General features: G+C 38.2%; 4 protein-coding genes and 3 long non-coding RNA genes across 9 annotated transcripts in view; 3 read left to right on the top strand and 4 right to left on the bottom strand.

Annotated features, from left to right (window-relative positions):
• Positions 1-7,932: 7,932 nt before the first annotated feature.
• LOC131328037 (uncharacterized) lies at positions 7,933-8,681 on the bottom strand. Its single transcript, XR_009200340.1, has 2 exons — positions 8,558-8,681; positions 7,933-8,472 (listed from the first exon to the last, which is right to left on the bottom strand). It is a non-coding gene; the product is annotated as an uncharacterized LOC131328037 (long non-coding RNA).
• A 1,749-nt stretch (positions 8,682-10,430) lies between these two features.
• LOC131327583 (uncharacterized) lies at positions 10,431-11,883 on the bottom strand. The gene is made up of 4 exons (XM_058360734.1): positions 11,838-11,883; positions 11,048-11,692; positions 10,788-10,958; positions 10,431-10,709 (listed from the first exon to the last, which is right to left on the bottom strand). The coding sequence occupies exons 2-4, from the start codon at positions 11,588-11,590 to the stop codon at positions 10,431-10,433; spliced, it is 993 nt and encodes a 330-aa protein (XP_058216717.1). The 5' UTR covers positions 11,591-11,692; positions 11,838-11,883.
• Positions 11,884-16,534: 4,651 nt separating this feature from the next.
• Positions 16,535-19,742, top strand: LOC131328036 (uncharacterized). Its single transcript, XM_058361164.1, has 6 exons — positions 16,535-17,249; positions 17,394-18,038; positions 18,128-18,298; positions 18,377-19,056; positions 19,158-19,251; positions 19,603-19,742. Exons 1-3 carry the CDS (start codon positions 17,151-17,153, stop codon positions 18,248-18,250), a joined length of 867 nt encoding a protein of 288 aa, XP_058217147.1. The 5' UTR covers positions 16,535-17,150; the 3' UTR covers positions 18,251-18,298; positions 18,377-19,056; positions 19,158-19,251; positions 19,603-19,742.
• Positions 19,743-19,998: 256 nt separating this feature from the next.
• LOC131328035 (uncharacterized) lies at positions 19,999-21,102 on the top strand. Its single transcript, XR_009200339.1, has 4 exons — positions 19,999-20,117; positions 20,226-20,326; positions 20,413-20,488; positions 20,574-21,102. It is a non-coding gene; the product is annotated as an uncharacterized LOC131328035 (long non-coding RNA).
• Positions 21,103-23,216: 2,114 nt separating this feature from the next.
• LOC131328034 (uncharacterized) lies at positions 23,217-32,243 on the bottom strand. 2 transcript variants are annotated; one of them, XR_009200338.1, is made up of 4 exons: positions 30,748-32,243; positions 28,409-30,027; positions 25,590-25,677; positions 23,217-23,287 (listed from the first exon to the last, which is right to left on the bottom strand). It is a non-coding gene; the product is annotated as an uncharacterized LOC131328034 (long non-coding RNA). The 2 variants fall into 2 exon arrangements; XR_009200337.1 differs by lacking the exon at positions 23,217-23,287 and having other exon boundaries at positions 25,181-25,677.
• A 7,203-nt stretch (positions 32,244-39,446) lies between these two features.
• LOC131327582 (uncharacterized) lies at positions 39,447-40,019 on the bottom strand. Its single transcript, XM_058360733.1, has one exon. It carries the CDS (start codon positions 40,017-40,019, stop codon positions 39,447-39,449), a length of 573 nt encoding a protein of 190 aa, XP_058216716.1.
• Positions 40,020-51,240: 11,221 nt separating this feature from the next.
• Positions 51,241-60,948, top strand: part of LOC131328031 (fatty acid amide hydrolase) — a 13,361-nt gene continuing 3,653 nt past the window's right edge. Inside the window, exons 1-16 of one of the 2 annotated variants that reach the window (XM_058361157.1) lie at positions 51,241-51,346; positions 51,446-51,560; positions 52,021-52,130; positions 52,320-52,380; positions 53,306-53,496; positions 53,577-53,706; positions 53,921-53,998; positions 54,109-54,256; positions 55,245-55,357; positions 55,447-55,522; positions 58,009-58,080; positions 59,237-59,288; positions 59,815-59,895; positions 59,982-60,065; positions 60,233-60,336; positions 60,552-60,644. In XM_058361157.1, coding sequence (XP_058217140.1) covers positions 51,482-51,560; positions 52,021-52,130; positions 52,320-52,380; positions 53,306-53,496; positions 53,577-53,706; positions 53,921-53,998; positions 54,109-54,256; positions 55,245-55,357; positions 55,447-55,522; positions 58,009-58,080; positions 59,237-59,288; positions 59,815-59,895; positions 59,982-60,065; positions 60,233-60,336; positions 60,552-60,644 — 1,472 coding nt within the window. In that variant the 5' untranslated portion in view covers positions 51,241-51,346; positions 51,446-51,481. Of the gene's footprint in view, positions 51,347-51,445; positions 51,561-52,020; positions 52,131-52,319; positions 52,381-53,305; positions 53,497-53,576; positions 53,707-53,920; positions 53,999-54,108; positions 54,257-55,244; positions 55,358-55,446; positions 55,523-58,008; positions 58,081-59,236; positions 59,289-59,814; positions 59,896-59,981; positions 60,066-60,232; positions 60,337-60,551; positions 60,645-60,948 lie in introns of those variants that run through there. The other variant, XM_058361158.1, reaches the window with a different exon arrangement.

Raw genomic sequence — 60,948 nt, 5'->3', positions numbered from 1 at the left:
GTTTAAGGTTTTCTGGTGGGGTAGAGGGAGGACAAAAACCGTGGAGGAGGTGAAAGGTTTAGGGTGGTTTTCTGTTGCGGGGTAGAGAGAGGAAGAGGTAGACTGTGTATTGTAAAGGGAGGAGAGAGAGAGAGAGAGAGACAGAGAGATCGTGTACCTGGTGTAGAGCAGAGGGCTGGTGTGGAGGAGGAGAGAGACAGACAGAGAGAGAGGATGGGGTTTTTGAAAGGAGTATAAGGGTAATTTGGTATGTTAACGTATTTTTCCATCCACTTTTTCAATTTTCCATCCAAATCCCTAACGGCCCCTTTGGAGGGAGGGGTGAGAAAGGAGAAGAAAGGGAAGAAAGGGGAGTCTTCTCCATTAATGGCGAGAAAGGAGAAGAGAGGGGAGTGATTTCTCACTGTGCAATCCAAACAACCGGGAGAAATCAAACCCTCTCCGGCGAGAAACTCTCTCCGGTGACCAAGATCTGTAAACTCCGGCGACGATCTCGCAACACCGGCGACGAGCTAGCAACTCCGGCGACGAGCGAGCAACTCCGGCGTGGCCTGCACGCGCGCCTTCTTTTCTTTTCTCACGGAATCGCGCCACATCCGGCGCGATTCAGGAATGGGGTCCTGTGAGGAAACGGTTTCTCTCCTTCCCCACCCCTTTCTCACCTGATGGCTCTCCCAAACGTGGGTGAGAGTCGGATTCCTCACCCTCTCCTTTCTTCTCGCTCGAAATCACTCGTTCCAAAGGGGCCGTAACAAAATTGGACGGAAAATGGGCGAGGGGGTCAAGTTGCTGGAATTTGATAGTTAGGGGGGTGAAGTTGGTCGAACTTAAACTTCCAATTTATCCGATTTTGAAATCAAAACACTTTATTTTTCAGGCCGCCCCGATCCACCCGGGGCTGTGGTAGCCCACACACACCAAAATCAAACTCAAAAACCCATAAACCAATTAAACAATCCACCCAAAGCGGTGGTAATTTTCATTCTATACACAGTGCTGAGTCAAAATAATCCCAATGTCCAACTCCAAAGCTGAAATCCCACTTAAAAATCAAATATTGGGCAAAAAATTGTTTAGTTCCAGACAACATATAGACAAGAGTGTATCCTACATTAACACACCTTCATGTTCAGAAAACATTCACCACATTTGGCTCCTTCATTTTCAGTAGCAGAACGTGAAAATGTAGTAGTGTATATTCTTCACAAACATCATCAAGTCCATGTATCAGCATTGTACAGATGTGACTCCAATCCCATAATACTACAATGACAACAAGGAAGGGACATATCCAGGACCAACCCAAACCAAAACCAAAACCAACACCACCCTGCGATCCAACCAGGACACACTACTCACAAAAAACCAAGGAACACACAAAATACAAGGAACAATATTCCCTCCCCTGAAGAGGCCAAAACCAAAACCAAGCGGTTCACTGTACGTCGTCTTTATACAATAATCTTTATACATGACTGCAACTTCCATGAAGATGCAAGGGATCGAGACGACAAGTTAATATAATAATGTAGATAGCCACTTTAGTGGTTTTTTACCAACACCGCCCTTACCGAAGAAGAATAACCCAACAATATATAACAATAGATTGTGAAGGAAGACCATTTATGAAGTTTGGATTTACTTGCTCGTTTAAGGGTTTGTGAACCGAAGCGGACTACATCTTGTTGACGCGCAGCAAGTAGAATTTCGGTAAGACAAAGAAGTTAGGAAAGTTAAGTTTGGATTTTAGTTAATGTTTGTGGGTTTATAGACATCATTTACTACTATAAATTACACATTTATACCATGTACGTACTAGGTTAGATATGCAATCAATTAGTCTACTTTATTTCTTTGGTGTACACCCCAAAAAAATTAATAAAAATTAAGGAGTCAGCACTGACATTATGACATTTTGACTAACACAATGACATTATTTATACATAGTTTCGCAGTGAAAGTAGTAAATGTACTATGGAGTCGAGCACCTCAACTACCATTCTCTGACATAGTAAGACCAACTAAATATTACTCACACACTACATTGTTTTTTTGCACAGACTACAACTTTGAATGACAATGACCAATTTGTTTTTTACATAACTGTGGGGTATGGAATATTAATTGTGAGGCATCCCCTATTCCAGCTGCCCATTTAAAAAGGGGAAGGCCATTGAATATTCAAAGAACTGGACCCTACCAATAAATCTTCACAAATATTATGACATTATTCGTACATAGTTCCACAGGGAAAGTACTAACAGTACTATGGAGTTGAGCACCTCAACTACCATTCTCCGATTTATTATGAGCAAGTACGATGTGGTCTTTATACAATAAAGATGTGGTCCATAAATACATAGAGTGTAGTCCTTTGGCAATATAAACTTGGTATTGGTATTCAAAAAACCACCATCTAACTTCAACCTAATTCATTTTCCTCAATTTGTCTCACTATAAGTATCCATTCTCTGTCACTACTCTCATTATCAATCGAATGGTCTGATCGAATTCTTGCCTCTAGTTGTTGAACACTAACCACTAGAATGTAAGTTTTTTTTGGTTATTTAACATCGACAAAATTTAGCATTCCAATTTAGTAATCAAATGTAAAGAGTTAGAATGATTACACAGTCCTCTGAAGTCTTCCAAAAGATAGGAAAATACATAAGAGTGTCAAAGTATCCTCGAAGGACAGAAACTGATGTCTTACAATAACTTTATCTGGTAACTACTTTTTTTCATAAACTTGAATATGATGGAGGGTGGACTAATTGTACATATACCACCCACAGTAGTCTGTGTAGTGTTCTTTTGGTGGTCAGGATGCTTGCGTGGATGTCTTTGAGCAGGATAAGTTTTTGAAAATTGCAATACGATCTTCACTTTTAGAGAATGTGGCTATGTATTCCGGTTATGATGAACTTGGATATGAGGTCGCATTGACTGGAAAGCATGTTCGGTTACGAGATTGCTCAAGTGAAATGAAAGTGAATGGTTTTCGGAGACGTTATTTAGGCTTGGAAACAATTACCATTCAAACTACTTTATTTTCACTGTGAAGTATGTACGATTGGTTTGGACAGGACAAGGGTGAACCTCAACCAAATTTATTGAAATTTCGAAAATAACGAAGATCGTCATTTAAGACAACTACATCAAACATCTCTGTAGACCATATAATGTATGTGGTAGGGGGAAAATATTAGTCTGCTTCGTTTTCTGACTTATCCTTTATTAGGGTTGATGTTGGGTGAAACATAATCTCGACCATTCTACCAATCTAGCATGAATATGGTTGGAATGTCATTAATATGGGATGTCCTGTCTGCAATGCATTCATTATGTTGTCCCATTGGATCGACCATTTATAGGACTAGGGATAGGAAAATGTCCATTGGACCGACCATTTATACGACGTGGTCTTTATAAAATAAACATGTGGTATTCAGATACAAAAAGTGTAGTCATTGCCAATATGGACTTGGTCTTCGTCTGCAAAGAACCACCAACTAACTTTTCATAATAGTTATTTCGAAATCATTAATTGTGCATGCAGCTGTTTCTACTGGTTTTGTTGACTGATATTGAACATAGGTATTGCGTTGTTGTTAACCTAGTTGATAAGCGAAATTAACTTGTTGACTCAATGGTGTTAAACATTACCGATCAAGAGGACTTGAAATGGAATGTTGTGACGCTCAATATTGCAAAGTAGATGATTTTATGTTGTCTGGACTGTCTTCATTTGATGAACTCATTGTGGTCTGATGCTATCATAGAAGTTTAGAACCAATGCACGGTATTCCAAATCTGTGCGGTTGTCAGTTGAATATTTTTTGGTGACCAATTGAGGACTAGCAAAATAAATGCAGACAACAGTTTTTGGCCTTCAACATTGGTCAGTCAAATTTTGAAAAATAAGGGATTTTACTGGCATACTTGAATGTCAGTGAACATATTGGTTTGTATTAGTGGTCTATAAAAAATTGCTGTATTTTATATTTTCCTCTATGTTAAAAATAACAACTAGATGAACCAGTTAGAAACATGGATATGACTACCACAAATTACCAGTCAATCCTAAAATCTAATCACGGACACCCCGAGAAAGACACTATTGTATGTAACAGATGTTTAAGGAAATTTTCATTTGCATATATGAAAGGTGGTTCTTTGAGCACGACACAAAATCACGTAAGCCGACAGGCAGTCACGCATGCAGTGAACCTACAAAGTCATCAATTTTATGGAAAACTACCAGCAAAGGCGCTGATTAAAGAGCAAAATTATTCGCATTGGTGGAATGTGAAAGTAAAGACAACGGGCGAGGAACTGAACATAGCTAAGGCCCCTAACACTCGGTCGCGAAAGTCAAAGGAGGCAGAGGCACTACCTTGAATGAACCTACAAATATCCCCCTTTGACCAGCTAGGGGCTGGAACTCAACTCCGTGCCGACTTCGCCATCTTTTCCTTCGACCACTGGCAGCGTCATTGGCTCCGAAAACCAACCACATCCTCCTCTAGATGTTGCAGGACAGGTGGTCGTAACAATTATGCATACGACTTCCGTTGCACAAACAAACAATCAAGCTGCTGGGGATCGACATGACAAGTGAATATAATACTGTACATGGCGACTTTAGTGATTTGTTCCCAAGACCGGCCATACCAAAGAAGAAATCAATTAGTAGATAGCCACTTTAGTAGGTACTGGGTTAGATATGAAATCAATGAATACAATAAACATGTGGCCCACAGATACATAGAGTGTAGTCTTTTGGCAATATGGACTTGGTCTTCGTCTTCAAAGAACCCACGACCCCCACATGTTTGTGATTCACTTGCCATACAATAAGACGAGGTCTTTAGACAATAAACATGTGGTCTTTGATTATATATAATGTAGTCTTCAGAAATATGGACTTGGTCTTGGTATTCAAAGAACCACCACCTAACTTATTTTGGCAATAAAGACAGATGCCACAAAATCAGACGTGGTCCATAGATACTAACAATGTGGTCCTTAAACATATATAATGTAGTATTTGGAAATATGAACTTAGTCTTGGTATTCAAAGAACCACCACCAAAATTCTTTTGGCAATAGACAGATGCCACAAAATAAGACGTGGTCTTTAGATACTAAACATGTGGTGTTTAAACATATATGTTGTAGTCCTTGGGAATATAGACTTGGTCTTGGTATTCAAAGACCACTTGGTAACTTCTTTTGGCAATAAAGCCAGATGCCACAAGTCTTATGATACTAAAAATGTGGTTTGTAAACATATATAATGTAGTCTTTAAGAATATGAACTTGGTCTTGGTCTTCAAAGAACCAAGAACCACCACCTAACTTCTTTTGGCAATAAAGACAGATGCCACAAAATAAGACGTGGTCTTTAGATACTAAACATGTGGTGTTTAAACATATATATTGTAGTCCTTGGGAATATAGACTTGGTTTTGGTATTCAAAGAACCACCTGGTAACTTCTTTTGGCAATAAAGCCAGATGCCACAAAATAAGACGTGGTCTTTAGATACTAAAAATGTGGTTTGTAAACATATATAATGTAGTCTTTAAAAATATGAACTTGGTCTTGGTCTTCAAAGAACCACCGCCTAACTTCTTTTGGCAATAGACAGATGCCACAAAATAAGACGTGGTCTTTAGATACTAAACATGTGATGTTTAAACATATATATTGTAGTCCTTGGGAATATAGACTTGGTCTTGGTATTCAAAGAACCACCTGGTAACTTCTTTTGGCAATAAAGCCAGATGCCACAAAATAAGACGTGGTCTTTGGCACTATGGCATTATGGCATTCGCTAGGCGGTGGACGATAACGATTGGCATAGCCTAGCCCAATCGGCGAAGAAAATCTAGTTCCGCCTTGCCAAACCCGGTTATCGTAGCATGCCATTTCAAGGGCCTTTCGGTCTTTTTCCTGAGCATTACCGACGGGTTCTATTTCCTGGGGTATCGAAGGCCAAACAGCCAAGAATTGCCCGATACAGTCTTGCTCTGCCCGATAAATTAGTAGCTTGTTTGTGATTGTTTGTAAAATAAATCTAGGTAGCCATAACAGAAGGGTAAAATAAGACGTGGTCTTTAGACAATTAATATGTGGTCCGTTAACATATATAATGTAGTGTTTGGGAATATGTACTTGGTCTTGGTCTTCAAAGAACCACCACCTAGCTTCTTTTGGCAATAAAGACTTGGTCTTGAAAGATGCCATACAATAAGACGTGGTCTTTAGACAATAAACATGTGGTCCTTACATATATATAATGTAGTATTTTGGAATTATGGACTTTGTCTTGGTCTTGAAAGAACCACCACCTAACTTTTCACCCTTTTCACTTAGTCTACAAATATGGACTTGGTCTCCAGTAAAAAAAAAATTTTCATCGTTAAAGATAAAAAGTGTAGTCTTGACAAACCATAGAAAGTCTTTTGTATCTTTTTAGTTGGCCTTTTAAACCCAAATAAATTAGTACATACTAGGAAAGGTGACAATGTGGAGGGCCGTAATTATCACCCCCATCAATCTGTCTTCGTAGTCGGGAACGAGAGTTGTTTGTCATATCAATTTCGGTTGTTAGGGGTTGTGGTGCTGGCAATCGGGCAGGTGATAACTGTATGGGTCGTTCCACAACAACCCCCATCTGTTGTGAGAACTCTCTCCACTTTTCTCTGAAGTTGGGCATCATCCAAGCATGTGGAAGACCAACGATGGATTTGGGGTCTTCTGTGGTGGCGGCCCTATACGACAACTCTCTCCAATTTCAAGTCTTCTTCCAAATGGGAAGTTCGGATCCATGTTTTTTGTACATATCCCACATCTATTTGGACTAATTATTTATATTGCTTCGTTAATCATTGAACCGGCCATAAAAATGTTTGTTCATAATAGTAAAAAATTATGACGTGCTCCATTTGAAATTATAATATGGTATTGCAGTTAAAAGAAAGTATGTGTTTAGCATTCCAATATATTATTCAAATGTAAAGAGTTCGAATGATTAGACAGTGTCCTCTGAAGTGTTCCAAAAGATAGGAAAATATATAAGAGTGTCAAAGTGTCCTCCAAGTACTGAAAGTGATGTCGTAGAAGAACTTCAAGTAACTTTTCCAACTAATCCATTTACCACTTTTAAGATGTGAATACCACCTGTACAATCTCAGGACAAGTAATTTACATGAACGCCATAAAAAGTTTCCACAACTTTGAGCTTCAACTGAACTTGCAAGAACAAGCTCCTTTGGCAACAAAAAACAACAAAAACCCTACATTAGCACTTCTCTGACAACACAGGAAACAAAACCCAATCATGCAGATAAAAACCTTTTCCCTGGTGGCAAGTATTCCAACAAACCGTGAATGGTTTCACATGTTGCAAAAAACTTGTTATGCAGACTGTACCAAATGGATAGCAGAATCCAAAAAATAATGACCAAAAAACTGACAGAACTAGACAAGTACCTTCTCCCCATCACCAAGTCCCTGCTACAAATGGCTTGCATTTACTAGACTGCATACAGTCGGAACATAATCTAGGTAGCCATAACATGAGCAGTCAAAGCAATATCCAAGACATAATACCAATGGCAGAACATCAATAGCTGTAAGAAACCATTTCCACAGCAGCTACAGAGCACTAACAGGTAGCATCAGTACCAGTAACAACAACTACGGACATGCCCCCCCCCCCCCCCTCCCCTCAAAAGCTTAAACATTCCAAGGAACAACCCTCCAAGTATAAGTCAATACAAAATTGATACCTACTATAAACGGAATACCAATGTAAGGCAGCTACAAAGAAACCAATTACACAACATGCAACCCAATGGTGCTCAGCAATCAAAGCAAAACAGGTCATAAATGGAGATGAGTAGATGATAAGTAACAGCAAAAGAACCAGAAGGGCTAATCCTTTATTTGGTAACTACCCTTTTTCATAAAGTTGTTTATGATAGAGGTTGGACTGATTTAGACCACCCACAATAGTGCACCAACACCAGAAATGAAATACTCCACCCATGCACTACCAACCCCACAACCACCCACATTTCCTCACTACTGTCATTATCTGTCTCCCTTCTATCTGACTACTCTGTAACCTACCTTCCTGTAACCTATCTTTAACACCACTTCACTGTACCCACAAACCAGCACCTACTATCATCTGGACAAAACAATCACTAACTGTCTTACTATTGTTCAAATTCAAACACCAACTTACTGGACAAAACACATTATAAATAGTTAACAAAAATCAGTGCATACGAAATCCTTTCATCTGCTCATGCAGTGCCATTTTACAACCACTTCTGCTTCCGTTGTACCCGGTAATTTTTATCTGCACTTCTGCAGTACATCATCTCGCCTCTTGTTGTGCGGGGATAATATAAACCGTACGAGTAGCCTCATTCGCATATCAATACCCATGTTAGCCTGTATAGTACAACATTTGTAAATATCTAACTCTGGAATTTTCAGGTGCATATGGTTGATGAATAAGTGTTCGGGTAGTATTTACCTCTAGTTCACGTGTATTCATCCTTCCCCCAGTCCAGTGCTCTATAAACCTTAAGGTATAAAATCCACAATCGAATCTGCACCCACATAAGTGTGTCCCATTCATTATCATGCAAACATTGTATGGAAAATGGAGATGTTACATTGTAATGTAGGCACTCACATATTCTTTTGCTGTGGGACATTTGGGTGGTGGATAATCCAATTCTTCCATGGATATTCCATTGGCCTTGTCCGCTTCAAAACAAAAAAGAGCGCCGATACCTGACCCAAACAAAAATATAACTCCATTACAAAGTCACAAATAAGGTAAAATGTCTCCGCAAAGGATAAAACCATTGCACAACAAACAAACACAAAAGATGTGCTTACCACATCCGCAATAGCTAAGGTCTTTTCATCAGTTTTTACATTCATTGAATCAAGGACATCAATTCGCTTTTCGACCAAGTTTATAACAACACAAAACCAATGGTCGCATGTGGCCAGCAAAATCGGCAAAAACAACTGCATCCACAATTATTTTTCATTCAGTAATGGGCCCAACCATAGAAAATAACATTACAAATTTATGAACGTAAAGAAATAAAATGTAAGACTTGCCAAATTGCACATCGCGACATCATATCCAAGAATGTTTGGATCAACTCTTTCGGTCAAGACATTCTGCTTCTTTAAATTTGTTATATTTCGCAAATTTCCCTACAATGGATGGAAACATTGTATAAATTTCCACAAAATTAAGTAAATGAAGAAGTTCACAACTTTGATCTAAGGTATCCATTTGAAAATACCACAAATGTGCTTGAGAACATGTGCCGTATGGGAATGGGGACTCCGTATTTTTTGGGAGACTTCTCTATTTCCTCTTTCATCAACCACACAATCATGCTATCCATGACCTGATAAACAATGGGAACAAATCGAAAATTGGACATGAATACATGTAATGAAGAGTAAATGTGTACAAAAATCACAGGTTTCGGTTGCTGAGCAGGAAATGGCTAACTTATCAATTTATCCGGTAAACAAGTAGGGGCTCATGTAGCCCATGCCGGATTAATTGTATTTTGGGCTGGAGCGATGAACCTATTTGAAGTGGCTCATTTTCTACCGAAGAAGCCTATGTATGAACAAGGCTTATATTTACTTCCGTATCTACCTACTCACAAGTGGGGGATACGTCCTGGTGGAAAAGTTATAGACACCTTTCCATTTGAAGTACACAAATTTACAAGTACTCTATTAATTGAACACATTCTTTGAACACATTCTGTACACCAAATTCGACAGACCCCTTTCTTTGAACACATTCTGTAAATCTGTCCGAGATGGGCTGAACGTCATGCCATCCATAGAAACAAGACCCGCCCTGCAAGTATCATACTACACCTCATTAGTTACTTATACCCTGATGACCGAATAGAAAAACATGGAACACTGCTTTTACAAAGTACAAGTTAGTAGTCATACATATCTTCCTTTTTCCAAGCTGGTTTCATAACATATTCAATGAATTTACTTTCTTCTTTTGTGAACTTTGAATCTTTGACCTCCGGTTCAGCCACATATGGCGTCCTTGAAGCTTTACTTGCTTTGACTGTCCTATTACCCCGTTTCTTTGATGGTCGAGTCAAAGCACGTTCTTCTACAACTCCATCCACATGTACTTGAACTTCAACTTGTTCACCTTCTCCGTCAACTTTGCCTTGGTTTTCCACGACTTGTTCTTGCACTTGTACTTCTTCCTCCATGTTCAGTTTCTGTTGGTCAATTGCCACCCCCGTCTGACTTCCACATTTGTCCATAATGAAGGTGTGTACAACACCATCGAACCTGTGCTCAGGGGTGTACAATGGCATGTCACGGTCATTTTAAACATTTTCAAAATCGGATATCCTATCCTCATCCATTTCATATGCGGCAACCCCTTTCCCTGCCATTTTAGGAGTAGATGTGAAACTTGACGGAATTTCGTGACAAGCATCATCATCCAAAGGACTGTCCATCTCCCTGACATCGGTTTCTTTTGAGGGAATTTTTTCGGTTGTTGTTTCAGAAACATGACCCATCAAGGCAGCGTCCATGATGATGATGCATTGCATTTGTTCAAGAAATGATTTCTGCAGAGTGTGATAAGCCTTTTTCGCCTCCTATTAACATAAGGACAATGTTACAAATTGACATGACATAAATGGCTCATTGGACATAAGAAGATGAGATTTTCTTACCGGATGCAATAAACGAGGCTGAGGCAATTGGCCGGAAATGAGATCTACCAACTCCAAATTCTCCTCCTTGGCAATTCGTTCCATTATAAGATTCGTCGTCCAAGACTGAATCAACAGAACACCAACATTACCAACATTCATTCCCATCTCCTCTTTGTCAAAGTATATAAGCTGCAAAGGAAAAAGTACATTTTTATAAAAACTGATTTTAGAAAGGTAAAAAAAAATTATGTTCAAGAAGAATATGACATGTACATTACCATTAAGAGCAACACACAACCAGAAACGCCAGGGGCATCCTTTCTATTATCAACCTCCTTCACATCTCTCTTCTTAAACATCGTTATTTCCTTGACCAACCAATCCAACACAAACTGTGGCCATACATATGACGAAATATTGGTTAAATCATACACTGTCAGATAGAACTTGGTGGAGGCCACATCCTTTGTCGTTGGACACAATAAAGAAGACAAGACAAACAGGACATACGACGTCTGGAACTTCGCATCTGCTACCCCCGACTTAAAAACTTCCTTCATCATTCCAAAGGTTACCCCTCTCTTCAATTGTTCATCCCCTGCAGCAAACATGGCCCGAATGTGTTCAAAGTGGAAATTTTCACAAGTAGTCGGAACTGGTACGGTTCCTAGGGGTAGCCCTAATGCCTTTCCAACATCAGCTGGCATGATTGAATAAACTTTCATCCTCCCAAATTCTAAGGTCTTGTTCATCTGGTTGAAGTGGTGAACCAATTTTGATATGAATTCACGTTTCAGAATTTCACATTGTAGAGTCAGCATCGATCCGAAACCAACTATTTCAACAGCAGTTCTTTGATCTTTGTTTAACGATGCATTTAGTTTAACCAATGCTTTTGGTGAACACCTACTCCGAAATACTGGCTGCACATGCAAATAATAAATCCATACATAAAGGGTTGGATATGGTTGTAAAGGTTGGATATTTAATAAGCCCATGATTCGGACAGAAATAATATTTTCAACATTATAATGAACTATATAAACAACCATAAGTGCAAAGCCATACCAACGCATGCGTCTTCTTCTTTATGGGGGCATTCTTGTTTGTGCGGGCCTTTTACTGCATATCCTTGGGGTTGCTCGACGTATACCTCTTCTTCTAATTCTCCATTTAAGAATGCAGATTTAACGTCTAGTTGGAATACATTCAGTTCAAGTTGAGTCGCCAAAGCAAGAACAGTCCGTATCGTCTCCATCCGCGCCACAGGAGCAAATGTTTCATTGTAGTCGACACTGGGCTGTTGTGAATAGCCTTTTGCGACCAATCGAGCCTTATGCTTGTGGATAGAACCGTCTTCCTAGTACTTGGTTTTGTATATCCACATCAAACCAATCATTTGTTTGCCTTTTGGTAAATCTGTAAGCTCCCACGTGTTGTTCTGCTTTATCATCGCAATCTCTTCATTCATTGCTTGTATCCACGCCTTTTGTTTAGCTGCCTCCTCAAAATTCTGAGGTTCGGATGCAAAAAATGCAACATCACATGATTCATAAATATCTCTTAACGAGCGTACCTTTCTAGGTGAAGAATCTGAATCATAAGCGTCGAGATTTAGATAGCTTGAACTTGGTGATCCCGCACTCGTACTAGCCTTTTGAGAATGCTTATGAGGAACTTCATTTCGAGTTGTCAATGGCTCGATAAAATCATAGGTAGCAGGTGGTTGAGTTGTCTCAAGACTCCATTGCCATGCTGCCATCTCATCAAAAATAACATCTCTTGAGATCACAAGCTGATTGCTTGAAGGATTGAGAAGACGATAACCTTTCGATTCATCGCTATAGCCAAGAAAGACATACTTCTGCCCTTCCTCATCAAATTTATCCCTATTTTGAGCTTGATTTAAAGCATAAGCAATGGCGCCAAATACCTTGAAGTGATCAACTAATGGCTTCCTCTTGCTCCATGCTTCAAGCGGAGTTTTATTGAGCACTGCCTTTGTAGGAGATCGATTCAGAATATAGACTGCAGTATGAACTACAGTATGAACTGCTTCAGTCCATAATTTTTTCGGCAAACCTTTGCCTTTCAGCATGCTCCTGGCCATCTCCACAATGGTGCGATTTTTCCTTTCAGTGACTCCATTTTGTTGAGGAGTACGCAGAACAGTTAGCTGCCTTTGAATGCCATTTTCTTTGCAATAATTCATGAATGGAGTGTAGATAAATTCTCCCCCACGATCTGTGCAAAGGGTTTGTATTTGGCATCCGCTTTGCTTCTCCACCAGGGATTTGAATTGGAGGAAGGTCGGGAAAGCTTCTGACTTTTCACTCAAAAAATACAGCCACATCATTCTAGAGAAGTCATCAACAAAAAGAATGAAATATCTTTTGTTGTTAAGAGAAGGAGTCCTAGTAGGAGCACATATATCAGCATGCACCAATTCTAAAGGGGCTTTAGCTCGCCAAGATGTTTTGGGAAAAGGAAATCTATGCATTTTACCATAGATGCAGCCCTCACAAATTCTTTCCTGCGCCTCTATATAAGGAAGTCCAATCACCATTTTCTTTTCTTGTAAAAGCTGCACACCCTTGCTATTCAAATGCCCATATCTGAAAAACAGCATCCTCTTGGAGTGGCCTTGGTATGAATAGCAATGACTCCCTTTCCTTCAGCACTTTGCATTTTTCCATCACCAAGCTTCACTTGCGAATGGAATTTGTTGTCCAGCTCAACGAAGAAATCCCGATTTCCTATCATATGGTTGCTGCAACAGCTGTCCAAGTACCATATATGCTGTGATTCATGATTAGCAGCCATGCAAGAATAAAATAATTGATCCTCTTGACTTTCTTTTGTGAAATTTGCCTCATCCTTTTCTTTTCCCTTTTGGACAACCGGTAGTCCAAAACAAACCGTCCTGATCATGGCTTGTAGGCTTCCATATTTACGTAACTACCATAAAAAATACAAAGTAAACAAATAATATGATGGCACGCTTTGCTACATTATATTTGTAGCATATTCAGCATATTTATGCCAAATTCAAACGCAACACGTTACATAGGACTTTGAAGCAAATGCATATCTGTATGCAATGCCAACTAGTAGTTTTATGGACGTGATTTGAGATGTTTTCTCATTTTAATAGACTTTGGGTTTTTTTAAAAATTACATTTAGTCTTTGCAATTAGAACAGAACCTAAGTAGGATAATTTGTTATTGTTATTTGTTGCAACTTATGACGATTCAAAACATGTAATGGGTATTTTCCTTTTACTGGTTTAGGATCAAGCTTGGAGTCGGCTTGTTGGAGAGCCTCTTGAAATTCTATTAAAATGGTTGATCTGTATATGTGGCTCTTACACCAAGAAAAATACAAACTTAGGGCAGTAAGCTAAGAGCTCCAAGCGAGCTACGCTTTCAAGATTTTCAGATAATCATCTTCGTTTTCTCGTTATATGTTTGAATGTTAGAGATGTTATATTTTTTTTAAATGTGTCATTTTATAACCAACCACACTGAAAAAACACAGGGGTGCAAAACCCACTATATAGATTGGTTTTCACTAAAGAAAAGCATCGTACTACAATCTACCAAACAAATATACGTAGTCCTCGTTAGATATTGGCAGATCCAAGAACTCTAGTAGAGATGTTCCAATGAGCATTGAGTCTTTCGTTTTCCAAAGAGTTGGGGAACTGATTCAAAGTACAAATTCTTATTCTTATATTGTCATCAATACACGCTAAGATTGCACTTGAATTCCTTGGCCTCCCTTCAAAGATTCAGGAATTACGCTCAAGCCAAATGAAATATACCCCAACAGCTAATGCCAAATTAAACATCAAACAGCTGAATGTCTTACTTCTACAAACACCACAAGTATCATTCAGTTCTAAATCTCATGTATATGCCCTTCTTTGGATCTGAAATCTGAGTTTGATAGACCCCCAAATACACCTTGGAAAAAAATAGTCAAAGAGCAGGTGTTGAATAGATTTGGCACTCTGGGAACATAGCACACAAACAGCATCTACCTCTATTTCCCATCGCAGAAGACGGTCCTCAGTAGACAGCCTCTTCATACAAACCAGCCATAGGATGAAGGACCATTTAAAGACATTTTTTTAAAACCAAACAGTAGCCCATTGAGTTTATGCTCCTCTATTTCTTATAGCCTCCCATGTGTGCTTCGTAGTATACCGCCTTGTACGGGAAACAGTCAATACAACTTCATGAGCTTTATCAGATTACAGTTCAAAACAAAGCGCTAGGAATGGAGTGTCGTATCTGATAAATCACATAATTTGTCGGTCTGGGCCAGTGCCATTCCCCATTCTAAATTACAGTAGTAAAAGTAGCGGAAATAGATCTTCCAAGGGCAGAAATAAGTCTTGCATCGAATAGTTTGTAAAGGGGACCACTAGGGTGCCAATTGTCTAGTCCAAGGAAAGTAGCTTGTCCATCCCCAATGATGTGTTTCACAAAGTCATGGGCCAAGACTCTCAAATGCACATGCGTTTTGTGATGGTCCATGAATAGTCATATGGGGTCCTCATATACCAAAAGTTCTGATCCCTAATGACAAAGGTATGGACCTTTTTCACCCATAAGGTGTCTTCTTTTTTACATAAGGCCCACAACAGCCTCATCATAGTAGCATTATTCCAAATAGGAAGAGACTTTAACCCCAGTCCACCTTAAGCTTTTGGTCTGCACACTGCCAACTATTTGACTTTGGCTCCTGGTCTTTTAATATGAAGACCAGACCACAAAAAATTCTTAAGGATAGCCTGAATCTCTCTCAAAATCTTCTTTGGTAAAATAAACAAGGAACACCAAAAAGTTTGCATGCTGAATAAGATTGATTGAATGAGGAGAGCCGTACCACCAAAATAAAACATTCTATTAGACCAACTATTAATTCTTTATTGTGTTCGTTCCCTCAACTGCTCACAGTCCTCATATTTTTGTTCAGTTGAAATGAGACGCACTCCTATGTATCTCACATGGTGAGACCCTTATGGAATACGTACCATCTAAAGAATTGCAGTTTCAGTTGCAGCATTGACACCAGAAAAGAGGACTTGGCTCTTCTATAAATTAGGCTTTCATCCAGAAGAATAGTACAATGGGTAAAATTCATCCAAAGCCTCTTTAAGAACCCTTAGTGAAGGATAATCTGCTCCAGCTAAATCTATACAAATCATGAGCGCAAGGTAAGAAATGGAGACATTGCCACATCTACGATGGTAGGTGAACTGGGTTTGAGCAATTCTTCTCTGAATAATTTAATAAAGCCCTTCCATTACCATGAGGAAGAGATATGGGGGGATTGGGTCACCTTGTCTAAGCCCCTTTTCTCCTTTAAAGAACCCTACCAACTCACCATTTAATACGACTAAATACATAGCAGAAGTAATGCATTGCTTAACCCAAAAGATAAACTGAGCAGGAAACTGTAAGCCCATCATAACATCAAATATGAAGTCCCAATCCACAAAATCGTAAGCTTGATTTAAATCTATCTTCATTGCACACCTTGCAGACCCTGAATCTATTTGATAGTTCCTCACTCATTCTTGCAGCAATAGATTATTGTCAGCTTTGCCCTACTAAACCTTCATGTGTGGGTACTTAAAAATTTTATATGCCCGCTTCTTTATTGCTCATACCAGATTACACCTTACATTGATATGCTGTTGCTTCTTTATTGTATTTTATATCCCCCTGTTCATATTCCCTCCAATGATACTACCCAACTCATTATCTTAAGTGGCCTATCCTTTTCTACATGGCATTTGGTGCTATGACAGTCTCTTTCATGTGCAATAAGGAGTTGCTCATCTTTGGGCTATTCAAAGCAGCGTGTTAAGGCTGGTTTGTATAGTACACTTTCGAAATTATTGCCACTATTGGTTCTTAATTGCTGAAAGTTGCTGTTATTTTTTGTAAATGAAGGATGAAAAGAGGACAGAAGCGACCGCGAATTGAAAAAGGGAGTACTAGTGGGACGGAAGCACCTATGGAAAGTACCAATAGCAATCCTTATCTATTATTCCTATACGTATGTTTACCACCGATGTAGTTAACTGGATAATGTGTTCAATTCCACCTTATATTTAGCTTAACAAAATTTTGTACGCATTGAAATGCAGTGACGACTATATAAAAAAAGCAAGAACGAAAAAGACCGGTCCGAGGTTTTTTGTAAGAGAGGTTAGAGTTATTGCAGTTCTAACTCGTAAACTTTATAATTTTTAAACTTCAGTGATAGATATTGATGAAATTTTGACTACGTATCTCATGTTTTGGGTCTCAATCTTCTTCTGAACTATGTAGGTTACCTCATTAGCTGCAGAAGCATGGAACAATATGTCTGATGCTGACAAAAAACCATTCTTGGACTTAGCCAACCAAAGAAAGGCCCGCACAAACAAGAATGCCCCCATAAAGAAGAAGACGCATGCGTTGGTATGGCTTTGCACTTATGGTTGTTTATATAGTTCATTATAATGTTGAAAATATTATTCTGTCCGAATCATGGGCTTATTAAATATCCAACCCTTACGACCTTATCCAACCCTTTATGTATGGATTTATTATTTGCATGTGCAGCCAGTGTTTCGGAGTAGGTGTTCACCAAAGGCATTGGTTAAACTAAATGCATCGTTAAACAAAGATCAAAGAACTGCTGTTGAAATAGTTGGTTTCGGATCGATGCTAACTCTACAATGTGAAATTCTGAAACGTGAATTCATATCAAAATTGGTTCACCACTTCAACCCGATGAACAAGACCTTAGAATTTGGGAGGATGAAAGTCTATTCAATCACGCCAGCTGATGTTGGAAAGGCATTAGGGCTACCCCTAAGAACCGTACCAGTTCCGACTACTTGTGAAAATTTCCACTTTGAACATATTCGGGCCATGTTTGCTGCAGGGGATGAACAATTGAAGAGAGGGGTAACCTTTGAAATGATGAAGGAAGTTTTTAAGTCGGGGGTAGCAGATGCGAAGTTCCAGACTTCGTATGTCCTGTTTGTCTTGTCTTCTTTATTGTGTCCAACGACAAAGGATGTGGCCTCCACCAAGTTCTATCCGGCAGTGTATGATTTAACCAATATTTCGTCATATGCATGGCCACAGTTTGTGTTGGATTGGTTGGTCAAGGAAATAACGATGTTTAAGAAGAGAGATGTGAAGGAGGTTGATAATAGAAAGGATGCCCCTGGCGTTTCTGGTTGTGTGTTGCTCTTAATGGTAATGTACATGTCATATTCTTCTTGAACATAATTTTTTTTTACCTTTCTAAAATCAGTTTTTATAAAAATGTACTTTTTCCTTTGCAGCTTATATACTTTGACAAAGAGGAGATGGGAATGAATGTTGGTAATGTTGGTGTTCCGTTGATTCAGTCTTGGACGACGAATCTTATAATGGAACGAATTGCCAAGGAGGAGAATTTGGAGTAAGTAGATCCCATTTCCGGCCAATTTCCTCAGCCTCGTTTACTGCATCCGGTGAGAAAACCTTATCTTCTTATGTCCAATGAGCCATTTATGTCATGTCAATTTGTAACATTGACCTTATGTTAATAGGAGGCGAAAAAGGCTTATCATACTCTGCAGAAATCATTTCTTGAACAAATGCAATGCATCATCATCATGGACGCTGCCTTGATGGGTCATGTTTTTGAAACAACAACCGAAAAAATTCCCTCAAAAGAAACCGATGTCAGGGAGATGGACAGTCCTTTGGATGATGATGCTTGTCACGAAATTCCGTCAAGTTCCACATCTACTCCTAAAATGGCAGGGAAAAGGGTTGCCGCAGATGAAATGGATGAGGATAGGATATCCGGTTTTGAAAATGTTCAAAATGACCGTGACATGCCATTGTACACCCCTGAGCACAGGTTCGATGATGTTGTACACACCTCCATTATGGACAAATGTGGAAGTCAGACGGGGATGGCAATTGACCAACAGAAACTGAACATGGAAGAAGAAGTACAAGTGCAAGAACAAGTCGTGGAAAACCAAGGCAAAGTTGACGGAGAAGGTGAACAAGTTGAAGTTCAAGTACATGTGGATGGAGTTGTAGAAGAACATGCTTTGACTCGACCATCAAAGAAACGGGGTAATAGGACAGTCAAAGCAAGTAAAGCTACAAGGACGCCATATGTGGCTGAACCGGAGGTCAAAGATTCAAAGTTCACAAAAGAAGAAAGTAAATTCATTGAATATGTTATGAAACCAGCTCGGAAAAAGGAAGATATGTATGACTACTAACTTGTACTTCGTAAAAGTAGTGTTCCGTGTTTTTCTATTCGGTCATCAAGGTATAAGTAACTAATGAGGTGTAGTATGATACTTGCAGAGCGGGTCTTGTTTCTATGGATGGCATGACGTTCAGCCCATCTCGGACAGATTTACAGAATGTGTTCAAAGAAAGGGGTCTGATGTCGAATTTGGTAATTAATATAGTACTTGTAAATTTGTGTACTTCAAATGGAAAGGTGTCTATAACTTTTCCATCAGGACGTACCCCCCACTTGTGAGTAGGTAGGTGCGGAAGTAAAATTAAGCCTTATTCATACATAGGCTTCTTCGGTAGAAAATGAGCCACTTCAAATAGGTTCATCGCTCCAGCCCAAAATACAATTAATCCGGCATGGGCTACATGAGCCCTTACTTGTTTACCGGATAAATTGATAAGTTGGCCATTTCCTGCTCAGCAACCGAAACCTGTGATTTTTGTACACATTTACTCTTCATTACATGTATTCATGTCCAATTTTCGATTTGCTCCCATTGTTTATCAGGTCATGGATAGCATGATTGTGTGGTTGATGAAAGAGGAAATAAAGAAGTCTCCCAAAAAATACGGAGTCCCCATTCCCACACGGCACATGTTCTCAAGCACATTTGTGGTATTTTCAAATGGATACCTTAGATCAAAGTTGTGAACTTCTTCATTTACTTAATTTTGTGGGAATTTATACAACGTTTCCATCCATTGTAGGGAAATTTGCGAAATATAACAAATTTAAAGAAGCAGAATGTCTTGACCGACATTCTTGGATATGATGTCGCGATGTGCAATTTGGCAAGTCTTACATTTTATTTCTTTACGTTCATAAATTTGTAATGTTATTTTCTATGGTTGGGCCCATTACTGAATGAAAAATAATTGTGGATGCAGTTGTGTTTGCCGATTTTGCTGGCCACATGTGACCATTGGTTTTGTGTTGTTATAAACCTGGTCGAAAAGCGAATTGATGTCCTTGATTCAATGAACGTAAAAACTGATGAAAAGACCTTAGCTATTGCAGATGTGGTAAGCACATCTTTTGTGTTTGTTTGTTGTGCAATGGTTTTATCCTTTGCGGAGACATTTTACCTTATTTGTGACTTTGTAATAGAGTTATATTTTTGTTTGGGTCAGGTATCGGCGCTCTTTTCTGTTTTGAAGCGGACAAGGCCAATGGAATATCCATGGAAGAATTGGATTATCCACCACCCAAATGTCCCACAGCAAAAGAACATGTGAGTGCCTACATTACAATGTAACATCTCCATTTTCCATACAATGTTTGCATGATAATGAATGGGACACACTTATGTGGGTGCAGATTCGATTGTGGGTTTTATACCTTAAGGTTTATAGAGCACTAGACTGGGGGAAGGATGAATACACGTGAACTAGAGGTAAATACTACCCGAACACTTATTCATCAACCATATGCACCTGAAAATCCCAGAGTTAGATATTTACAAATGTTGTACTATACAGGCTAACATGGGTATTGATATGCGAATGAGGCTACTCGTACGGTTTATATTATCCCCGCACAACAAGAGGCGAGATGATGTACTGCAGAAGTGCAGATAAAAATTACCGGGTACAACGGAAGCAGAAGTGGTTGTAAAATGGCACTGCATGAGCAGATGAAAGGATTTCGTATGCACTGATTTTTGTTAACTATTTATAATGTGTTTTGTCCAGTAAGTTGGTGTTTGAATTTGAACAATAGTAAGACAGTTAGTGATTGTTTTGTCCAGATGATAGTAGGTGCTGGTTTGTGGGTACAGTGAAGTGGTGTTGAAGATAGGTTACAGGAAGGTAGGTTACAGAGTAGTCAGATAGAAGGGAGACAGATAATGACAGTAGTAAGGAAATGTGGGTGGTTGTGGGGTTGGTTAGTGCATGGGTGGAGTATTTCATTTCTGGTGTTGGTGCACTATTGTGGGTGGTCTAAATCAGTCCAACCTCCATCATAAACAACTTTATGAAAAAGGGTAGTTACCAGATAAAGGATTAGCCCTTCTGGTTCTTTTGCTGTTACTTATCATCTACTCATCTCCATTTATGACCTGTTTTGCTTTGATTGCTGAGCACCATTGGGTTGCATGTTGTGTAATTGGTTTCTTTGTAGCTACCTTACATTGGTATTCCGTTTATAGTAGGTATCAATTTTGTATTGACTTATACTTGGAGGGTTGTTCCTTGGAATGTTTAAGCTTTTGTGAGGGGGGGCATGTCTGTAGTTGTTGTTACTGATACTGATGCTACCTGTTAGTGCTCTGTAGCTGCTGTGGAAATGGTTTCTTACGGCTATTGATGTTCTGCCATTGGTATTATGTCTTGGATATTGCTTTGACTGCTCATGTTATGGCTACCTAGATTATGTTCCGACTGTATGCAGTCTAGTAAATGCAAGCCATTTGTAACGGGGACTTGGTGATGGGGAGAAGGTACTTGTCTAGTTCTATCAGTTTTTTGGTCATTATTTTTTGGATTCTGCTATCCATTTGGTACAGTCTGCATAACAAGTTTTTTGCAACATGTGAAACCATTCACGGTTTGTTGGAATACTTGCCACCAGGGAAAAGGTTTTTATCTGCATGATTGGGTTTTGTTTCCTGTGTTGTCAGAGAAGTGCTAATGTAGGGTTTTTGTTGTTTTCTGTTGCCAAAGGAGCTTGTTCTTGCAAGTTCAGTTGAAGCTCAAAGTTGTGGAAACTTTTTATGGCGTTCATGTAAATTACTTGTCCTGAGATTGTACAAGTGGTATTCACATCTTAAAAGTGGTAAATGGATTAGTTGGAAAAGTTACTTGAAGTTCTTCTACGACATCACTTTCAGTACTTGGAGGACACTTTGACACTCTTATATATTGGAGGACACTTTGACACTCTTATATATTTTCCTATCTTTTGGAACACTTCAGAGGACACTGTCTAATCATTCGAACTCTTTACATTTGAATAATAAATTGGAATGCTAAACACATACTTTATTTCAACTGCAATACCATATTATAATTTCAAATGGAGCACGTCATAATTTTTTACTATTATGAACAAACATTTTTATGGCCGGTTCAATGATTAACGAAGCAATATAAATAATTAGTCCAAATAGAGGTGGGATATGTACAAAAAACATGGATCCGAACTTCCCATTTGGAAGAAGACTTGAAATTGGAGAGAGTTGTCGTATAGGGCCGCCACCACAGAAGACCCCAAATCCATCGTTGGTCTTCCACATGCTTGGATGATGCCCAACTTCAGAGAAGAGTGGAGAGAGTTCTCACAACAGATGAGGGTTGTTGTGGAATGACCCATACAGTTATCACCTACCCGATTGCCAGCACCACAACCCCTAACAACCGAAACTGATATGACAAACAACTCTCGTTCCCGACTACGAAGACAGATTGACGGGGGTGACAATGACGGCCCTCCACATTGTCACCTTTCCCAGTACGTACTAATTTATTTGGGTCAAAAAGGCCAACTAAAAAGATACAAAAGACTTTCTATGGTTTGTCAAGACTACACTTTTTATCTTTAACGATGAAATTTTTTTTTACCGGAGACCAAGTCCATATTTGTAGACTAAGTGAAAAGGGTGAAAAGTTAGGTGGTGGTTCTTTCAAGACCAAGACCAAGTCCATAATTCCAAAATACTACATTATATATATGTAAGGATCACATGTTTATCGTCTAAAGACCACGTATTATTATATGGCATCTTTCAAGACCAAGTCTTTATTGCCAAAAGAAGCTAGGTGGTGGTTCTTTGAAGACCAAAACCAAGTTCATATTCCCAAACACTACATTATATATGTTAACGGACCACATATTTATTGTCTAAAGACCACGTCTTATTTTACCCTTCTGTTATGGCTACCTAGATTTATTTTACAAACAATCACAAACAAGCTACTAATTTATCGGGCAGAGCAAGACTGTACCGGGCAATTCTTGGCCGTTTGGCCTTCGATACCCCAGGAAATAGAACCCGTCGGTAATGCTCAGGAAAAAGACCGAAAGGCCCTTGAAATAGCACAATAAAATGCTCATTCTCTAGTTCTAGATCAAGCATCAACGGAAAAAGTGCAAAAGAACAAAAAAGGTACCTAATCCAAGCACAACAATAACATCTGAGAGCACCTTGCTTTGCAAGAATAACAAAGGCTGCCATGTGCATCTGAGATTGAGGCTACCAAGCACTTAGATTGCTAGATGTAAATAAAATGACTTACGGAGGCATTAGATCTAAAAATTAGCATTCAGGAGTTGGTTTACACAAGGAGAAAAATAGTCAGAAATCCTTCTCCTGAAGTATTTTGGCATAGTGTGGTGTGGTTCTGGTTGTCCCTATATGGTCTAATGTCTATTACACAGTGGTTAGCCATTTTGAGTCGCCTTGCTACCAAGGACAAAATGCTGAATTGGGGTATCATTGAGAATTCTAAGTGTGTCTTGTGTAATGGGCATGAGGAAAGCCATGTTCACCTTTTTTTTGCTTGCCCTTTTGCTTCTCAAGTGTGGTCTTCTTTGTTGCACTAAAATGGCATTGCTAAGCAACCCGAGAATCTGGTACAGGAGCTTCATTGGATTGCTTCTCATAGAAAAGGGAAAGGCATGATTCAGTGTGCAAGCTATCCCTAGCTGCCTCTATTTACCACATTTGGTGGGAAAGAAATGCTAGAATTTTCAAACGAAGAGTGGGAAATGTGGATGAAGGGGTTCAAAGGACTGTTTCTGACATTCAAAGCATGTATTAGCTCATGGAGAGGTATCAGAAGATCTAACATTAACTCCCAAATCTGCTTGGCTTGGAATATCTTGGCTAAAAATTTTGAGGGGTCTTAAGTGGTAGATTTCTTTTCGTATTTGCTCAATTTTTTTGGTTTTGCTCATGTCTTGAGGCTGCTCTACTAGTTTAGAGCCTTTCCTTTTGTTGTGCTTAGGATTGGGAGCCTGTGGTAGATTTGATTTAGGATTGGGAGCCTGTGGTAGATTTCTTTTTGTATCTTCTCAAATTTTTTAGTTTTGCTCATGTCTTAAGGCTGCTCTAGTAGCTTAGAGCCTTTCCTTTTGTTGTGCTTAGGATTGGGAGCCTGTTCCTATCCTTCTAATTTCCTTGTTTGTGTACCTTGTTCAGGGGCAGCTCCTCTATTTGGTTAAAGAAATCTTAAATTACTACCAAAAAAAAAAAAAAGAGAAAAGTAGCACCATATATTGCTCCTCTAGTTCTAGTTCTAGATCAAGCATCAACGGGAAAAATGCAGAAGAACAAAAAAGGTACCTAAATTCCAGCACAACGATCAAGGCTTGAATTTGATAGCTTTCACCAATAACATCCGAGAGCGTTTGCTTTGCAAGAATAATCTTCACAAGAATAATAAAGGCTGCAATGTGCATCTGAGATTGAGGCTAACAAGCACTTAGATTGCTAAATGCAAAAAAAAAAAAAAGACTTACGGAAGCATTAAATTGAAAAATTAGCATTCATGAGCTTTCTTGTAGGTTTTCACTAGGATAAAAATTAACACAATATATTGCTCCTTCTCTAGTTCTAGATCAAGCATCAACGGAGGTTTTCTATGCAAGTATTGACCTAATAAATTCTCTTACACTACAATGCAAAAAGAAAAAATTCCTAAACTGCGAAGAGAGAAATACTTTAATTTCTCCTTGTAGATAGAAACTCAGATTCACTTGTATCTCTGGAAAAACAATCAAATATGCTTCAACGCATATATATTGTCATATTTACCCTTGGGAGTATTGATGTCACGTCGGCAGTCGGTATCATGTCCCCGTATCCGTTTTGGTTCCAATTACGTCACCTAACTACTTACCCATAGTGTTTTTTTGTTGCCAATATTGTATACATCAACGGGAGTGAGCGGGGTGTAAGTATGTTAGTCAACAAGGGTTCCGGACAGCCGTGAACCCCAAATTCGCCTTCCGTGGGGCTCGAACCTTGTGTCAGCAGTTGGTATCATGTCCCGTATCCGTTTTGGTTCCAATTACGTCACCTAACTGCTTACCCATAGCAATTTTTTTTTTTTGCCAATATTGTATACATCAGCAAAGGTGAGCGGGGTGTAAATATGTTGGTCAATAGGGGGTTCCAGAGGCTGTCCATAGCCCTGAACCCCAAATTTGCCTCCCGTGGAGCTCGAACCTCCGCCTCCACTGTGGAGGGAGGGTGAGACAACCAACTTTACTAGGAAAGGTTTCTCGCTTACCCATAGTTAACTAATGCCTTTATCTAACATTCAATCGCACTGTAAATATTCGACTATCTTGTTTAAGGTTCTAATTGGCACTTTCAAATACCACAAACAAAGAGCAATCATATTTACCACATGAATCAGTTACGGACAAATCAGAGTCGTATCATACATTAGTGCTACATAGCCGTAGAAAATCCTTTCAATATTTAACCAACAAAGACAAAGGATCAAATTGGTGGGGATGGGGATAAATTTGGTCATCCTTTTTGTTACCAGTTCGGCCGGTTATAAGGTGTTACAAATCATTGTCATTCCCTGGTGAAACCATCAACATTGCCGCACAATTTACGCACTCTTGTTGCTATTAAAAAATAGGAATAAAGAAGCTACTTATGAATTAGCACAGTGGTCCTGTCAATTAGACCACTTGTTGAGATTCAAAACTAAAGCTACATGGATCACACTTCAAACATGTGTTTCCTAAAATAAAGGGAGAGGGGATAGAACTAAGCATACTATAACATTCAATTGATCTTATTGTAAGAGGTGAGAGATAAAACGAAGCAAGATTTATCAAAATCATTCAAAAACCAAGCACCTAGTTAGGAGTGCAATCAAAAAATATAAGACCGCCTAAGTTAATAAATGAAGCAGTCAACCAAATCCAATATGTAACGCTACTTGTCAATAATAACAATCCTCCTTATGGACAACCTCATATGCTCAGAACATACCTTTAGTATAAAACCCAACCACATTGTTGGTGGAGAAACATAGTTGATGCAATACAAAGACACATTCAACCTTAGTAGCAGATCCTTCTAAAATGGGTGCGCTCCCTAGACAGGAGCTAGAATTGGCACTCCCAAGATGGGACCTTGACGGGAGCTTGCTCCCCTCAAGACAGGAGCTCGCTCCTAACTAAGATGGGAGCTTATCGGCCGTCAAGGCAGTTATTCTTGAACTTTTAAGGGAGTAATGCCATTGTGGAAATAAGAATATGAGAATCATATGTTTTCTTGATAGGCATATGAGAATCATACTAGTCAAGAAGTTTTGCGAATTGAGAATAAATAACTTCCAATAATTACACTTTAAGATCGAGAAATTTTTTAGTATCACTTTTTCTTTAATGGTTAAGTATTTAAAAATATTTTATATACATATTTTTATGTAATCTATATACGCTCCTTGGGCGCTCCCAACCTTAATTAGGAGCTTATAGGTGCCTCCGCTCCCCCGCACCCACTCCCGCTCCCGCTTCCGCTACCGCACCCGCACCCACTTCATGCTACTAAGCATTCAACTGTCATGTTAATTGGGTAGAAGCACGAGATACACCCAGAGTTAATAGGGCAAAGAGAGGGAGAGGTTTGGGATCTTAGCATCTCTCACATTTCCCAATCCTAAACTTGCGACAAGAAGTACTAAACAACCACCATAGTCGATGCAATACAGCGCGGAGTCACTCACTGTGTTAGTACTCATTCCAGACTAATGATATCCCAAATTTGGACCTAAGAGAAATTAATGAAAGAACAAATTTAAAACATACAAATAACTATGGGTGTGCAAAAAACCCGTAGACCCGACTCGACCCGAAGGGTATCAGGCAGGGTTGAACATGTGGTCCGGACGGGTGCAGGTTTAATTTCTGTTAAAAATCAGATTTCAGTTCGGGGTTTGGATTGGTGCATTCCTTACCTGTGGGGTCAGACCCGACCCGACCAGCCCAAAGGCTAAACCCAACCGACCCGACCCGACCCGAAATAAAGAATCGAGCTTGCGAACGGTTCTACCACCTGTGCGGTTCAGTTTGCGGGTCCTAAAATGTTCTACCCGACATGGTCGAGTCGGTTTCGGGTTTCGGGTCAAAACCGACCCGTGCACACCCCTACTCTTAACAAAGAAAAGACACATCCAAGGACATTCAATTGTGATGCCTCTAGTAGACAATCCATTTAAAAAAAATGTTCCAAACTATTTAATACAATTCTCAAACTTAATGTGAAAAATCATGAATAATTAAGGGATAATTATCATTAAACGTCACAGAAGTATTTTCTTGCTCATGTACATAGTATGGGTACCGCGATTGTAATAGCTAGCTAATCATTTCGTTTACTTCTTTTGCTTCTAAACGTTGCAGCTCAATCAGATGATAAAATGCAAGTAAATCCTCAAGGTGGGGGGGGGAGATGAAGAAGAAAAAACACCGAAGGAAATGGAATCATGGCATCAAAGAGATTTCTACCAGACCTCCATACAATCACCGTGTCATCTTGGAAAGAGAACGAACACGAAATTAGTAGACTGTAGTGTTTTTTTCGTGTTCAAGGAATTTTGGTTCAAATAGAGAATCAAGCTTCAAAAGGATCTGTGATCAATCCCCAACCTCTGATTACAACAAAATTGCATGGTGGTTGTTGGTGCTCTCACGCAAAGAACTCAAACCTTCTTCCTGTTAATATTAGCCTATTAGGGGAAAAGAAGTAAAGGAAAGCTACAGAAAATCAGTATGGCGAAGTCATAACTCTTAGGCCCTGTTTGTTAACTCGCAGAACCCATGGATTTCTGTTTGATTATCCCATGGGCCCCAGCCTATTTTTGTTTTCCAAAATTTCGGTGGGATTTTTTACCCCATGAGATGATAGTCCGTTCATTAGGGGGATTTGGGTACTACCCACATAACCCACTCCAACTAGGAATACTCGATCCGATCCCCTACTTATAATGATTTTGATGCTCATGATAATACTTTGTTATGTGCAAAGCACCTCCAATCTATTAAACCCAACACTCGGGAAAAATACCAGAGTCCCCAAGCTCGATTTCATAGGCTGTTAGTCATGCTTGGTTTTGGATATGTAGTCAATTTCAATGTTAGCGTTAGTCAATGTACTTCTGTAAATTGGTGAACCGCTATGTGGGGTGTTAATATTACGCAAACAAATCAAAGATGCAAATAGACTTGTATGCCTGTGCACAGTTTTTTTTTTGTTTTTTTTCTGTTTCAAAAATTTATGGGTCATAAGAAATGCTTAACTCCTCAAATTAAAGAAAATAACAAAACCAAGAAGATGATATCATACCAACTCCCAGTGTGACTTGTGAGATATAAGCAAACATAGCATAGTGGTGGCATTGGTCAAAACCTCTCAAAACGTCTTCCTATCCTAGCATTGGGGAAAGAACAAAAAAAACTGCAAACAATGTCGATACAGAGTTTTAGAATTTAATTATAAAAAAAAAACTCTCTAACAACTGAACTAAAATGAATGAAACTAAATAAGTCAAATCAATTACCTTTAGATCATAGAGCCCTTCTTCTTGCAAGGTCCTGACACCAAAGCCCTAATAGAATCACATAATAACAGATGTGATCGATTTCAAGATGCTTAAAGCAAATGAGGAGGAAAATGAGATCTCAAGATGCTTAAAGCAAATAAAGGGGGAGAATAAGAGATCTCTGTATTTCAAGATTATTGACGAGTCCGAAGATCCATCGCCTCTCAAAATCCGCAACTCTACACCAGATGGATAGAGTTCATGGCACAAATGAAACAGAGATAAGGAAATAAACCAGATAGACCTAACTGTGTATTGCGTCCAAAATCCCAATTGTCTTGAGTCATGAAGTCCTGAATGTGTTCATGGCGGTGGGTTAATTATCTTCTCCGATCAGTGTGGGTTTACTGCCTTTCTCAAAGGATTCAAATTTTGATTTCTCAGACCCCAATCCATACCGTACAACAGCAGAACTAAAATGATCTCAGCCCTGAAATCAGTTCCCACTCCTCCCAGCCATCAAAACATTTCAATAGTAATCTAGACCATGGAACAACTGCTTCCCATGGTCAAAGCAAAAAAATTTAAACAAACAAACTATAGACAGTGACCTCGTACATGTTTGTCATTTGCAAGCTTCTCATATTTTTAGCAGATATCCTTCTAAAATGCCTCCCTATGCCAAAAGATAGATAATGAATCATTGATCCACTCTCACATCGTTCTTCATCCCTCCCACCCTACTGGAGAAAGTTCAGGCATTTAGTCCCTCCAGAACTTCAACAAAGTACTTGTGGGGCAAATATGCACCATGAGAATTTGAGGCCGTTTCAACATATATATGATAGTAGAGATATACAGAAGCTCAACTCTCTAGGCAGCCATTGAACGTATAGAGAGACGAGCAAAGTCATATAGTCATATGTACCTCCCACAAAATGCCAAAAACAGCATCCTTGAACTTAAGCATCCCCTTTCAAAAAGAACTTAAGCATCCATTTCCCGTGTTAAAAAAAAAAAAAATTAACTTAAGCATCCATGTCCAAAACTCTTCAAGCCCCCTCTCAACCATACCACGCCAAATGAAGTTTTAACAGTTCTCGATACGGTCAAAAAAAATTACAACCCACTAATTTGGCAAAAATAAACAGAATAAAAAATAAAAAATAAAAAAAGGGTCGGGAGAAGTTCAAATGAACAGAGACAAGGAGGCTTACAAGCATTTATCTACAGAACACTTCATTGTTTTCCATGGTCCAATATTGGCCAAGAGATATATAGACCTAAGAAGACAATGACATTTTGCTTCTGCCAAGAGGAGAAAACGTAGCTATTTTTCTTATGGGAATTACCTTTCTCAGATAGTTTTCTCCAAGTCGATAAAAGCACCTCCACATATGAAGAGATTACATTTAGTGTCGATCTATGAAAAAACATACACAGCATCAACAGCTAAACTGATTTAGGAGCTCGAACACAAAGAGAGAGAGTATCAATCAAAGCAAAGCAAACAAATTAGAACTTATTCTTATAACGTGGTGTACCCTTAATCAGGTTTCAAAGAGACAAATTATAGATGTATTGCTGAAGATGAGAACTAAACCAACTTCTATTAGCAAAATGAAATTACCAACAGAAAACATTGCTGCCCGTATGTTCAAGAAAGATGGAATGAGAGGCGTCATAAATCAAGAAAGATGGCATACTCAAACAAAACAACTGATACACAATTAAAAACTGAAAAGAAGGTAGCATTCCTAATTCTAAGTGTCTCCTGAGAAAATTCAACATGAAACAACACACAAAATCAACAACAAAGTAACAAACTGCATCGTTAGTTCTGAGGAACTCTCAATGGAAAGTTGTAAATTCTCCTAAGTAGATCCCCATATCATGTTATAGATTTGTGGCTGTCTCAGTTCATTGAGCTAAAAATCCTGTGAATGATATGGCTAAAGAAAAATAACAGAGGTTTCTTTACTGTTTTTTGGACAGATGTAATTCATTGCTGCTTTTCAAATTTTAGAGTTTCTCCAACAGCTTTCAAGTTTAGATGGGTTCTAATTCCAACATTGCTACTCTGCAAGCACGTTCTTCAGAACATCATCCTTTTCCATATTTACCTAAACTGGTATGAGTGTACCTGAATATTGTCGCCTCTAGCATGCTTTCGAGCTCCTATCTCTGGGACATTGACTACCTGGATAGAGAGCCCCACAAATCAGAACACAAACACATTAACTACCCACATCATTATAGCAACTCTCAAGTGCAAAACAAGGTTCCTATCCAGTTCCCACCAATTTCAAACTCGAAGAAAAGCTGAGTCAAGAGAATCTCCAATGCCAATGCAATAGCTAAAAGAAGTGTGAAAATAATAGTTATATAGGGGCAAAACTCAGAATTTTTTGCAGATTTTTGCTTCCGTCTTTAGTCTTGGTTTTATGCTTGCAGAATAAGACCAACAAACATTGTAGAAGATGGTGATTCACTAGCAAGTGAGCTCTACTCAGAAGTTAAGATAGGACAATAAATCCGAGTAAAATATCATCTAATATAGTTGTTACAAACATGGGATTAAGGGTCACTGCTATACTTCATTCAGCAATCACTGCCGATATGAAAAATTCAGTCCATCTCTATAAACTAAAATGGCACAAGTTCCAACAGATTGGTCATAAGGCTGCCCCAAGATCAGTTTCCCCAAGATCTGCTGACAAGCCCTCATTTAACTAAACTCAGAGCGAACCAAATAGAAGATGCATTTACCATTCGTTCCAGCACTTTTAGTAATGCTTGCTGGACACCCTCACCCGATTCATCTCAGCTTATTATATTAAGGCTCTCAACCGTGAAGTAGTTTTAGAGAAACCTTTTTTGTGATATTGTCAACTTCATCAATATACACGATGCCTAGTGGCGGAACTAGGATTTTGGCCCGAGGGGGGCCGGTTTAGTAGGCATATTTGTATCAGAACATATTATATCATAGAGCTTTTTTTTGATTGCAAAAGTATATGAATCATTTTGTTATTTTAGGCCTTTTTTTTTCGATTGATAGAAGAGATCATTTACATCATGATGTACAAAATACAAGCCTGTGACACTATATCAGTTGTGAGAGTCCACGAAATAACCAAACCCAAAAACACAACCAATACCAAAAATAAGCTCATCATAGGGAAGAAACAAAGGAAAAAAAAAGGAAAAGCCCGTCTAAGGGGAGAACATGCACTCGCAGGTGGGGAGATTCGAACACCTGACCTCCTAGTGAAATGCAATAGTCTTGGTCAACTGAGCGAGCTAGCCCCAGTTGGTTTTCCTTAGACTACTACAAGAGTCATATGCTTATTTTTTTATTTATGAAAGAAATTGAGTAACGAGAATGTAATATAACCCATTTTTTATTAAATCAAACAAAAAATTATTAACTTTTTAAGTAAACATTATACTAATAATATCAGTAATACTCAAAATCATATATTAGAGAATTTTTTCCCTCGTTCGGTTGGCTTTTGTGAAATTTTTGGGTTTGGTTTTTGGGGTAATGAGTGGAGAGAGAAATGAGAGTAATGATTGAAAGTAGGGACAATGAGTGTTTTTAGAGTTAGAAAAAAATTTCTAAGAAGCCAACCGAACAAAGCCAAATTAAAACTGGGGGGGGGGGGGGGTGTGTGGTGGGGGGTTGGAGGGATTTGTTCTGCTTGGCCCCAACATACTTCCAGCCACTAACGATGCCTTGCTGGGCAGCTGCCACATTGTAGTCAGCAACCCGAGTACAAAATGCCATGACAAGAAGTAAGAACAAAATTCTGCAAAAGCTTCGTTGAAAGGAAATGTTAAAGATGAAATTTGAAAGGTGACAAGGCAGGAGACGAGTGTGAAACTCACCTCATTCACGACCAATTTTGAACATGCAATTAGCATGATAAGGATTGTCAAAGAAAATACAAGTACTAAGAGAGACGCTTTTTCTGTTTTTCATGCAATGGTTTTTTAGAAGAATGCAAAGACAGCACTAGAAAGGGTTCATTACATGAACCTAAAGTGGCTAACAAGCAAATAAGAGAAAAAGAATAGAGGCTACACATAAACAATACGACATCGTGAAAGGATGTTGTATATGGAGTTAAAAGAGCAAAGATTTGGACGTCAAGGATGAAAAGTGATCAACAACCAGAATATGGACTGATTCATTTTTTCTTGAACCAGAAATAACTGAGGTAGATATCCATTCAAGTAAACCTGCCATTTTGTTTACTAAACTAAAGTAACATGTCTCCATCTACAAAAGACTATTATGGGTTAAAAGGATCTCTCTTTTACAGAAATAGATATAAAATCATTTTATTGGCTATAGCAACTAAATGCTCCAAAAGTCCGCCAACCATCATCTACCGACTATAATGAACTTAGAAAATGCCTAGCTGCCCAGTCATCAAATAGCATCCTACTTCATTTACAGTCAAGATTCATCCATGCACTTTCGACTATGAGCATTGGAAAGAGTCACTCGCATCCAGACATAAGCTAGATTTTCATCGCTTGAAGCAAAAAATACATAGATCTTTTATTCTAACAGCAGCCGACCCCAAGTGATTGGGACATAAGGCTCGGTTTGGTTTGGTTTTATTCTAACAGCAGAAATGCTACTCAGTACACAAGGCAGAATTCATAGATGCTATAAACATTGTACAGAATTGTTGAACTCGCAACAGTATCAAGGCGAAATCCATGCCATCAGAATCTTTTGTGTGTGTGTGTGTGGGTGGGTGGGTGGTAGTGGTGGTGGAAGGGCCATAGACTTAGATCTTTATCATAAGGAGCTTGTACAATATGGACTCCACATCAGATCTTTTGGCACCAAACTCGCTATTCCATTTACATCAAGAAAACAATAAAACCTCCATAAGAGAGACCAAATTCAAAGTACATACTTTGGCTTCTTCTTTTTTTAGAAAACGCACTTTGTCTGCATTTTCACATGGGAAGGGAAGAAAACTATAAACTTTCCTAGTTTGGCATTATAAGCCAAATGGCTCTCTTTTTTTTGTCCATAAAAATTTGATTTTGATCATAATTTTTTTACCTTTTAGGAAGCAATAATACTCCAAAAATCGACAAAAAACTAACAAATACAAAAACAATTTTACTTTTTAGAGAGAGAGAGAGAGCATCTCCTACCTACCCTTCATCATCACGAAGCAATAATACTCAAAAATCGACGAAAAACTAACAAATGCAAAAACAATTTGAATAAGGATAAAAAATAAAAATAAAAAACCATTTTGCTTATAATGCCAAACTAGGGCAATACACTAACTAGGTGGATCACTATCTTTTCTTTAGAATGAATAGAAACAAAAACTGTGCAAGAACTTGTTGCTCTTTAATTTCGCTGCACGGCCACACTATTAAGAAAAAAATTCGGCCATTGATGTCAAAGAAATTATGTTCCGAGTTATATCATCGGTTACTCATGCACCATTGTCGTCAAAATTCACCCATAACCAATGATTCTGTGAACTGTATTGACCTCAAGGCAAAAAGGAGCTCTTTGACTAGACATGCAAAATAGTGTACCCAGAAAGCAGAGTGTCCTTATCCATGACCACTAGGACAAACCAAATTTTCTCCACAGCAAAGAAAGGAACCTATAGAAAAGAAAAGAAAGGAAAGGAAAAGAAGAAGGGAGGAAAATGAGAGGAAAATATGAGGAAAAATTTACTATTCATTGAACTTCAATTTTTATTTTCTTCTCTCTTTTTCTTCCAACCAAACAATAGAAGGGAAATTTTTTTAATTTTCTTTTCTTTTCCTTTCCTTTCCATAAGTTCCAAACAGAGCCTATGGGAAACAAATAGAAAAGTAGCCAAATACAAACTTGTACCAAAAAAAAAATTGTTTTTGTTTTGACAACCAAACAAGTTGTAAATCATCTCACATAGTCACATGCAGATACAGTATCCATGCAGTCACTACTTACGAAGGTCGAAATATTCTTAACCTTTTTCATAGTTAGGTACTAAAGACAACAAATAACCAATGAAAACGATTGACCTGGACATAGTGTGTGAAAATAAAGAGATGAACCCCATTAATAGGGTAAGTTCTGCTAAGATTTTTGGATTTTTTTCTTATTTTGTCCTTATTAAAAAAATCGCATTTGTTATTTTTGTGCCTAATTTTTGTAGATTATTTTTTCGTCCCTCAAAACACGAATTGAAAAAATAAAAAAATTATGGTTTTTATCCAAATTTTTTTGAAAAATATTCAAGATAAAACAAAAAAGGGTATGCTAAAAAAAATTGAATGAGGACAAGACAACGAAAAGCCCTAAAAACCCAAAAAGTCCTTAGCGGAATTTAGTCTAAATGCATAAATAAATAAATAAACTGAAGGAAACAACATTTTGATTGCCCATGCAAATCGCCGTGGTTTGATCCCTAGTGATTAGATCCAACGTACATCTGTGTCGGGTCTGGGTTTGATCGGTCGAACGCGGACGGTTTTAGCGGTTTGGGTACGCTTGAAACTTCAAAACCAAACTGCGAAACTTGTTGTCCGCCTCCGCGTTTGATTTTTAGCCGGCGACTGCGATTATTTGTCGATGGCTTCCCCTCGTCGCCAATGCAACACACCTGAACTCTTACTGGTTCGTACGCGAAGGGCTTAGATTGAACTGTAAAATAGAGAGAGAGAGAGAGAGAGAGAGAGAGAGGAAATATTTTTGGGAGGGAGAGAAGCAACAGACGGAGACACGGAGTAACGGGGAAAACAGAGAGAGAGAGAGAGAGCGAGCGAGAGAGGGGTTGTGGAGTAGATTTGAAAACGAAAGGACAAGGAGAAGTCAAATAGTCAATGTGGAGTAATTAGGATTGACGGTTATTCCAACGGGCTCATTGTTCGTATGAGATTTTTCCAGAATTTCCAAGAATATTCACGTGGCTCCTAAACTCCGTTAAAAAAGTTGTTCAAGTTTGGCTTATTTATGAAACAAAGGCAATTTTAAACGAGTTTTATTCGAGCCAATCTCGAGTAGTTTGAATGTTGAAAAGCATGTGTCGAACGAGCCGAATGGTAACTTTTTTGAGTTTGGTTTCAAAGATTAAAAACCTTCGAAAATATATTCACGATTGATTTGTTACGTAATAAAGCGATTTTGAAAGAGGTTTTGGAAAACAAACACGAACCCGAACAATTTGATTCATTTATCAGCCCTAGGTCTTCGTTGGTTTTGCATTTGTGCCCAAGTTTAATTTGGTTGTGGCCTGATAATAGGTTTCGTTCAGTTCGATTCGTTACCATCCAATTTGAAATAAAATCGGACCAAGTATACATATACATAGATGTATACATATGTGTTGTGTACTAGTGATGACCTGTGTCAACAGCACTACCTACAAAAGTAGTGGTACTATTTTTTAGACTGTGACAAATTCTTTCCAAAAATTCTAAATTTGAACATTGAACTTGCCTGTGGCATAGTCGTTTAGCTGGCATAGTTGTGCCTCAAACAAGGCTGCTCACTAGATTGCGCCGCAGTGCATAGATAGAAAATTTTTATTTTTCATACGAGTTGTATTCCGCCTGAATTACATTCTATCATGTACTCTGACTTATGCTGAGTTTTAAATATAAGTGACATATTCAACAAACAAAAAAAAATTTGCCTGCGGCACTCTGATCACGCTTAATTCATATGCTACACTGCGGATTCACTTGTTTCGATGAAAAAAAATTATTTGAATAATATTTTAGGGGGTGTTCCACTTTTGAAAAAAATGTAATTTCAAGCTCAAAAATCATGTGTTTACGTAAATAATTTTCCTATTAATATGGATCTTATTTGATAGATCTCATTAGGATCTTTTTAAACGGTGCAAACAAATTTGAAAAATTATTTTTTATTTTTATTATATTTGAATTTGAAATTTCCTTCTTTTTTCAAAAAGCATTTTTTAACAAAACCAGAACACCCCCTAGTCTTGTTGCCAAATATGTTTCAATGCAAAATGGTTTGTCTAGCTAATTATTCTATGCTTACGGCACTTCGTGACAAAAAGTTTTTATTTTTTGAGCCCTTACAACTATTTCCAATTTGTACATGTAATTTTTTAGGTAGTGCCATAGCATGGGTTATCTATAAGTACCAAGTTGCATTGATAAGATACAAATTGAATTATTATCCAAACTATATAATTCAAACCAATACCATGCATGTTTTTTTTTTAATTGGTAAAAGTAACATTTTATGGAGGGAATGGGGATTCCAACCTTGGTTCGAAAGTATATCCAAATTGAACAAAACACACCTACTGGGACATAGTTCATTACACCTATTGGCCTATATGCCCAGTGTAACGCCCCGACTTTTCGGAAGCAAAAAATAATAATTTCTTAAGAAAACTTTGCTAAATAAATATAATTTTCCAAGATAAAGGTTTATCTATTACAATCACAAGATAAATTTACTGATTCAAAATACATTAACTTCAGAGTTGACTCTAAGCTTGACATGAATCCCGAGCAAACTCGGTCTCTGTCCCTGATATTCCTCCTGTGTCCGACTGCTCCTCCATTGAATCCTGCGCTTTCTGGCAAATTGATCGCCGAGGCAATCGATTTACCAGGATATAGACGTATCCGTGAGTGATAAATTGCCCAGTAGAATAATCCAACCCAACTACCCCTCTTACCTTACAGTTAGCAAGCAGCAGGATAAATATGGTATGAAGAAGTAAAACAGAGATTTTTTCACATAAATTGATTTATTACTATCCATTATCTCTTTGTGTGATCTAAGATCCCTCCGCGAGATCTTTCCTCCCCAACCGCTAGCCATGCACTGTCCCATGAGATCACTTTCTTTTGTTGTCGTGGATTGCACCTCAGTTATGTACCTAACGTATATCCCTCTCATTACAACAAAAGAAAGCTTATCATGCCCGAATCATAACTAAGATTCGCCTATCTTATACACCACATCACAATCATCACTGGGCTTACTTTGCCAGTTTCCATTCATCATTGGACTCCCGCCAGATTCAATTCATCACTGGGCTTACTTTGCCAGTTTCAATACATCACTGGAGACCCACCAGTTTCAATTCATCAATCAACACTAGGCTTACTTTGCCAGTTTTAAATCATCTCATTTACTTCTCAAAATCACGCCTGCAGGCAATCTAAAAATAAAAACTTTTCAATTTATCCATTATCTAGCATCGTCTAGATGAATTCTATTTCGCAATACCACCCTATATCTCTAGGGTTCAATCTAGCATTCAAATCAAGTATCGGTGCAATATACAATTAATCAATGATAATTAAAACAATTAATAAGCAATGCAATCACGCAACTTTTTATGAATGGGCCGTTGCCCTTAATATCGCATAACCAGATGATAATAAGTAAGAACTTTAAAAAAAAAAAAAGAAATATTTTTCTAAGCTCCTGTTAATTATTTTCAAGTAATTAGATTCATTAAAAACTCATTAAATGCATTAATTAGGTAAAATATTAGAATAATTAACATGACCTTAATAAGAGTCCTAAAGGTCTTATGCAACCAGTAGAGTGTCAAAAGTTGGGTTCGAAGAGTCGCGAAATTAATTTAAATAAAGACGTTAAATAAAGTGGCCGAAAGTGAAGTAATTAGATGATAAATAATCTAATAAATAAAATATGTTGAGATTAACAAATTTTCATCTTCAGGATGTAAGGAGTCTAAATAAAATTACTCGGGCATTAATAATATGGTTTATAAGGTCGTAAGGAATTTTTGATTGGAAACACTATAGAAATAACAATAAATAGTAATTTAAATAAAATATATATTAATTTAACAAGATATTATCTTTGAGATGCAAGGAGTCTGGAAAAAATTTGTTTGGGTGTTAAAACGTTATTTGGAAGGTCGCAAAGATTTTTCGTTAGTAAACTTGATAGATAACTAATAAATAATTCAATAAATAGATAATTAAATAAAAAAAATATGATCTTAACAAGTTATGATCTTTGAGGTGTTAAAAGTCTGGGAAAAATAGTTCAGGCGTCAAAAATGAGGTTTGAAAGGTCGCAAAGTTGTTTCGAAACATTTAAAACCAACTCAATCTACCAGATAAATTAAACGGATATAATTAATACGTTTTATACTAAGATGATATTATATTGTAAGAAAATAATATCAAATCAGTAGTTTTTCATAATATTAATATCAGAAAGATTGTAAACTAAATACCATAAGGGTCATCTTCTTCATAAGTAATTACAAATAAAATGTCGGGCTCAAAAATAATATCAAATTGATGAATACGGCAGAAAATGCGCATTGAACTATATTTTTTTCGTTTGGGACATAGGGTTAAGCATATAAACACTTAATATACTTAGAGAAGTGGTTGGAATGGATTATAATAACTTTAATCGGATCGAATTGATTTAAAAACGAATCTTGAATTTTGAGAAAGAAGACTTCGGGTTCTTTGATCGGGAGACTTTGGAACCAAATTGGACGATGTTTGGTGATGCTAGGAGTTGTGGGAAGAGTTTGAAATGATCGAATTGGATTTCAGTCGGGTCTTGGTACAAAACCCACTTTTCACTCTCTTTCTTTCTCTCTCTAAAACTCCATAGATTGGAGCTTCGCTTTCTTCTGTTTTTCTCTTCTTTTTTGGTCGGTGGAGTGTGGAAAATATCGTTGTATTTTCGTGGGTCAATGGGGTGGGGTATTTATAGGAGAATTTTGGTGGAAGATGATAAGAGTGAATTTAATGGGGTTTTTTTTTTTTTTTTGCCACAATGATAACTGTTGTTATTTATACGTCAGGAACGATACATCAGACGGGAGACCCGTCCCTCGAAAGGGGACCAAGTAACCACAACGGTGGGGATTCAGTCCAAAGACTATACCCCGAACCACTCAAACCCTTACTTGCCAACACATGAGCAACCGAATTACCAGTCCTACGAACAAAAGAAAAGCTGCAGCACTGGAAATTTTTGCTTAAGGCTTGAATATCATGAATGATCATTTCCACCTCTTGATTGGTTGTGATCTGGCCATTGAGCATCTTCACCAGCAATTGAGCATCACTTTCCACGAAAATAGACCCCAAACCAAGTTGGAAGCCAAGATGAACACCTTGTCGAATTGCCAAAGCTTCAGCAACTAATGAACTTGCACACCACTGTGAAAAACCCATAGAAGCAGCAACAAAAAGACCTCTATAATCTCTAACCACAATACCATAGCCTCCTTTCCCCATGTCTTTCTTCCATGAACCGTCCACGTTAATCTTAAAGATCCCATCTGGAGGCCTAATCCACGAATTTGCAGCACCCTCCCCGGATGAAACAAAATTTAGAGGGTTCAAAGAGTTTGCAGACAAGAACTCTTGCAAATATTCCATTGCCCACTTGCACACCACCCCAGGAAGAGCTAGCTTATGTTCAAACAGAGCCCCATTTCGACACTTTCAGATATACCACATAAGGACTGCAGCAACTGACATACGCCATTCCTTATTGCTTTGATCTTGCCACCACAGTTCCATAGAGCCCCAAAAAGAAGAAAAAGAAGCAATTTGTACTGCCCCCAAACTTACATGCAAAGGCGACAAACGCCACGCTTGAACAGCTAAAGGGCAATTACAAAGAATATGGACAACAGATTCTTGGTTAGAACCACAAACCGGACAGCTAGGATCGTTGATAACCCTCCTCCGCTGTAGAGCTTTCCTAGTTGGGAGAATTTCATGGCAACATCTCCACAAAAAATGTTTAATTTTATTGGGGATATTGAGCCCCCAAATAGATTTCCAAAGCGCCTCATTCCCAGCCATCAAAACGGTCCCCCCGTCCTCTCCATTTCCCATAGACCTTTGATTCTTCAATTCTAGTGCTGACAAATAGCCAGAGCTAACATTATAAGTACCTGCATGTGACTGATGCCAAACCAACTTATCAACCCTGTTCGTCCATGATAAAGGAATGCTGAGAATGCACCGTGCATGATCCGGAACGAAAAGCCGAAAAATAATATCTTCCTTCCATGTAGCTGAGGAAGGATTAATAAGTTGGTTAACTCGCACAAAACCCCCATCATCCATCAACCTTTGCGGATGGAAAGCCCCATCCATTGGCACCCAAGGATCCGTATCAATGCGCACTTGCTCGCCATTCCCAACTGACCACCGAACTCCAGTGGCTAAAACCTTCTTGCTTTCCCAAATGCTTCGCCAAACCCATGACGAATTAGAACCCAACTCAGCTTCCATAAACGAACTATCCTTAAAATATCTACTTTTAAGAACCCGGGCCAATAAGCATCCTGGAGACATCATAATCCTCCATCCTTGCTTTGCTAAGAGAGCCAAATTATAAGATGTAAGATCTCGAAACCCCAATCCTCCCTTGAATTTAGGATTGCATAGCCGACTCCATTTCATCCAGTGAATTTTTCGTTCATCACATTTTTGACCCCACCAAAATCTAGCCATAGCTGCTTCGATTTGGTGACACGACCCTTCCGGTAACTTAAAACAGGACATAGCATATACCGGAAGGGCCAAAGCTACAGATTTAAGCAACACCTCTTTCCCAGCCTGGTTGAGAATTTTCTCTTTCCACCCGGCTAATTTCTGAAGAACCGTGTCCTTAATATAACCGAACAGGGCTGATTTAGACTTACCCACCTCTGCCGGCAACCCTAAACATTTTCCCAAATCTGAACGAACTGGAATAGACACCAACGCACTCAATTCCTGCTTCAAGCCCACCCCAGTGTTCTTACTGAAAAACATCGAGGATTTTTCAAAATTAATAACTTGGCCAGATGCACGTCGATACTCATCCAAAATTGTTGCAATAGATTGAAGCTCACTTCGCTTAGCTTTACAGAATACTAAAGTATCATCCGCAAAGAGTAGGTGACTGATAGGAGGACAACCCCTACAAATTCTGAGCCCATGAATCGCATTCCTCATTTCAGCCTTCCGAAGCATCATTGACAACCCTTCTGCGCAAAGTAGAAAAAGATAGGGTGAAAGTGGGTCCCCCTATCGTAATCCACGAGAAGGAACGATGTAGCCAGTAGGATCCCCATTCAATAACAAAGAATAAGATACAGTCGAAATGCATCCCATAATCCATTTGATCCACAAATCAGCAAACCCCATCTTCCTCATAATAGCCTCCACAAAACCCCATTCCACTCTATCAAACGCCTTACTCATATCCAGTTTCAACGCCACAGATCGATTATTGCCATATCGACAGTTTTTCAAAAAATGCAACGCCTCTTGAGCCAAAATAGTATTGTCCGAAATCAATCGCCCACTCACGAAAGCACATTGATTTTCACTGATAATAGATGGCAAAAACCGTTGCAAACGATTTACAAAGACTTTCGACAATACTTTGTAAACAGAATTACAGAGGCTAATAGGACGAAGCTGCCCCATATTCATAGGACACCTGACTTTAGGAACAAGGACAATATGAGTATGATTAATGCTACGAAGAAGATGACCTGAATGGCAGTAACTCCGAACAGCATCCACCAAACTTGGGCCCACAATCTCCCAGTATTCTTGTAAGAAACTCGCCCCCATTCCATCGGGCCCCGGCGCCTTATCGGAAGGCATTTGAAACACCGCCGTTTTAACTTCGGTAAAGGAAATAGGCCTCGTCAAGAACCTGTTCATCCTCTCAGAAATTCTACTATCCACACAATGAAGCACAGAATCAACCTCTGAAATACCCTCCGAGCTAAAAATATTCTGAAAATAATCCAGCGCAATTCCTCTTACTGCATGCTCGCCCTCACACCATCTACCCAAGCTATCTTCAAGCCCCATCAATTTGTTCTGTTGACGACGTTGAATAGTCTGGGCATGGATAAAGGCAGTATTCCTATCACCAGCCTTAAGCCAATTGACTCTCGCCTTATTTTTCCAATAAACCTCTTCATCCATAAGAGCATTTTTCAACAAAGTCTTAGTACGCCAAAACTCCTCTTGATCAAAACTTGAACCCTCAAATAAGAACTGAAGTTTAGATTCCAAGTGGACCGTGTTACATCTGGAATTACGTTGATGCTGCTTTCTCCATTGGATCAACCTGAATCTGCACTCCTTTATTTTTTGGTGAATCTGAAACCATTTAGAACCTGAAATACGCATACCCCAAGCTTGCCGAATAATAGAATCACAATCAATCTTACTGCCCCATCTTTTATCAAAAATAAAGCGATGCTTGAACTTCTCCACTGAAACCATACTGTTAAGCAAAATGGGACAATGGTCAGAACCTCCCGGATGGAGATGATTAACCGCTGCATTAGGAAAAGCTATCCTCCAGCTGGAATTAGAGAAAAACCGATCCAATCGAACCCGCACATTGTCCCTTCCAGTTCTCTTATTATTCCAAGTAAAAGGATATCCAACATAACCCAGATCAATTAAGTTACTATCCTGGACAAACTGTTGAAATTCAGTAAGTTCCCATGCCTGACGTTGGTTGCCTCCCATCTTCTCCTCAGCATGTAAAATAGCATTAAAATCCCCACCGACCACCCAATCCTCATTATCTCCCCTAGCAATGTGAACCAGTTCCTCCCACAAAATCCTTCGGCCCTGAGATGAATTGGGTGCATACACCCCCGTAAACCGAAAACGCCATTGAGCTACTGTAACATAACAATCAATAAAATGCGAGCTACTGCTAATACATTGAAATGACACCCCCTTCCTCCAAAATATACACAAACCACCTGCCAAACCCACAGGGTTAACACTAAAACAGCCATGTACACCCAGGCGCTTTTGAAGCCAAACCAAATAACGAGAGTCGTTTTTAGTTTCCATCAAAAACACCACATCAGGGGAATGGAGTTTCCAAAACTCCCTCAATCGGGAAACTGTCAGAGGGTTCCCCACACCCTGACAGTTCCACACCAGAACCTTCATTGAGATGTCGGGGGCCCTTTATGGTAGGCCGCATCCACCCCAATATTAGAGATATCCCCAAGAAAAACCCTCTTACCTGAATTTTCAAATGATTCATCTTGTTCCAAAACATCCAATTTGCGTTTACTAGAGTTCTGAGAGCCCGCACCACCGCTGTCATCACTCCAGTTCGCTCCATGATTTCAAATGATTCATCTTGTTCCAAAACATCCAATTTCAAATGATTCATCTTGTTCCAAAACATCCAATTTGAATTTAATGGGGTTGGGTTCATGGGATTTGGAATGAACGAATTGGGCTTAATTTTAGGGTTAGGGAGGAAGTAGAGACTGAGTAAGAGACGGAGAGATGGAAGGAGTTTGAGGTGAGGGAGGAGAAGGAGTGTGCATGTACGCATGTATGTGTAGGAAAAATTTAAAAAAAATGCATGTATATATTACATGCATAATTGTATTTAAAAAAAGTATTGCATTAAGGAAAATAACTCTAATAATATTATATTTAGAAAAAAAAATCGGGTCAAAAATCCGTATCATTACACCCAGATCTTACAATTAAAATCCAAAAACAACACTCACCTATGAGTTGTCAACATGGTAAGGGCGAATCTGCGCTTACAACATAGCAGGATTCGATTCCCTCTGGAGACAAATCATGATTTAAGTGGGGGGCCATGGCGGTGAATTGTTGTACTAGTCTCCCTCGATGTTTGGATTGCGCAGTCGGATCTAATAATAGCTTGGCTGCAGGATTGTTTCTCAGTTACAAAAAAAAATCCCAAAACTACATGTTGAAACATGGAAAAATACCATAGACCAACACCTTCCACAGACCAATACCATGCATGTAATGGATTGAAAACATGAAAAAAATACTAAATATAAGATTCAATCTCATACACAAATGTAATACAAAGGGTGTTTCATATACATCGTCTTCAACAAAAGCTTCATAGTTCCAAAAGTTTGTTCTTATCACTCTTCAACTGTTCATGATTAAAAGTCTTATGTCTTGTTTGGACAGTGATTTGAAAAAAAATCTCAACTCAAAAAATACTCATTACTCATATTTTCAATCATTACTCGCATCTATCTCCAATCATTATTTTTATTTCTTTTTCTATCTCTCTCCAATCATTATTCCTACTTCTAATCATTACCCTCATTTTTCTCTCCACTCATAACTCTACAAAAAATTTAAAAATTCATCCAAACACAACATTAATAAGTTATTTGAAATGGATCCACACCAAAATATATTACCCATTAAGGCTACCAAGGAATATATATATATATAAAAGACTTCAAGATCTAAATGAAATACGACATCATACTCAATTCCTTTTCTTTTCTTTTCTTTTTTTGTTAAATGATAACCACTAATGAACCAGTTAAAAACCATTTACATGAATTTATAGAAGCCACACTTTGAAATTCCAATATTTCACTCTCTTATAAGAAATTCCAATATCCCATCGGATGTTAAAACCAATGAAAAAGAGATTCGATCCCACTCTGCTAACACACACACAAAGAGTCAAATTTTAAAACCACCTCTTTCCTTCAACAAAAAATATGGATGGGCAGAGAACATGTACCTAAAAAGAAAAGAAAATGGGCAACAAATCCTATTTACTGAACTGACTGAACGAGGATCAAAAAAAAAACTGACTGAATTGTAAATTAAAAGGCAATGTCTAAATACAAATAATAATAATAATAATAATAATGGAACAACTAACAAAAAAGAATGAAACAAATAATGGAACACCAAAAAAGAAAAGAAGGTATGTACTGTGTGTGTGTTCGGTACCCATTTTAGTTAAGTTTTTCAATTATTATCCTACTTCTTTCTCCAATCATTACCCTATTTTTTCAATTATTACTTTCTCATCTCTCTATCTCTCTCTAATCATTACCACTCTCTTCAATCATTATCCTATTTCTCTCTCCACTAGGGCTGTAAACGAACCGAATCGAGCCGAACTCTGTTAAGTTTGTCTCGGGTTCGTTAAGGTATGAGTTCAGCTCGAGTTCGATTCAAGCCTGAACAACTTGGCTTGAGTTCGGCTCATTAAAATTTTTCAAGGCCCGGGTTCGGCTCAGTTGGATTCGTTAAGGTACTAGTCTGGCTCGAGCTCGACTCGGGTTTGGCTCGGGTTCGATTCGAACTTGAATATCTTGGCTCAAGTTTGGCTCGTTAAACTCAAATGAATCGAGCCTAGCCTAATCTAAGCTCGAATTAAGCTTGTCAAGACTCAGGTTTGATTCAGCTCAGCTCATTAAACTCAAGCGAACCCAAACTCTCTCATTGATCGTATAGAATTTGGGAGAAAAATAAGTATTGAATTATATATACAACCTTAAAATTTTTTACATTCACAATAGACCCTTATTGAATTATTAATTAAATTTAAGTATAGGTTCGCGAACCTAACCGAGCCGAATACCGTTAGGCTTAGGTTCGGCTCATTTACGGAACAAGCCTAGAATTGAGGTTCAGGTTCAGTTCGTTTAGCAGACGAATCGAACTCAAACGAGCTCTTACCGAACCGAATCTCGAACAGTTCGCGAATGGCTCAATTCATTTACAGCCTTACTCTCCACTCACTACCAAAACTAAATTTTACCAACCAAACAAAGCCTTTATAGGAATGCCACCACTTTCCTTAAAGTTAACACAGCCAAATTTTAGAGAAATGCTACACTTACAACATTTTTCTACAACATGTTTACAACACGGTGACGTGGCCAGGGGACCCACTCACTTTACCCAGCCAAAAAAAAAATGAGTGAGTCCCCTGGCCACGTCACCATGTTGTAAATATATTGTAGAAAAATGTTATAAGTGTAGCATTTCTGCAAATTTTATGGGACAGAGCTTTGACTTTGGAAATAGGAAAAGGTTTTATGGAGTATCATTTTGAGCTTCTTGAAAATCAGACAAAAGTTTCATCTTTTTGAGCTTTGACCAAAGGTTGTGCGCTTGATTTGACTCACTTATTTTTGGCCCTCAGATATCCACTAAAAATGTTTCATTTTATTATAGCCATCCACTAAAAATGTTTCTCCGCACCGTCGTGAATTTTATTATAGCCATCATCCACTAAAAATGTTTCTCCGCACCGTCATGAATTTTATTATAGTCATCCTCTAAAAATGTCTTTTCGTGGTCTTCACATCATCATGAATTGTATTATAAATTATAGATAGACCTATTTGTATTTTTTTTCCAGAGAATTATGTGAATATACATAACGGTAAAAGAAGTTAAATAAACCTAGGATACTAAATTTTACGAGAAAACTTCCGTCTAGTTTTAACGTTTGATCAAGTTAAAAGAAGGTTAAAAATTTTAAGTTCCCACTTAAGTTTTTTTACGGGATTTTATGGAAGAAATGATCACTTGCCATTGACCTGTAAGGAGTTTTGTAGGCAGTGGAATGGATAGATTTAAGTAGGGAATTCTAGTTGTTTTTCTTGTTATAATAAAATGTGACATGAGTAACAAATCAAAAACCGAAATAGGCCGGTCAAACCGAACCATTATTATTTGGTTTGGTTTGATTTGTAAAATATCCAAATTAAAATGTCTGATTTAATGAGCCATGAAATTCTTTTGAAAAGGACCCCAACGGCTAAGAAGTTGAAAAGCGGGACCGGTCGATCAATTTCTCTTAGAAAAATGCCTTGACCGGATCAATCTAAATCGTTTATGACAATGATGGAGATGAGAGGCGCCGGCCTACTAATGCACTTTGTGTACAATTATTCGAAAAGAAATTGAAAAACTGATCCCCAAGCTCATATTCCAATATCCATAAAAGGATACTGTCATGTGGCGCCACAACTATTTTTTCAACCGCATACTTAAGAAAATCGAATTTCCGCTCCCTTGTTTCTTATGAATGAGCCCTAAAATTTGGCATTTAGACTATTTAGTCATTATTTTATGTGTATAAAAAGAGAAAATTTAGAATGTACTTATAATAAATAAATTGGAGTACAAAAATTGTTCCCTTTTTATTAAAACTACCGTAAGCCCACGTAAATGCATAGGTAGACACTACTTGTCAAATGTCAATGCTAGTAGAAATTTTTGGTTGCAAATCAGATACCATGTGGTATGCGATGCGCACATCCGGATCGTTCAATAATGCAACCGATGATTCGGATTAGAAGGTATTGAACGGATTTTACAAAAAGAAGAAGAAAAAGTGTGTTTCAATCCGGACTAGTGGTTGCATTTTTGAACAGTTCAAATGTGCGCGTCACATACCACTTCAGCTGTACCTTAATTGCACCCAAAAATTTTTCGGTGGCAGGACACTTACACTCGATCGTTGCAACTCCAGGGGAAGAAATGATCTGTGGGCATTTGAATGATTTGTCAGGCTGTCAAGTTCTTAGTGAGCCATTCCCCATTTTAAAAATAAAACAATTTCTCTATCTCCCAAGCTAGTATTGGTTTGTTCTACTCTCTCTCTCCAGTGGTGATCAAGGTTCGAGTCTTATAGAGAACAGATTTGCGGTTTCAAGATTATAGATAGTCTCTGAGCCCTCCGTTGACTAACATGCTAACACCCCACTGATTAATTCCCACTAATATATATCGTCTGGCAAAAAAAAAATATTGAATAAAATATTTCTTATCATATGGTGTCGTCGTATCAATTTTAATAAAATATTTCTTATCCCCGAATACATTGTAATTGACGATAAAATTCGTATTTTTTACCGTAAAGTTTTATTCGTGAATGACCTATGCATGCGACGATCCCCCTCTCCAGTCTCCTCAAACCATTTTTAACCTGAAAAAAAAAAAAAGAACTTTGTTACAATCACAAAAAAAAACACATACCCGCACAATCGCATTATACTCCCTCCGTTCCATATTGAGGTACCATTTTCATTATTTTTTTTGTTTATTTTATCTTGTCTATATCTTTTAATTTATAGTATTTTTTATGATTTTAAATTTTTTATATAATAAAATTAATTGAGATTTATTAAATAAGATCCATATTAGATATTTTTAGCATTACATATTGAAAGATATTAATTTTTTTTTTAAATATTCAAAATAGTAACATGGACACTCATTCACTCAATATGGAACGGAGAGAGTATTTGTTTGTTGCGTAATCCTAAGGGGACCGAAGAAATAGATACCGATGGGGTACCGACGGACAAGCCGATGATCGGAGCCGTTCAAACAAATTTTTTTTAAAAAAAATCCGAGTGGTCTCGCAAAAAATAAGATCAATCCGATATCTGTAAATGCTTGATCCTATCTTCTATTTTTTCATTTAGATTTCAGAATCTTGTAATCTGAATGCAAAAAAAATGAAAGATTGGATCGATAATGCACACATATTGGATTGAGTTGATTTTATTTGTGGAACCGTTCTACCCACACAGACAATTTTTACACAGATATTGTACAAATTTTTTGTGGGGCTCATTATGAGATCCTACAAAATGATCCGAATCGTTCATTAATTTTAAAATATTTTTTAAAGGGATTTCTGAAAAAAATTAGCTCAATCAAATACATGTAAGTGCTTGAACCAATCTTACAACTTTTCATTTAGAATTTCGGATGAAAAGTTGTAAAATTAGTTTAAGCACTTACATGTATCCGATTGAGCTGATTTTTTATGAGGTCCCTTAAAAAATTATTTTAAAATTAATAAACAGCTCGGATTATTTTGTGGAACCCCATAGTGAGCCCACAAAAAAATCTGTGCAATGTCTATGTTAAAATAGTCTGTGTCGGAAGTGTTTTCATTTGGTGATGGCTTTCTTGTTTTTTCCAATAAAATTTGGAAGATGATTTAAAAACTCCACTTTTGTTTTGTTTTGTTTTCTTACATATCAACACAAAGTGGAGTGTTAGTGGATAAAATTGGAGAGCCAAAATCAATTTCAAAATTTTTAGAAAAATAATTTTGGCACTTCATTTTTTTATGATAACACTCAAAAACTTTTTAGTGTAAAAATTATACATATCAAGGCACACTAAAATATAAATTTTGGGGTGTCATCATTAAAATTGGAGTGCCAAAATCAATTCTCATGTCTTGTTCTTTTTGCTATTTGAAAAGAATTTTTCAAAAAATTCCCCCTAGATTCTTTCTACTTTCAACATTTCTCTCTCCACTTATTACCCCTACTATTTTTCAAAATACTTTTCAAAACACAAACCAAACACAGCAGGATTTATAACCATAAACAAACAAGAACCCGTTTATACGTACCGACAAAATGGATACCGATGGGGTACTGACAGGCATGTGGGGTAGACCTAAGTAACAGGTCGTGTCGGGTCATGTTCATGTCGTGTTAGTCGGGTTCGTGTCACAAATCACCCAATCCGAACCCGACCCATTTAAAAATTCTTGTTTCTCGAGTCATGTCATTTTCGTGTTTCATGTCAGAAATGCTCAACCCTAACCCGTTAACTTTGTGTCCGGTTCATGCCGTGTTATCGTGTCTGTTGTCCAAATCTATATAGAATTACAGATATACCATATATTATATATATGTTCATGTTAATAGGTGATACAAATTAGTAACCGTGTTGGTCGTGTCAATTTTTGTGTTTCGCATGTTCAACCCGAACCCGACCCATATATAAATCGTGTTCTCGAGTCGTGTCATTTTTCGTGTTTCGTGTCAGAAATGTTCAACTCTAACCCGCTAACTTCGTGTCCGGTTCGTGTCATGTTATCGTGTTTCGTGTCCGTTGCCCAGCTCTAATGTGGGGCTCACTCTAAATCCCACCTGGATGATCCGAGTCGTTCAATAATTTATTTTAAAAAAATTTGAGTGGGCCCACAAATAACAGAAATCCTAGCCGTACCGACCAATTTCAAACCGAAACCGTACCGACGGCCGCTCCGGGCTGTCTCCGGCCACCGGACGGCCGATCCGAGCCGTTCAAAAATTCTAAAAAAAAAAACCGAGTGGCCCTACGCGGGAATAAACGGCATCCGATGTGTGTAGGGTGGTTAGATCGAGTACCCTATTTTTCGTGTATACTCGTGTATATATGTATACGCGAAAAATAGGGTACTCGATCTAACCACCCTACACATATCGGATGCCGTTTATTCTCGCGTAGGGCCACTCGGTTTATTTTTTTAGAATTTTTGAACGGCTTGGATCGGCCGTCCGGTGGCCGGAGACAGCCCGGAGCGGCCGTCGGTACGGTTTCGGTTTGAAATTGGTCGGTACGGCTAGCATTGAATTCCCACCGAAAAAGGTCAACTTTATGGTTGTTCACCGAGCCCTGCTATGGTACATCATTTGGTATGCACCAAATGTACACTTTGTTTCGTTAGACTTATTTTGGGATTCTATTCAAATGATCAAAGCCATTCAATTTTTTTTAAATATTTTTTAAGAGTTCTCTAAGATAAATCAGATCAGTCGTACATCTGTAAGGGGCTTGATCGAATCTTTGCTCAATTTCCTGTAACAAATTTGACGTAAAATCAATCAAGCTTTTTACCTATACTCGATCGAGTTGATTTTTTTATGATGGTCCTTAAAAAGATGTTTTAATCAAATATAACAACTCCAATCATATGTGTGTGAGTCTCACGAAACAACTCCCATGTGCATTTGGTGGTTCACTTCACCCCCTGCTTTCGTGTAACTTGAGAAACCAACAATACATTATGACCTCGCCATAAATTCAACCATCCTCATCAGTCATCAGCCTGGAGGGAAAAACCTCTCTCTCTCTCTCTCTCTCTCTCTGAGGTATGTTTCTACTACTTTCTAGACCAGGCCCTGATTACAAGGTGAATTTGGAAGTTGAATTAACTTTGATAAAACATAATTCTGATGCATTTCTAGCAGTGTACGATCCGATCAACATTGGAATTTTGCTGAAGGATGGGGAAGAAGCGTGTTATGGTGCCAGCGAACGAAGTCGACTTGACTGCCGTGAAATACGAGCCTGAAACTATCCAAGGTGTTTATTCTCTAATTTCAGTTTTAATTATCGTTTTCGCGTTCATTTTGTGGTTCGTGTATCGCTGTTTAAACAAACCAATCGCTCGACATAAGCGAATTTTATAGGACTAGATCGTTGAATTTTGCACCAATGCTTGAAGTTAGTTTCTTTCATGTAAGAGAAAAGGGGAAAATGATGAGCCCAAGGAGTTGGCCGGGTGGTCTTGTCTTGGCCCGAGTCTTAAGGGGTTTGCTCCCACCTAAGATCTCAATTTCGATTCCCCTAGCCAGCAACTCTTGAGGCCACATCATCCCCACGGGCAAGCGTGTGAAAAGGCTATGAGAGGGGTTGTAGGGATTAATATGAGGAGCGTGCAAGTTGGCCCGGGACACCCTGTATTAGCAATAAATAAATAAATAAGAGGAAAATGATTAGATTTGTAATCTGTTATGTTGAGTTGAATCGTGGTGAATTGCAGCTCCACATTTGACCGGAACTTCGCTGAAGGTGTTTGTTAATGTAGTTGAAGCCCCATTGATCGGTTCTATGATCACAACTTCCTTGAAGAAGAAGAATAACATCATTGAGGTCTGATAATGTTTTTTCACTTTTTTCTACCACACGTGTGCGTACAGTTAGGTGTTTAAATTGCGAGTTGACTTGGTGTTTGCGTTCTTTATTCTGGTGAATCATTCATTTGGTGTCACCAGTTGTGAACTTGTGGCGGTAAAAGAAAGAGATTAGACACTAATTGCGAAAAATTTGGGTAATTGACAGATGTTGCAGAATACTGTGATACCAGAAGCACCGATGTTTAAACCTGTGTTTCCTCCTCAAGGTTTGTTCTTAGTATTGCTATTTTTCTGTTTATTTTTTGTAAGCTTCGGTGGAATGAGAGTCTGATTGCTAGGAATCAAATATGTAGTATTCTAATGCTGAAGAGAAACCCATGTTTGAGTTCATTTGGGAATCTTATGGCGGGAATGTACTTTAAGGAAATTTACTAGAGTTCAACATCTACTTTTCTTAGGCATTTAGGTTGGAATTTAAGATGTCCACGGGTATGATGAGGATTAGATTCCTACGTAGTTTGAAAATGTGATTGCGGGTAGAAATTAGAAAGGTACCAGGAATTACTTTTCTATTCCTGTATGTTCTCATGGCTCCTCGAGATTCCTGCCAACCAAGCTGAACCTATATGGAAAACTCGTTTTGAGTGTTGCTAACGTTGTTTGTACGACTAGAGCTCCATGTTTACTCACCTTAGTGGAAGAATGTTGGGGCTTTGGTTAGCATACATTAAAATTACTTGTGAGCAAATTACTGTCATTTTTAACCTGTCCGGTTCATTTCTCTCACTCTCTGACAAAAAAATTATCCCCAATCACTGGTGAGCAATTAGATTGAGAAGACGGGTTGCATAGGCAGACATAATGCAATCGCGTTTGTCTAACTCTTTCTAATTCGGCAGAGATAATAGTGTATTCTCAACTTCAAAGATTTGGGAAATAGGGAATCTTCCTTAAAAGAGCTTTAGAGCATTTTGGTTTAGGCCAATGGTACTTTCTGCTCTTATCCATTTCAGACTTTGGCAATAGCTTGGGTCCAATTTCATGTGAAGGCATAGAAGTGATGGATAGCATAGAAATATTTGACAAATGCATTGTAAAATTGAGAGAGGAAAGATAATAATTAAACCTTGTGGAAAATAAGATGCTGGTCACCATACATGGTATTTACCATGTTTGCGTAAATGTGATTAGATGCAGAGCCTTGTGTTGTTGGTTTGGAAGAAGATGGAAAACCTGAAGATCGAGTTGATTTAGCCTTGAAGTGTCTGCCACACTTTGATGCTGCTTCCAATTGGACGGGTGATTCACCTACATCTTTCCGCTACTGGAAGATACGTGATTATGCATATGCTTACCGGTCTAAGTTGGCCACCCCATCAATGGTATCTTTGTAGCCGTTGATATTTTTTCTTTATCACTTCTCAACTATTGTGAAGAAGACCGACCCACTGTCAGCGTCTAGGTTGCAGAACGCTTCATCTCAGCCATGGAAGAGTTCAGCAGTAAGAAGCCTCCAGCACCACTATTGATTTCTTTTGATGCTGAGGAGGTAAGAAAGCAAGCTGCATCGTCCACAGAACGGTTTGAGGAAGGTATCTTTGATTTTGGACGTGAATTTATAATGTAGCAAAGAAAAGCCAAACAAAACAAAGTTTGTGAATATGTATTCGTCTTATTGTTGGTACTTGGTAGCAGTTCCATTACCTGCTAAATGGGCATTGTATTTATGATTGATGCCATTGTGTACGAGAGTGAAAGTTTGCCTAAATTTTGTTGTCAATTCCCCGATGTTTGTGGATTTTCCAGGAAACCCATTGTCAATCTTGGATGGAATTTTTGTGGCGATCAAGGATGATATAGACTGCTATCCCCATCCATCAAAGGGTAATTTTTTTTCCTGTTTATAAGAAGATGTAAAATATTTCTGCACTTCCATTCCTGTATATTTTTCTTAATCAATCAACTAATTTATCTCAGTTTTATATGAAAAATAGGTGCAACAACATGGTATCATGAGGTGCGCCCTGTTAAAAAGGATGCAGTTAGTGTATCAAGGTTACGTGGCTGTGGTGTGATTTTAGTTGGAAAGGCAAATATGCATGAACTGGGCCTGGGAACGACTGGAAATAATTCTAACTACGGGTAAACAAAGAGATGAGTATAATATCATCGTTCACATGCATGCATGACCAGATGATTGTTGATATAGATGAATCGAGAAACAATCCCAGTAGACCTGTCTGTGGATGATGGATTACGTATGAATCAACACCTGGTTTCTGGATGTTGGTGCATCTCACATGAAATAGGAGCTTACTTGTCACATTGCTTAGCTGTAATTGCTTATCAATTTCAAAGCATGATTTTTTTTTGTTCACCTTTTTGTTTAATCTTCCATTCCACTTTTTGTATATTGATTCTTCTATCTCTCCCATTATTGTCTCGTGAGGAAGAAAGAAATTATTTGCTGATTTCAATGCATGAGAACTAATTACGTAGATGCCTCTCAACATTGACTTTTGCCTCACAAACTCTGATATATATTTGAAATCTAGCGTTAGGACCTGCTGCCTGGTAGCACAATTAGATTTACTAAGGCTACTTCATATGTGACTTAATCTTGCACTTTATTCTCTGCTATTTAGGCTTTTAGAATTCTGTCTGATAAAAAAAGTCTTTGGAGTACTCATAGAGACATAGCATTGGTGCTTCATGCACCGAACATATCACATTATTTTGAGTGGATAAACCTCTCTACCACCTTCTGCTAGCATGGTACTCGATGGAGATTACCAATATAGTGCTTCCAAATCAATCTGTATTATAATGTGCTGATAGATTGCAACCTCGTTAGCCATTAGTCATATTTTTTAATTGATATTTAGACGAAATGGCATGATCTTTCTTATCTCTCTCATCGGAATGCTGATTGGGCTTAGGTCACTTTTCATTTTTTCAGTCCAATGTTTGTACTGATAAGTCAATAACTGTCTTCATTCCTGCTTACTTCATGCATCAATTTAATGGATCTGGCTATTTTATCCATTCACCTTTTATTACATTCTTTCCATCCCCAGCACTTTTCCATCATATGCGAATGACTTCCTTTTAAATCTTTTTGCAATCACAGAACAACACGGAACCCACATTCTCTAGACCGGTATACAGGTGGATCTTCCTCAGGCCCAGCAGCAATTGTAGCTTCTGGACTTTGTTCAGCTGCTCTAGGAACAGACGGTGGAGGTTGAACAATCAATCATGCCTGCTTCAACTCATTCTCTATAATTTTCAACTACACCTAAATATGATGCTTTATTAATGCAACATGACAGGTTCAGTTCGTATTCCTTCTTCCCTTTGTGGTGTAGTAGGCCTGAAGACAACATACGGGCGGACCGACATGAAAGGGTAAATTCTTGAATGTTGAATTTGTTTGAACTCAATTCTCATAAATTACCATTTTCAGTCTTACTGTGCTGTTCTCTGTATAAGGTTACTCATGTTAATGGATAAGAACAGCAATAATCCGTGGTTTGTATGGTCTACATCCTTCCCTCTGGCACCCAATCTTCTGTGTTTTGACGAGCTATATTGATTTATATGTTTACACATGCCTATACATACAGATACAATTATCTTTATGTTGAAATTTTCTTCTCTTTTACTCCTGGTAGTGTTACCCTTGCTATGCACGTCGAATTCTTCCAATAAAGAGAATATTGCTCTTGATAAGTGGTTATTGGATTGCTACCTTTTCAAAACTAACCCTTGCGAATGGCTTTGCTTGACTATGCTATGGAATAATGTTTGTGGGTAATTAGAATGGACAACTTTTTTGATAATTTTATGCCTACATGAGAGATTATTATTGCTTTGAAGGAACGAGGAGTGGGAGGAGTCACATTGGTTTAGTCGGGGGAAGGACTTGGACCGTTAGCATAGGTTTTGATGACACAGTGGAGAGGATGTGTCTGCATTGGACCGGTTTATGCACTATTTCTGATAGAAGCTTTAGAGCCCAGATTGTATCAATTCTGTAGTTCTATTTTGTTTTCCTGGTGAATTCACTTGCTGAATTGGGATGGGGCCTTGTGTAACAATTAATTTAATCACAATGACAGCTGCAAAAATAGAAACTAAAAGGAAAAGACAAAATAATTTTTTGTTAAAAGGTAGGGCAGTGTATACTACATAGACATGTGCGGTAAATCCAATAAACAAATTTACTCAAAATTGCTAGAGCACAAACAAAATTGTGGATGTCATTCCAAGGAGATCAGTTTGTGAAAGTGTGAATCCCATAAAAAACCAATTCTCTAATCTCTATTCATCTTTAGTGGACAACAAATTGAAAACATGAGAGTACAAAGATATATGTAATCTCCAAGGTAGCCCAAGCAACTGCAACGTAATTGCACGCTTCGAACCAAGGGAAAAGAAATATAACTAAACTGTCTAATTTGTGCACACTTCGAACCAAGGGAAAAGAAATGTGGAGTGATTCCATCGAACAATTTGTGTGCATTATGTCCACAATTTAGGTTTTTTTAAGGGATATCAGCTTGATGTAGATAGATGTTGATATCCATTAGAAAGCAAAGATATAAGTTGCCAAAGTTTCCACTGAGGTAGATGTTTACAATCTATGAAGATGGGAGAGGTTGAACTTACTATGCAAATAGTGTTGGCAGCTGAAACTTTGGCAGTCCAAAGAGGTTTCTTGTATCAATGAGAACTGGATGAAGGGCTAGACATGAAGATGGCTGAATACTGATACTGGATCCATTTTTTATGAAAGTTGCCAGGACAGGGTATTAGTGAAGAAGGATTATTGTGAACAAGAAGAATTAGTCCCGATACGCACATGGCCCATGGGGGGATACCACGTGATGGTGAGCGGAATAACCGAGCATATAGACTGCTCGGCGGCACCACGTAAGGATGTATTGAGGTTTTGCCGAATTGGTAGTTCAGACATAGCTTATACCCAACAGAGGGCAAACCCTAGCAAGGCCGCCCTAATCGGTAAGGTGGTGGAATCATTTTGGAATGTTCTAGAAGGGAAGCTCTGTGATAGGCAGGTGCCCAGTTAATAAGAGGTAGAGAGAGTTTCCATATGGAGAGAAATTCCATATGAGCTAGGTTTCCTAACGAGAGAGGAATCCTAGGCAAAGAAGGAAGCTTGGAGAACAAGTCAGCTTAATCTATAAATAAGAGGTAACACTTACTGAGAGGGGTACGCTGTGATTTGTGATCATACGCATTTTGGGAATCAAAATGTAGATGAACATCTTCCCCTTTAATAAGAAGTATAGAGGAGATAAAGGCATGCATCATATGCTCTTGGAGTGGGCACTTTTCTTGTCTTTATCTTTGAAGAGAACATCTAAATGCCCCTAAAAAGTAAGTATATCAGCTGAAAATCCTCATTTCACCAGCTCAAAACTTGTTACTTGCACACGATTAATTTATATGGGTATCTATTTGAACAGAATTAAGTGGAAAGAAAACAAATATCTGGTTTAGTGCCCATTGAATTTAGGTGCCAATCAGAACCCCTCATTGTTCTGAGATTTTGTTAACTGGGCTATTGATACATTTGATCACAATTTATCTTCGCATGAGTTGGCTACCTTTTGAAACATATATCTTCATAATGAATATATGCTGAGTTACATAATCAGTGTAATTAGTTGACATGTGTCACATCAAAAATGTAACAATAAGTTATACGGTCATACAGACTCAATGATTACAACTAAAGAAATAGATTTTGTCCTATGGATTCACATTTATATTTCTTTATAGCAGAAATTTTCGATGTTGAAGATGTTACAACTGATAGGCTGGTCATGCTCCGTTTTCCCTGCTAACCGTAGATGTCTACTCTTCAGGTCATTATGTGATGCGGGGACTGTGGAAATTATAGGACCAATTGCATCAAACGTGGAGGATGTGATGCTTGTGTAAGTGATTCTTGGACATTTAAGAATATTTGATTACTCATCCTTTGAACTACCTCTCTTATGTATTAATGTGCTTAATCCGTTGGCCATAGTTGGATAGATTGTCTTAAGAGTTTATTCATATCTTTGTTGCTAGTGTAAGATATTCAGTCTTTGTCTATCACTATTTGGATTAGTATATATTTTTTATCTTCCATGCTTGGCTATTGCATTAGGATCACTGTTCTTCAGATGCCTTACGCATTTGTGAAACCGAATGCCTACTAGGGATCCATTTCTATCAAAGTTATATCACTTATTTCCTTTATGCCTCTTGATTCAAGTGCTTAGTGGTTACCTCCTAGTCCTAGTCTACTGATTTGCAGTAGTGTCTCCCACAAGTGGCAGCGGTAAAAATATGTCCCATCCTTAATACTGGCCTACAAGATAGGGTGTTGAAGGGCTTTTTTCCTGCTCTTGGCAGGCATGCATAAGATAAGGCACCTTTAAGCAATGCCCAAAGGGCATCCTAGCGAATTTCCTATGGACCTGCTTCCATATTAGGGGTGTTTATTTTGTTGGGCATCCAATTTATTTGAGCAGCCTCCATGGGGTTGAATCATGTACAGGCTGCTGGTTTTTTGACATTTGACACTGTTAATGTTAAGATTTATTTTCTTTTTTGAAAATCAAGATTCTTTCTCTTTGGTTCTTTGTTCATTGTGAAGTTCAAATATTCCTCAAAACTCTTTTTGGGTGATTTAAACCCGTTTCCCTTATATTTTTTACATACAACTTCATGCCTTTAGGTGTTTTGCTTCCACTAAACTTTTTGACCCTAAATATTTTTCTTCCCTCCATTTTGTCTACTTGTTAAGTGCAAACTCCTTTTAGTTTAGTGGAAACAACTTGTCTACTTGTTAAGTGCAAAAAGTTGTCTCGGATTGGGCAGACGATTGTTCTTTGAACATGATGCTGTTTCCTTGCTCCTATTAGTTACAACTTCAAGATTAATGAAATTTTTTTGCCGTTAAAAAAAAAATGTGCTAAAAGTAGTCCACACCTTTTAGTGTAGTGGAAACTACTCCTAAACTCTTGATGTTGAAGGGAATAACTATCAGCTAGTAGAACTGTAGAAGCTTTATACACCCTTGATTTGTTCCTTTTTATTCCTCAGGTATGCGGCAATTCTGGGCTCCTCTCCTTGTGATAGGATCAGCTTAAAACCGGTAACTACAGCAATATTACTTTCTGGCTGAATGAATTTTTTTTGATATTCCCTGGTAAGACCTAGCTGTTCTGTCATGGACAGCAACTAAGTAGCTGAACCTGCTGGTGCTGGGTCTATAGATGGACAATGTGAAATGATATTATCTCCATTAGCGATGTTGCAAAAAAATTACAAAATTTAGTGAATATTCTCTATGTATAAGGTGGGGAATCCCGAGTTGAATCTTGCAAAGAAATTCTGAAAGGTGACAATCTGAATTGCCCAGTGTATGTAAGGTGACAAGCTGGGGAATTCTGAAAGGTGACAAGCTGGGGAATTCCGACATAAATCTTGCAAAGAAATTCTAAAAGGTGACAATCGGAATTCTCCTGCCGGTCCGGCTTTGGAAAGTAACTAATTCTATTTGCAGATTGTCAGTCTGGAGCCTTTGTTCTTTCTTTTTTTTTTTGGATAACTTGTCACTTTACCCTTCTTCTTCTTCATCTTCTTGTTTGATATCATGTCACTTAACACATTCTTTGTAGGCCCCCCCATGTTTGCCAAATTTATCATCGCATGAGAGTTCAAATGCTCTGGGATTGCTGAGATTGGGAAAGTATACAGAGGTGATAAAGAGTTTCCATTTACTGCAGCTCTCTCAAGTTATCAGTTTTTGGTATCATGTTACATGGATGTGGATTTTCTTCTGCAGTGGTTTAATGATGTATTCTCAACTGATATTTCTGAAACCTGTGGCAAAATTCTTAATATGCTAGTGGAAAAGCATGGATGCGAAGTAAGTCCATAACCCTTATTATGAGCTTGTATTACCATTATTTTTATCCATGCTCCTAATTCATATGATATAGAGGAAATAACGGCATCAGTATCAGTACTTGGACTAAAACTTATCTATGTTGACTCTCCTCTCAATTTAACTGATTTCATGTTCCACTGCTCAAGACCATAGAGATTGTAATACCCGAGCTGCCTGAAATGCGTGTGGCACATATCATTTCAATTGGTTCTGAATCCTTGTGCGCGTTGACTCCTCACTGTGAAGATGGGTAAAGTGTCTTTACTTGTTCGGAGGTTGCATTATTTGCTTGTATGGTAGATTTTCCCGCAATCTTTTTTTGCTCCGTTCTTAAAGGGGAATAGCCTTTTTTCTGTAAGACTCCAGCACTGTGCAAAGCCTGTCAACATTTTTGGCCAACTTTGTAGTGTTCTTTAACATTATATCAACTTGGATTATGGAGCTTGCTGTTCCTTTTTTGTATAGGAAAGACGGGAAACTTACTTACGACACTCGCACTAATCTGGCCCTTTTCCGGTCATTCACAGCTTCAGACTATGTTGCTGCCCAGCGTCTCAGGTGAGGATTTTTTTTTTTTTTTTTTGCGAATGGAGTATTACCTAGATAGTATAAATGGTCATGATAGCAAAATTGGAACTTCTGATGCTTTTTCTTGGTGCAAAGTTTCTTGTTGCTATTCTGTCGCTTCATTCCCATGTCTATGTTAGTGTGCGGAGTCCATATAAAAAAAAAAAAATTGCATTGTTTGCTGGAATAAAAGGCAAAGTAAGGAAGGTGGAATATCTAAAGATTCATTTGGAGAGACACTTTTTGTTTCATCCCCTGCATATTACGATTGCTTGGTCTAAGTAACATATCAAGC

Source organism: Rhododendron vialii, chromosome 5a (assembly GCF_030253575.1).
Source record: "Rhododendron vialii isolate Sample 1 chromosome 5a, ASM3025357v1".
Lineage (NCBI taxonomy): Eukaryota > Viridiplantae > Streptophyta > Magnoliopsida > Ericales > Ericaceae > Rhododendron > Rhododendron vialii.
This window is presented reverse-complemented; position numbering and strand designations above follow the sequence as displayed.

Excerpts from the sequence above, each read along its gene's own strand:
- LOC131327583 (XM_058360734.1), bottom strand. The coding sequence starts at position 11,590 with ATGCTGACTCTACAATGTGAAATTCTGAAACGTGAATTCATATCAAAA. Across the intron at positions 10,959-11,047 it reads GTTGTGTGTTGCTCTTAATG|CTTATATACTTTGACAAAGA; the intron begins GTAATGTACATG and ends TTTCCTTTGCAG. Across the intron at positions 10,710-10,787 it reads AGCCTCGTTTATTGCATCCG|GAGGCGAAAAAGGCTTATCA; the intron begins GTAAGAAAATCT and ends TTATGTTAATAG.
- LOC131328036 (XM_058361164.1), top strand. The coding sequence starts at position 17,151 with ATGTCTGATGCTGACAAAAAACCATTCTTGGACTTAGCCAACCAAAGA. Across the intron at positions 17,250-17,393 it reads AGAAGAAGACGCATGCGTTG|CCAGTGTTTCGGAGTAGGTG; the intron begins GTATGGCTTTGC and ends TTGCATGTGCAG. Across the intron at positions 18,039-18,127 it reads GTTGTGTGTTGCTCTTAATG|CTTATATACTTTGACAAAGA; the intron begins GTAATGTACATG and ends TTTCCTTTGCAG.
- LOC131327582 (XM_058360733.1), bottom strand. The coding sequence starts at position 40,019 with ATGGAATATTTGCAAGAGTTCTTGTCTGCAAACTCTTTGAACCCTCTA.